This window comes from Triturus cristatus, chromosome 12 (assembly GCF_964204655.1).
Source record: "Triturus cristatus chromosome 12, aTriCri1.1, whole genome shotgun sequence".
Classification (NCBI taxonomy): domain Eukaryota; kingdom Metazoa; phylum Chordata; class Amphibia; order Caudata; family Salamandridae; genus Triturus; species Triturus cristatus.
Genome location: NC_140595.1, coordinates 176,830,365 through 176,902,453, shown reverse-complemented (window position 1 = coordinate 176,902,453; position 72,089 = coordinate 176,830,365). Strand labels below are relative to the sequence as shown.

Sequence of the window (72,089 nt, the reverse complement as noted above, 5' to 3'; positions counted from 1 at the left end):
TATTTGAAAGTGATTCAGTCAATTTCATCTATTTGATAGCTGACAGGTGGGAAACCACGCATTACCATTACCACGTATATTTTACAACGAAAATGCCTTTACCACGCATGTCCGCTACCACGAAGCTTTTACCACGAATATGCCATGGTAAAGGCATGTTTGTTGTAATGGATGGTAATGGTCTTGTGTTAGGAACTCAGGGCCGGGCAGGGGACTGTGGCAGGGGTGGTGGTTTTAGGGTTCAGGGCCAAGAAAAGGAATAGACTTAGGGGGCCGGGCAAGGGGCTGAGGCGGGGTGGTTTTAGGGCTGGGGGGGGGGGGGGCAGGGGAAAGGTAAATGAACACAGGGCCCTGCAGGGGACTGTGGCAGGGGTGGCGGCTTTAGGGATCAAGGCCAAGAAAAGGGATAGACTTAGGGTTCAGGGCCGGGCAAGGGGCTGAGGCGTGGGGCGTGTTTTAGGGCTAGGAGGCCAGGGGAAGGGTTACAGAATGCAGGGCCGGGTGGGGGGGTGTGGCAGGGGTGGTAGCTTTAGGACTTAGGGCCATGAATAAGGACAGACTTTGGGTTCAGGTCCGGGCAGGGGGATGAGGCTTGGGGCATTTTTAAGGGTCAGGGCCAGGTACAGGCATACCATGCAGCATTCAACTCACCTCTGCTTCTCAAGACCCATCAGGCTCTCTCTTGGACTGGCGGACTTAAGGTTCAAGAACGGGCCGGGGCTGCGGCAGGGGAAAGTTTTCTCTGGTTCTTGCCTCTCTGTCTCATCAGAAAATGGAAGCCCCTTCACAGTGTCTATTTAGCACTGTGTACTGATCACGTGGGGAGAAGCAACAAAAAGATCTGGAACGTTCATGCCAGTGCGTCACAACGGCACCATGCCATTACCAAGGGAATGCCTTTACCACACATGTCAATTGAGCACCTATAGGCCCTTACCAAGCATGCCTTTATGACAAAATTATCGTGGTAAAGGAATATACGTTATCAAAATTGTCATACAAAATGCATGTGTGGTAATTACACATGTGTTGTACGGGCAGCGATGTAAAGGCATGTATGGTTATGTCATACAACCCTGACAAGTTGGCTTAATGGTGTAGATATCTTCACCTCACCAAAAATGGAGTCATCTGCTGCTTGCAAGTTTGAATCATGGCCAGGCCAAGTCTATCTTTTTAGCATGAGCATAGCGGCAGCGCGCATGCACTGCTCGCTCTGCGAGGCATGCTGTATTGGCGTATGCACTGGAATCCGCGTCCACTCTCCACCCACATTTTTAATTGACTTGTGTCATTGTTCTTCATAAACGCTGGCCTCCGATTTATTATTAGGCTTGTTAGTCCCTCCTTGGTACCGCCTTGTCTCCATTTATTACCTCCCATAACGACTGGACCTTTTACTTGGCTTGTTACATGGTCTGCATTATAAGTCAGTGAGCACTATTTTGTTTATTGACACTGATGGGACAATGGCTGTAGCTTTTTGTATTTGCAGCGTGCCCACACAAGACAATGGCGACCCCTTTTCTTATAAAATGCTATGCTGCTCTAATTTGTTTGCTGAGCGGGGTACCCGCATTAGGGACACAGCTCTCAGTTTCAAAAAAATGTTTTAAACTTTCATGTTGAGCGTGCATACGCATCAGGGACACAGTGCTCTGTTTCATGTATTATTTATTCATTTTAAACTTTCATACTAAGCTTGGCGCCTGTTTCAGGGACACCGCACTCTGTTTATTTATTTTTTCAACTTTAACACTGAGCGTGGCGCTTGCTTCAGGGACACTGCGCTGTTTTTTTGTTGTTGTTTTTTTGACTTTTAGACTGAGCTTTTTTTTTTTAACTTTAATAGTGAGTGCGGTGCTTGCTTAACAGACACCGCACTCATCAATAGGTATCACTTTGCAAAAGTCTGAACTATTGGTATTGTAAATGACAATGCCGTTTAATATTATAAAAGGCATTGCCATTTATAATGCCAATAGCTCAAAATGTCGCAATTGCGAGACCTATTGCATTGTAAATGCTTGTTTTTTTTTACTGTCACTTTATCTGGGGACAGTTTAGTTGGAAAGGACTATTGAAGAATCTAGATGGCGCTCAGAAAGAGGAGGAAATGGATATTTGAGTCCATCTCTGGACCATTAATACAGTTTCTTGTTGTTCACCCCTAGTTGCAAGAAGGCTACGAAAGATGTTCTTAAGACAATGATAACGTGGGGCAAAATTTATTAAGATTGCTAGATGAGTTACCATTTTTGGCATAATGTAACTCTGCAAATGTAACTACATATAGTAGCTGCATACACAACTGACCCCACTGGAAGGCACCAGCAGACAAAGATCACATGAGAAGTTTGTCCATCGGTGTGTAGGTATTTTTGAGACTATATGTGATTGCTAAGGACTGTCAGGTTGAAGCTGCTGGTTCCACAGTATGAAGCAAGCGTATTAAAAAAACGCATTGCTTGGTAGGTTATCACATATTGATGAATTCCCCTGGCCTTTGGACCAAGCTCCTATTTCTGTCTATAATTTAGTGGTTGTATGTACTGCAGTGCTTTTGGAGTATGGGTGCCATTTTTGGTTCTGCAGTTCTCATTGACCGGAGTCATGTGGTCTATAATCATTGTATTAGGTGACATGTGCATGTCCACTGCATTGTTAAGTAATGGTTCGGATTGGATAATGCATCGAATAGTATGTGTTCGATCCAGATAACTTGCCGCTTCATACTTTACCTACCTCTGTCTTTCCTACCACTCAGATTTATTATGTTCTTCGACTATGTTTCTAACATGGATCCAAGTGAATGAGCGCCAGGGTCGGTTGTAGTTATTAATAATAATAATAATACCAGCAGTTGTAAAGCATGTAGCTACCTCAGGCGAGGTGTCCCGGCGCTGGGGGCCGTCGGGAAGATTAAGCGAGCTATTTCCCAGAGTCACAAAGGTGCTGGGCTAACCTGCTGCCGGCGATCGAATCGTGAGCCCCCGTGTTCCGAAGTCAGCCACCCTTCTCGCTGCACCACACCACTTCTTAAAAGCAAAGCAGTGTACAGGAAGCTGGGATTGGTATGAGAATTGTGGGATAACCAATAGGTACATTTGCTTCCATTTAGGCCCCGATGACAAATGGCGTAAAAAATCCTATCTCACTGCAAACCCCTGTTCTGCAATCAAAGTACCGTTGGGTTTACAATACTCGGCAACTACTTGATGCAAAAAAACGAAACACCTAGCAAACTCCCCCTGGTTGTTATCGGCACACCAAAACCTTCCAAATTTTATTGTGGAACAAATGGGCAGTAATTATTTGTACCTACAGAACTCAGGAGCATATTCACAAGGATCTATCGCCGAATCAACGGCACTTTATCGCAGCCAAAGTAGCGATAAACTTATCGCCCCAATCATTCATTCATAGAAACTTTATTCGATATATAGAACTACCATAAAAGCTGGTGTTAACATCCCACAGCACCGGTTTACCCACGATAGCAGCCGCTAAAAACATCGCCACAGATGACCCCCGCAACTATCGCTAATGAGATGCAGAGTAGGCGTTCCCGTGCCAAAAGCCACTCCACAACATTCACAACAACCAGCTAGAACTGTGATAAGAACACAAAACAGGCAATAAGGTGCGTTAGCAGCAGGAAAATAACACCTGCTTTGACCTGGTGCAAAGCCGGGACCACAGCCTGCACCACAAAAGGGAGCCCAGCCCAGAGCCACACCTGAAGAACAACAGATGCACCCGGGGAACTGAACATGCAGCCCGGAGGGCCGAAAGGGCAACAACACCCGCTGCCACCACCCCCAGGACCCCCCCTCCTCGGCACCCCCCCAACCAAAGACATGCCACATCAGCTACACCTTAAACATGTACAAAATAATCCGCATGATGTCGCACAATCACAACTCGTGAGATGCATGTGTCGCCAAAAAAATGAGCAGAACACATTCACTTTCGAAGCAACAAATCAAACTTTATTAAAATGAACACTGAAATGACATGAAGACACATGGCGGCTCCCCTCGGAACAATCCGTAGGTCACAGCCTGCAAGACAAAAATCATGATATGAAGGTGTGTCCTGCGCACATCAAAGGACAGAGTGAGAGCGAAGGAGAGAGAGAGGAAGAGAGGGAGAGAGAGAGATAAGAAGAGAGGGGGAGACAGAGAGAGAGAGAGACAGAGAGAGAGAGAGAGAGAGAGAGAGAGAGAAGAGAGGGGGGGAGAGAGAGAGAGAGAAGAGGACAGGAGAGAGAGAGAGAGAGAGAGAGAGAGAGAGAGAAGAAGAGAGAGGGAGAGAGAAGACGAGAGGGGAAGAGAGAGAGAGAGAAGAAGAGAGGGGGAGAGAGAGAGAGAAGAAGAGAGGGGGAGAGAGAGAGAAACAGAGAGGGAGAGAGAGAGAGAGAGTGCCGCCCCTGCGTACCCAGGCCACACTGCTCACCTGCTGCTACTGGTGTGTCTCCAACCACTTGCCGGTATGTATAGCAGTACACCAGGTCACACATCTGAGACAGACCCGTCATCTGAATCAGAGTCCAGATACATGATTGGCACAGTACACACAATTGCACAAGACAACATCGCCTGCCCGCCCATGCACACCCAGGCAGAGGCACCCCAACCCCTACCGCCGCCCACTGAAGCATGCCCGCCCATGCACACCCAGGCCTCACTGCTCACCTTCCGCCACCGGCGTGCAGACAGGAGGTCCCAGCACGTGCCGCTGCAAGTCACAAGCCTGGGGCCCACAGACATAGCACCCTCCACATCATGCAGCCCCACTCCGCAGGCCACCAGGTCTCACGTTTGGTGCTGGGTCTTGATTACTCCATGGCAGAGGACACACCAGTGCACTTGGCCACATTGCAGGCTGCACACCCGCTCAGCCCAATAGGTGCCACTAACTCTGTGATCCTGGAAGCGACGCCACATGGCGGTAGGCCAGCGCTGCCCGCTGGCTCTGGCCTACACTGTGGTCCAGCAGGGCACACAAAACCTGAGCTGTCCGGACCGCCGAGACGGGGCATCATCGCAGGCTCAACACCCGCTCAGCAGCTTAAGGTACCTCAGTGCACCCAAAGTCACCGTCTCGTGGCGGGGTGCCTGTGCCGGCCGCAAAGCTCCGGGTGCCACTAACCCTGTGCAACTCCAGTCAGCGCCACGTGGTGGTAGGCCCGTGACGGCCGCAAGGCCTCAGGTGCCACTAACCCTGTGCGCAACTACTCATGGGCCCTTTATGATTGAGAACCGTGGAGCGTCCGTCATCCAGTCACCACCGGCAGAGGGGAATGTGACGTCGTCGGCCCCTTATGTTGGCGGAGTCACATGGTCTGTGATATCTGTGCCGTATGGGTGTGGTGTGCGTTCAAACCTGCCCTCAGGGAGTGGCTGTGACATGCTGACAACTAGACCAGTGACCTGCACACCACCAGCGAGTACGCCTGCGATGGGTAGTAATGAGGGCCCCCCTTGGAGCTTAAGTGGAGTGGTTTGGCCTGCTGTACGCCGGACCAGCGCAGGGCTTGCAACAATGACTCGTGGGCTCTGGGCGTGGTTCAGTCCATGTCCGGACATGGAAGTGACTGATGCTTGTGTCCCTGTTGTAGTGTCCACGGCACCCGGTACACAATATGCACTGTAGCACCCTCTGACTGGCATCACACAGGATAAGCATCATTGACGCAAGGGAATTCACTGTCCCTACATTCATCCACACATTCATACATGAATGATGAAAGACATAACACAGCAGTGCGTCACTGGATGTTTAATGCACATCCAGTGCAGTTCTGCAGCTGGAGCAGTACAGGGCAATGCCAAGCACACTACACAATATGGGCCCGTGGAGGGCCAGCCAGAGTACGTCTGGGGATGACAAGTACTGCGGAAGAGGAAGGGTACAGTCCGCAGTCTGGTCGCCGTGCCATTGGTCATCAAACAGGATATGGCAGTCCACGTCGCTGTCCAAGGTGAGTGCATCGGAGTGTATCAGGGGTCATTGGAAGGTCATGGGGCCATGTGCGACAGCAAGCAGAAACAGGCCAGGTGGCGGAAATGAATGCTAGTGCCTCCTGATCACAAACCCATCCACGTCCTCATCCCCAGCTGTGTGCTCTGCCCCACCTGTGGGTGTTGCAGTACCGGCTGAGGCACTGTGTGCCACTGACACATCAGGTGCCGGAGTGGATCCGTCTGCTGCACTGTGAGGCAAAGGTACACCAGGGGGTGGAGATGTGGATGGTGTGGGGTCAGCAGCATTCATCCTCGCCACGCCTTGTGGCAGCAATGCCATGATGAGGATCTGCAGGGCATGGTAGATGCCAGCTACATTTCACTGGTGTGCAGCGTTGGCTGCCATCCTTTCCGCCTCCATCCGCATCATGTCCTCCATGAGCCTCCGCATGTGTGCCAGCACCTCTGAGCGGACAGGTGTTCCTCTCTCTGCGTCATGTCTCCAGCGATGTCAGTCAGGGCTCGTTGGAGACCATGGAGCGGGCCTAGACACCCATGGATGGCGTCCAGTTTGTTAGCCATGAGGTCGAACCCCACCTGCACCTGCTCAGCTGTCACCCTCTGGCCCTCCAGCACACGGCGTTGAAAGGCTGTGTGTTGTTCCTGGGGGTCTTGGGAGACTGCCAGGCCGTGGATGCCTCCTTCTGGGTGGTTTGGGTGGTGGGTGGGGTCTCCTCGATGCAGCTGTGCAGCCTGATCCTGGAGGTGAGTCGCGGATGTTGTCAATGATGTCTAGGAGGGCTTGTGCGTCGATGCTGGGGTTGTCCTCCTCATCATCAGTGAAGAGTGGGTGGGACTGCTCTGCAGGGGGTGTTGACGTCGGCCCTGCAATGTGAAGGGGAGATGGTGTATTGCAATGTGTCCACATGTATGTAGCCGCATGGTACATGTTGACATTCAGACTGCATGGCATTGTACATTGTGACAGTCTATAGATCTGGGCGATGACCCAGAGTCATTGAGGGTGTGCACTGTGCTCTGCTTGATTGTGCATGAGTGCCATCGTGGCCATCTCCACCCGTCCCCCCAGTATCTGGTGGTCACTCACCCTGTTGCGGTTGTGTCCTGTCGAGCAGTGTCTGGTCCCCCGACTCTGGCCACAGTATCCACACTGATGACTGTTGACACCAGCTCCTCCATGTCATCCAGCACGAGCTGTGGCACTGGGCCCCCACCTCCAGTCTGCATTGCTGCCTTCTGGTTGGCTGCGAGTTTCTCCTTGGTCTTTCGCTTGATGTCATTCCATCGCCTCTTGACCTCGTCCATTGTCCTCTTGTACTCTCCAACGGCATACACCTTGTTCACGATGTCCCGCCATATTCCATTTTTGTTGCCCAATGACACGTTGGAGTGACGAACTGTTGTTGATGGTGTTCCATCACCTCCATGACTATGATCCAGTTCACCTGTGGACTGAACTTCCTCTATCTCTTCTTCATGTCCTTGCCCTTCCTTATTCCCGAGGTCCCAGGCTGGTCGTCAGGGGTGCTTGTGGGGTTGCGCTCGTCTTCTGTGCCTGCTCCGGCTGCCTCCATGGTGCTTGGGTGTTGGTCAGTTTGTGTTTGGGTGTTTTTTCTACTTTCTATGGTGATTTTTCTTGCCTGCCAGGTGTGTGTTGCAGGCCTGGTGCTGCTTAGCGCTGATTTCCTCATCGCGCTTTGGCCCATCGCAGGTTTTTTCGCGTTGGGGTTTCTGTTTTTATCTCCGTCGAGGTGGTTGCATCGTGGGCATTGGCCGCGGTTTTGGCAAACTATTGCATGGGACCGCCTTGTTGTGAATTCCATGTTGACACAGGGTTATTTTCCCGCGATATGCTGCGATGTGTAAAGTTGCGTTAACATTGTTTGGTGATGTTTAGCACACCTTCTTGTGAATATACCCCTCAGTGTGGTAGGGCTAGAATTCCGAATGTTTGACCCATGTACCAGATCAACTCAAGAGAGGATATATTTACCACACCAGGTAAAAACCTCACCCCGTGGTGCTATGTCAGATATTTAGGTCATGCTGATCCGAGCACAAGTAGCCAAATAGAATCATTGTATGCAAATGTATCTCCTGTGGACAGCTGGAAAATCTGGTCTGGATCCTCACTCCGTGGACCGGCATTCGACAATGCTGAAAAGAAGAAGGATCTGTCATTAGACTGCTCTTCGAGAGTTCTCTCTGCAGATTTTAGGGTTATGGTCTCTTTCTTCCTAGAACAAAGACTATTTGTCAATAGTGATGAAAACGTGTAGGAGAGGTTTGTTAAATTGACTGTAGTGTGTGAAGTCTGAGAATTGTTTTTTTGTGCTTGATGGATACCATTCAAATGCTTATTTGGGGTGGAGCCCTAAACAGCCCACTGTCCTAAACTTGCAAAGGTACTCTGGTGGTCGTTTCCTCTGTGCGGCCTAAAGAAGTGTTTGACAAGCTTCCATGTTATAATAAAAACAAGCACTGGTAAAGCCAATAGCTCTCACCTTTCGAACCTATTGACTTTGCTAATGTTTTTTAACCATGCTGCATGACGTCATCGATGCTGTGCAGCATGATGGGCAGAAAAGTTAAAGAAAAAAAAACTGTTGATGATGCCATGCACCTACAGAATGACACAAGCTTTTTTTCTCATAGTTACCAAACTGAGTTGGATTATTAAAAATAGAACGAATGTGTGAAATTGTCTTTTTTTTAAGGTTAAAATTGGGAAGACTCTGAGGTAGAAGCAAAATGGGGAGGTGGAAGCAAAAAAGGGGGTCGGTGTGGGTGAGGTAGAAGCACACAGGTGGGCAAGCAACAGGAAGGAATGCACGAGGTCAAACGCAACACGGAGAGGTGGGAAAACCCCATGGACAACACAGAGTGCAGGGAAAGAGAAGTACACAAGAGCGACAGCTGGAAAAAAAGTGCTTAACTGGAAAGAGAACAGTAGAGCTTGAAAAGCAAACAGAGGAAGCACAGAAGCCAGCCAATCAAACGTGATGCTATGGAGGCAATGCTCCACGGGTTGGATAAACACAAGATTGACAAGCTGGGGCACAAATAAGAAGTGGGCAAATGAGAGTGGGTCCCAGACCACTTGACCCTGCTAAGAGTGTCACGCTTTCATAGAGCTAATAGAGCTGCCGGCGCGATGGTGTTAGGTTTCTTCAAGAACAGCTAGACAGCCTAAAGCCCATTCTCTCTACTCCAGGTTGATCTACACAATCTGTGCACTGCGCATCCGAACATGTCCCTGCAGAGCCACTGTAGGTAAGGTGAGCACTCCGGCTCTCTGTATCCTGGCAGCTTTGCATGTGAGGCTCCCTGGCCAGGGTCCAACTGCCTTATCCCTGAAGCATACCACCCAGACACTCCCCCAGGTTTGCCCTCCAGACTCCCACGGTGAGCCAAGCCGCCAGAGACCAAATGCAGAGAGCACAGAGCATGAAAGGTGAGAACACAGAAAGAAATGCAGCTACCAGTGATAACGGGGACAAGAAGAGACCTGGCTGCCTGCCCACCACAGGAACAAACAGGACTTTTTGCTTCCAACCTTCACTTATTTTTTTGTGCTTCAAATCGCCAGCGACTTTGTATCTTGCTTGAGTTGGCAGGTTTTGTTTTCATCAAGGATGAAAAGCTGCGTAAACCTCAGCCTGCCATCTCTGTCCTCGTTATATTTTTGTTGTTTTATGTATAGTGTGACAAGGCGAATGCATGTGACCAACATCCTAGTGAGTTCAGTAGGTCACCACTCTTGGTTAACATTTTCATTCACTTGCACAAATTCCTCTGAGCGCCGTGTAGATCTTACACTAATATCCTGAAAATCGGGCATGAATCCTACCCTTCAGGCCTACATTGGACACCGCTCATTTACAGTAAAAGGACAGAGGGGCATATCAGCAAGGCGAGGCGATAGAATTATCGCCGCTTTTGCGGCCGTTTATGGACGAAAAGCGGCTATAATTTTATCGCCTAATTAGCAAGTTCCCGCTAACGCGTGAAAACTTGCGTTAGCGTAGGAATTCCTAATGCCCAGCTTTGCATCTCTAATGAGATGCAAAGTGGGCGTTCCTGACCTGACATGACAGGAGAAATGTCGCTAAGCGACATTTCTCCTATCATCAAGCCCCACACTATGAAGCATAGCGGCAAGAAAAGTAGCGATAACCCCTGTTATCGCTACTTTCCTTACGCCTGCTTCAGGGCTGACTTAGCCATGATATCCTATGGAAGGTGGATATCATGGCCAAGTTTGTGGGGCCCTATCAACAAGCTAACGCCACATTGCGTGAGATTATCGCTGGGTTTCCAGCGATAAGCTCACATTAGGCAGTTAGCGTGAGGATTTTTATCGCTTTTGAGATAAGCGTTGCTAATAGCACGCTATCTCAGCGATAAAAATCCACGCTAGCCGGCGATATTTATCCTAGCGCTAAGTGCGCTTAGAGATAATTATCGCCGGTTGTTGCTGATATGCCCCAGAGAACCTACTAATTGTTGTATTTTGGTTAGATTTACAGAGCCCTTCCTAATCCTGATGAGGGTTGAAACCCATTGGCAGACAGATGGCGCTAAACACGGTGGGAGTGGTTAGGTGCAAAGGGCGGGAATACACTGAGCCTATGGGAAGCATCTTGATGTTGCATGAGAAACACCAGAGCAGGGACATAGAAAACGTCGGGAGGGGTGAATCAGATATTGAATTTGAACGCGGGGGGGGGAGGGGGGTGTTGCTGGGGACAATATGTCCAGTGCTTAATTTGTAATACAATGAGTGACGGTGCACAAAACTCTGCTCTGAAACCTATAACCAGTGGAATTAAATGATGACGCACTAAATAAAAAGGCTACATAGTCTTGCATCCATATCATGCCTGTTTAATCCACTTCCTGATACTTCTGCACCTTTGTCTCACTCTTACAGGCTTCTGCTGTTTCCCTTTATGATGTTTCGCTTCCTCCGTCTTTCCGCTTTGTTTTTTCATCTCGCGCTCTTGTTAAATGTAATAACTGCTGGTGCCCAAAAATAAGTTCCACAGGCCCCCACCTGCAACCACCAGCTCAAATTAAGCACTGAATAACTATCTCCCGCAGATTTTGTAGTGGAAACTGGAGATTAAAAAAAGGCAGAACATAGCTCTCTGAAGCCATGTTGCAGATGGCATACATTTCCTTGAAGCACTGAAACCTAATGAGCAAACTCCATGGGCTGTGAGACCCCTCTCTTTTCTTTGTTTTGTTAATTATTTAATTGTGGTCAGTGCGACTTGGAAGTTCTCCGAAAATCGGTCTGTTTGTAAAAAGAAGTCAGGAGTTCCAGCAGTGGTTACTTTAACATAGAAGCAGCATCTCCTGTCTTATATATTTTTAAAATGTAAAGTTAAGTGTAAAGGAAGACTGGGAATTATATTTTTAAATTCATTTTACTGCAGGTTCGCCTGACTTAACAAACAGAACAATTCTAGATGAGGCTCAAATCCTTAATTACCATACATTTAGGAATAAGCAAACCCAAAAGGATTTTGAGCCCAAAGAATTTGCTTTTTGGGTGACATCCCTTCAAGGAGACGCATGGAATGTGCGGCATGGCTTCAGACAGACAGGTTTTGTCACTGTGACAGACCTTCAGAACACAGAAGAGCACATTTTAAAATATTATGACTACAAACACATCACTTTAATTCATTATGCATCATTTCCCTTAACCAATCAATTGAGGTCACATTAGAATGCATGATTTCAAGATATCCGTTATAAAAACCTCACTTTTATACATTAATATAAAATAATCTTGCATTGCATTTAATGAATTTCAGAAAACATGACAAACTGACATGTCTTGGGAAAGTCGTGGAAACATAATCAGAGCATTGTGGTATTCTTGAATGTTTAAAAAATATTACTTTAAGTAAATGTCACTCAATGCAGTGATATAATCGTAAGTACTGGGTTGAGACACTCACAAAAAATACATATTTTCATTAAAAAAATTGCTTGTCATATTTTTTCGTGACATTTGTTGCCCAATTTACATCTTGGCTCATGCTTTGGCTCTTAGAGCCAAACCAGACCGCTAGCTCTTCTCTACCCAAGGTTCTCTATTTCGCGGTAGAAATTTAGGGGGATATGTACTAGGAAGTGGAGGACCGTGTCGTTAGCCTCCTTGGCTTGACGACGCGCTCCGCCACTTCGGAATCGCAAGGCTGCACCATATTTACAAGAATGTGGAGCAGCCCGATGTTTCCCCCTGCAATGGCGCTAAGTTTAACAGCTTAGCGCCAACGCAGGCACCCTTGCGCGTGCAGAGGAGGAATGGTTATGTGTAGGAAGGTGTCCCTTCCTGCACATAAACACTCCTAAAATGCCATTTTGTCACTTTCATGTGTGCTGCTTCATGCAGCACACATGAAAGTTACAAAATGGAATTTTTTTTTAAAAACCATGGCATTTTGCTTTTTTGCTGTGTGTTGAACAAGGCAGCGCAAATGGAAAACGGAAAAACGAGGAGAAATAATGCATTTCTCCTCATTTCGCCAACTTAAGACCAGGATTTTCCTGGTGTTAATTTTGGCGCTGCCTCATATGTACGCCACCCTTGTACATAGGGGGCAGCGTCAAATACAATGGGTGTGCGGTGGAACGCTCACCACAACACCCACTGCATGCCCCTTTCACGCTAACCATATCGTGAAAGGGTGCCTTATGTAGAAGGCAGTGTTAAACCATGTTAAGTGGCTTAATGCTGCCTTGTAAATAAGGTGCAGCCCCTATCGCAGTGCTTAATTTGAGCCGGAACTTTCCGGTGCTGAGCACCGGCACTTAATTGGTTTCCGGTGCTCGGCACCAGCACCTAATTGTCAACACCACACTTAGGGCAGTCTGCCACAAGGTGGTGCTGCTCATGTAATTTAGGGATGAGCTGTATAACAGTTGTTTAGGAAATAATATACATTAAAAAAAATACTAATACCTGCCTCCCCAGCCATTCCTTTAGCTTTGAAGACCTGGAATAATCTGAACTGTTGCATTTACAGGCGAGAGAGATGGTTAGGAGTTGTTTTGGCAGCGATGACAAGGGCGATGGATGGTGCAAGCTGCGGTGGCCTCTTTGTCAGAGCCCTGGCACTTAATATTTTACAAATTAAGCACTGCCCTATCGCCACCACAACGTCCGTAAAAGTGACGTTGTGGTGGCAATAGGGGCTTGTACATTTGTGTCTTGTCGGCCCTTGGATCAGAGTGGTACTCATAGCTTGTCTTAGGTCCCTGCACCTCTGAGTGTAATAGGAAGAGAAGGAAGGATTGATAGCATGCATGCACTTTACATTCATGTAATGCTTTTTTCTATACAATCCACCTTGCACGACAGAGGAACAATCCACAGCTTGTGCAAAACTACAGGCATTTCAGCAGACGGAGGAGTAGGTGGCAAAGCGAAACTTGGGCGATGCATAGAGTTCAGACTGCCACTGGGTGAATCCTGGGAAACTATACCAATCTTTGAATATTGAAAAAATGTCTCCCATTGAAGCTGATAGGAGCTCACTAGATGAGTGGAACCTCAACTGAGGGATACCTGAAAAGATATGGTGCCGAAGGTCCCAAAGCTGAGTGATCGCTAATGGATATGAAAGTGTCGGAGAAAGCACACCATGAGTTCAAAAGTAGTGCGCTATGGAGCAAATGTCTCACTTTCTGAAAAGATATGGAATGCTTGTTTTCAACCTCTTATTAACTTCATGCCGAGACCCGAATACCTATGTTTCATACCCAAGATTGACAGACCTTCAACTTTTTTGATTGAATCGTGGGACAGAGATGAGGGAGTCAATCGTCTGCTCACTACCCCTTGTCCAATGGGGTCGTGGGGTGAGGTGTTCACTCCTGCCGACCCTTCCTTGACCCCACATTGACCCATACTTCCTGATGTGAAGGAGGCCTCCACTAAAATAAGGGCCCCCACCACCACCCTTCTTCGATTATATCCCTCCATGTGTGTGCAAGTACTGCAGTTGCCCCTCCCCTCTGTCTATCAGCTGTTCCCGTCTCTGAGAAGCTTTCATTAATAGTTTTAGGTATAAGGTTGTGCAAGAAAGATTCCTTTAGACTGCTCCAGGGCCTGCAGCAGCACTGCTGTTCCTTCTTGCTGACGCTGCAGTTCCTCCTGCAACGGCGCTGACACCTGAAGCCTGTTGCACATCGGCTGAGCTCGTGCTAGCATCCTCAGCCGATGACGTATTTGAACAGGTACAAACCTGCATGCTGGCTACTAACAAGTCTTATGCATGATACATTCATTATTTTGGTACCATATTGTTATCCATCCATTATTTAAAGTATTCATGAAAAATTACACTTATTTTATGAAGATACTAAAACATTGCTTCCCAATCCATGATGGCCGACTGCGTTTTTTTTTCTTATAGTCCATTTCCTATCCTGCACTATAGAAGGAACTCGACCATGAAGTCCAGTTGCATCGCAATTGTTCCCGGACTATTGTTCGCACACTGGACTCTGTGGACTCCTCACTTCTTCCGCCCTTGCTGTCCGTTCTAAAGGTTTTTCTGGTCTCCAAGTTGTTTTTTCCTGTTTGCTGCGTTATTTTCTGGAACTTTGCTGGATAGCTTGTTGTCACTCTGGCATCTGGTACTGCCTCCAAAGATAAGCGGCCATATCTGCGAACCAAGAAGTTGATCCAAGCTGTGCCTCGAAGATCAGCCCTTGACAGGTTGGGGGTGGGAGGGATGTCTATTAGAAGATTTTTCATTTGATCTCAGAATCGCTACCCCTAGGGCATTAGGACCTTTTGGACTTGAATGATACCTCAGAACATGTGATATAGCTGCTGTGTAATTTGTTTACATCCATTGCTTATCACTCATTATTAAGCAGCATCGGTGTATTGATATGTTGTATGTATTGTTTATAGTGAATGAAAACTTACAGTAAAAGGATTTTGATACAAAAATGAGCTGTTTCTACTGTGGTCCACATTGAATCTCAAATTGAATTCATAGATGACACTATGGGCCATATGATCAAGAACGACGATAACATTATCGCCGGTTTAGCAGCAGGAAACTGCCGCTAAAGCGGCGATAAGGGGCTTGATAATATGCCCTTGTGAATTCCAATAGAAGCCCAGGTTTGATGTCCTTCACCACATTATCAAGCCCCTTATCTCCGCTTTAGCTGCAGTTTTCTGCCGCTAAAAAGTCGATAATGTTATTGTGCTGAGAGTACACTCATGGTAGGTGTGCTGATCTGAGTGGAGAAATCCCTTTGTGAAATAATAGAGTTCTCTTGAAACATTACCCCTGCTGGCAGGCCTGTCACCAGTTGCTGGGAGTTGGAAGGCATATTGACTGCCTACTAGGAGCGGAAGGAAACTGAGCCCAGGGGCAAAATGATAGCAGAACTCGGCAAGTAATATAAATGGGAGACAGTACTGAGAGAATATAGTAAATGAAAAATGACATTTCTGGATGGTAAAGGGATCTTAAGCTTCCCTGACACAGCTGAGCAACACAGAAGTGTAGACATGACAGGAAGCAATAAGGAATGACCCACAAAGTAAAGTTCTTTAATGGTCTCAAGCACTGGCCCTATAGATTCTACTCAGGGACAGAAGAAGATAAGCCAAGGGCTGCACTTGTAGAGAACTAAAGAGTCATTTGGGTAACCTACAGGTACTCAAGAGAAATTCAGCCAGCCAAGTACAGAGGTCCCAAGCAGTCCTGTGTCACTGTGAGTGATTCAAGGAATCCTGTTTTTTTTTCTTTTGTTTTCTTCACATTGTGGTACCTATAAATTAGCTTTCCATCCTCAACAAATCGAGGATTTAATGTACCAGAACGCAATGAGAAAAAGATTCATGACAGCATGACCTATACATTCTTGGCATGTGGCTAAGTGAGATCACTGCAGATGTGAGCTGGGAGCTGCAGCCGTCTTACGGGTATATGAATAGATTTAGTTTGAACTGCTATTATAAATGTTGGAGCGAATCATCCAAAATGAATGTATGACAATGATTACAGTATGTCTGCCTTTGCTGGGTGAAGTGACTGAAGACTGGAGTTAGTAAAATGCAGGACGGACACTTTTCACCAATGTGGCCAATTAATGCATTAGCAGCATGCTTCTTACTTCCTGCAAATGCATCTTCAATTCCTGGAAATTGACTCCAGGCTCAAAACCACAGTGGATGGAAATCCTGATCTTTTCTTGGTTTAGTGTGACTTCATTTCAATGTGTTTATGTGATGTGGTGAGCAGTGTATGAACCTTAAAGCTACCCAGCACAGGGTCTCCATACCGTAGACTGCTATGGAATTCTGGCGTGTTGGTTAGCATGATATTGCATCAGTCCATGGAGCTTCCGATTATGATCAATTGGCTATTCTCTGGAACTTGCACAAAAGTCTTTCACAGCATGTCAAAACTTTTCTTAGATCTATGATGTTGTGAGAACCACAAATGTGTTGGTTGCATCTGTACGTCAGTGACTTCGAAACTACATACTTGGTCTAGGTGGGAATTTTAGCCTAAAAAGACCCATTAATCTCCAGGAAAGTTTTTCTGAAAACTCAAGGCCTAGTTACATGGAAGAGGTGTAAAGTTGTATTCACATTAAAAAACGTTATTACACACTCAATAAATGTAAATGACAATCTAGTGTTATTGCTAAAATAGTCCCCATGTAATGGTGACCACAACATTTCCTTTCATGTTGCAGCCAATCAATGAGAGCGCTGGGTCCGAAACAGTCAACAGGAAAAAAGCCCTTGCAACCAATAAGATGAAACTATTTTTTTAATTTGTGGTGCCATAGGACACCGCTGAACTATTTTTTTTAGACTTAGTTTCTCGAAACTGGCTGAAAAGATTTACACCACATCACAAAAAGCACACTTTCTAGTAAGGATCGATCCTTCTGCCAAATTTGGTATAATTCTGTTCTTCCTTTTTTTCTATGCCATTGTATAATTTTCCCTTTTTAAAATTGCATGGGAAAAAATGTGTTTGGGGCCCCCCTATTTTCTCAGCCTCCCCTTAATAGATTACCCCAAAACTTTCCAGGAAGGAGCTGAGGTGAATATTTTTTTGGGAAAGCTTTGTGAAGATTCGTACACTGCACCAAAATTATTCGCAAAACAAAAAATGCTTTTCCTATAGAAGCTCCGGCTCAACAACGTAGCATGCAAATAGGATGCATAGCATTTTTTTGCCATAATGCATTGCAAAAGACACCCTAAGACTGAAAGTATGGAGCCCGTGAGGCTTGTCCCCTGAGTGCTCACTAATGCCCCGATTACTTACCGGTAATCTTCATTACTCTGAGTATAGTCTTCCTCGCCACATGATTAACGAAGTGAGCTTCAGCTCCACACCATAACCATCCAAAGCAAAAACAGTTAGCCTCCCATGCCTCCCATCCCTTCCCAATATGGCCGACCCATATCACCCATGACCTCTATAAGAGGCGGGCCGGCCCAAACCCTTCAGCGTGAAACAACCAAGCATAAACATGAAGCCGATAGGCAGACAGGGAGGGAGGGATGGGAACTCATGTGGCGAGGAAGACTATATTCGGAGTAATGAAAATTACCAGTAAGTAACCGGGGCATTACCTCCTCGTAAGTCTTCCTCGCCACATGATTAACGAAGGAGCACATACCAAAGCCAAGTGGCTTCATGGAAAACTCACAAGAACCAATGGACCAGAAGGGGGGGCCAACAAAGTAGGCAACCCAAAAGACCAGACGAGCGGAAGGACCACCCAAGAGAGAGGAAACCACGAGCAGGAAGAACCAGCCCGGGACAGAGAGACACCGGGAGGGCCGAGAACCAGGAACCCCGAGACCCATAGGGCCGCCAGAAGTACACCCGAACCAACCACCAAAGGAGGACAGAGAAGGCATGGAACTAGACTGCACGGGGACAAAGCAACAACAGGCCCAGAACAGAAAGCAGCAAGCCGGTCTCGACACCCCAAGACTGCCCAACGGACAGCCAAGCGAGAGGGGAGCAAAAGTCCAGACATCGGACCCCTGCGAAGAGCCACAGCAGAAAAGAGACACTTCATTAATCATATGGCGAGGTAGACTTACGAGGAGGTAATCTGTTGTTGCATTACACCAAGCACCACCCAGCTCTTGATTGGCATTTCAAGCACGAAAGTTAACCTCAGAATCCATGTGATCTCCTCCATGTCATCTATAACTGCTACAGTCAGTTCTAACTCTGACTTTTTAATCAATAATATGTTGCACCCTGGGATTTGTAGCTTTATTCTCCCCGTGACATGCCTGGACCCATAAGAGCCAGCATGGAAATTCCTTTTGGTAAAAATGCCAGGGAGGCGGAAGGTACCATAGAGGAGATAGGCTATTTGGCACTGTTACACCGGCATACCAATAAGTCAAAACAAAATTGGTGAATGAAATGTATTTTGTGATTATATCTCACATTACAGAGAGCTCACGTGACCTGGATTTCTTCCTCTGGACCCTTACATATTTGGAGGAGCCAAGGACAGGGATAGTACTTGCAGTGTTTCCTTTAAATTTGAATTCCGGAGAGCACAAACTTTGCTATAGCTGTGCTTGTTAAAGAGACAGTTTTAGGCAATTTCCCTGGCACTGCCTTCGAGAGCTTCCAACGGATACCATCTGATTTGGGTTTAAAAATATTTCGCCTTTTGGAACGGTTCTTATTGGATCTCACCCACAGAGGGCTTCAACTGCCTCTTGTGAGAAAAACCTTTTTCTACAATACATCACCTAGGATGTTCTTTCGGTCAGCCCTGTTATCAAAATTAGTTGGCCTACTTGTCTGTCTCAATTTTCTAATCTTGATTCAAAGTTATACCTTCCTATTCTCATTTGCTTTTTATTGGAGGAGTTAAAACCTTCCACTGGTGACTCAAAGGGACTATTCTTATCTTCCTTTTATCAATCTGTGGATCCAAGTTTTTCTTTCCTTGCTCCCTCCCTTAATTTGTTCTCCATACCATTCTTACCCCCCCCCCCTTTCTCTTCCTACTTTTACCCCTCTGTTGGTCTGTTGGTCTTTGTCCCGCTCCTATTTCTAAAAAAATATTGAATTTTCCACCTTAGCCCCCTGTCTCCCCATACTCTGTCGGACTTCCTCCGTTGCTCCTCTCCCTTCGCTTTTTTTTCTAGGACCTCCCAGCTGGGTGCATCGTGGCCGCTTTTTTTGTTTGTTTGGATGTGCCCACGCTATTTATTTTGAATTTACAATCTACTTTTCTAATATGGTAATGTTAGAATGGTAGATTATGAAAATGGCTGGCAGTGCTAAGGCAGGCCACATTGCCAACATTGTCTCCATTTATGACCTTTTCACCTACAAATCTTTGATTTGAGTTGTTTAGTCTAATTAATTACATTGATTTGATGACTTTAAACACTATCCGTAATGGCCTTGAGGGAGGTCTTCACCCTACAGGTGCATCACAACATATGCATACATATGCACAAACATGGGGATGGCAGCCATATTGGAATGTTTTTTTCCCCAAAACATTCCAAAATAGACATCTTAACACACCACTAACTATTTTTGGATTTTTTTATTTACCATTCCAATATGAAGATGGGTATGTTAGACCGGTAAACTACAAATTTAAAATAACATATGTTGTAGTGCGCGTGTAAACAACCACTGGCAAAGCTTATAGGTGGTCACTCACCATTTAAAGGCATAACCGACTGGTTTTGCCAAAGCTTGTTTTTTCACTGAAGAGCACCCTTATTGCTGAATTCAGACTCTCGCCCTCTAACAGACAGATTTCTGTGCAGGACTGTCCCACTGAAATGCCACTTCAGCTAGTCAGATGTCAGGCAGATGGCGACTATACTGCAGAGCTTCCTTACGTCACAACGGCAGATTGCGGCAGAGCCGGTCTGCTCATAAATACGCTTTTGCCCACCCAGGGCTTCCCCAGATAATCATAAGGAAACACAGGTTAGTGCAGAGCTCTGCCAATCAGCCTGCAGCATCAGCAGCAGGAGAGAAAGGCAGGAATTGAAACCAGATGCATGAAGTGTTCCAAATCCTGAGATCATATGGCGGTGACGTGGGTAGAGTGGTGATATCTCAACGCCGTTTATTGTATCGCCAAACAAGTTGCCTGTCGGACAGAACAGAGCACTTTGTTGTAGATATTCATGATGTATCAATGCAGTGTTTGCTTTGGAAGAGATAAACTAGGGGTGGCCAATGTAAGTCCTGGAGCTCTGGGCTCCTGACTGACAGCTTTTCTGGATAACCATTCTCAGTTTAAATGAAGGCCTTTTAGATTTAATGTTTGTAAATGTATTTTATGTGCATAATCTGAAATATTTTAGATACCATGAGTATCAGGTTTGGACCTAGCTTGGCTGGCCCTCTACTGGACCCTTACGCTCTAGGATCATTAAAAGTACATTTGTGTTTTTTTTTTTAATCAAACCAGATAATCTGGCATGGAACTGTCCTACTGCATTTAAGTGTGACTTCTGAGATTTATATTAACCATATGTCAATTTACATCAGGTGAAAAGCTTCTACCTACTTTAGAAAACTCTCTTTTTTATATTATTTATATGTAAATGTATTGCCTAATCAACAAGCCTGGATCTATGTCTCTGCGGCATGCGCTGGATACACCTATGATAGGTAACAGAAAATATCTGGGTGAGGCGAATGTTGAGGTTCCTCTGAAGCGATTCAGATATGATCCTGAGGATCAGACAATGTGACAGATTATCATCGTCCAGACTTTTGGCTGCTCGTTATGTGAACCATCCGGTTTGTGGTGACGGAATCTCTCCAGCGATGCCAATGCAAACCTCAGACTGACGGCCTAAGTACATCGCGCCCTAGGTCTTAGTACCCCAGACCAGTACGTTTTTCAAGTTTGTAACTGCCCGGTGAAGCCTGGGGATTCCTACCCAGCAAAAACACATAGAGATGGCCACGTTGTCTAGGAGAAAACTCCCAGCGAGCCAAGGACATTTGTTTTTTGTTCTATTTACATAAAGAAAGCCCCGCTTTATGAGTTTGTATTAGTAAAATGAAAAACTTTGCTGAACATGCGCACTGAATATGGCACCCGCACAGTGAAGCTATAGTGACTTCTGCAAAGCTTCTAATGGAAGGTACGGAGATCTCCGCCAGGAAGGCAAAGATCTTTACATATGCCAGGCTGTAGTCCTGCAGAGCAGATGAGCACATCCCGCTTAGCCTCAGGTGGAATAGAGTACAAACCACCAGGGTCTAAATAAGGCCCAGAGGGCCAGATGTACGACCAGCAAAATTGCGCCTCGCAAATTGCGACTCATTTGCCAGTCGCAATTTGCGAGATGCAATTTGCCATGTACAACAGTGTGTTTAACACTGTTTGCGATTCCCAATGGGGTCGCAAATTGCGAGGCTCATTAATATTAATGAGCTTCTCGCAATTTGCGACCCCATTGGCAATAACAGGTCCTACCAGGTATGGTGGCCTGATGGGCTCAGCAGACCACCATGTCGGGGACTACTTTGAAATAAATCCGTTTTTTTTTTTTTAAATGCAGCCCATTTTCCTTAAAGGAAAACGGGATGCATTTAAAAATAAACAACAAAAAAAAACGTTTTCGTTTCATTCTTTAAGGGCAGGTAGTGGTCCCTGGGACCACTGCCTGCCCTTAATAAATATTTTTAGAGACAGTCACAAAGTGGAAGGTGTCCCTTTCCAAACTGCGACTGCATTAGCCCCCTCTTGAAGAGGGTGGTACTTTGCGAGTGTTTTGCGACCGTAATTTCGGTCACAAAACATTTGTACATTGATTTGCGGACGCAATTAGGAAAGGAACGCCTCTTCCTAATTGCAACTCGCACTTCCAAAATAGCGAGTCGCAAATAAATTGCAACTCGCTATTTAGGAATTGTACATGGCCCTGGGCCATTTTGCATGCGCAAACGGGTTGCAAATCCGTTTTCGCATGCAATTTAGGGTCGTACATCTGGCCCTTAGCATGGAGAGGTCATGGACGCCAAGGCCCTAATTATCAATGGGATGGAGTTTTCCACACCTGAGCACATATTAAGCCCTAAGTTACATCATCACACCCTGTGATCTGGGGTGTCGTAGACGGCTTCTTCTATGGTTCTGAGGTCTTACTGCTTACGTCACTGGGTTTCGTAAACTCATATCGACTTCCAGCCGACCATGGCATAGCCCGGGCACAAGCAATTGGCATTGACACAGATAAAATAAGACCCTATATTCATTAAAACATTGGTAGGCTCGGTGTTTGTTTAAACCCACTGCGTAACCCGAAGGTCGAAGCTTCGAATCCATCACTTGGCATTACAGGACTATGGTACAGATCTCCAAGTAACGCTGCCTATCTCCTGCCACACCAAGCATTCTGCAACCAATCCGGGAAGTTCACACAAATACAAAATAGGATGTGAGCACACAGATAACCACATGAACCCAACACCTGTCTAATAACATGCAGCCAAGGTTCATTTGGATTTTCACCCCTCAGAGGTCGATACAATAGGTGTCATGCTGGTGTTAATATTAGAAAGTTCACATTGAGACATTTCAATTTGAGTGTTTGCTACAGAAGTCAGTATTATTGGTACAATGGAAGGCAAGTACTCATTCAAATAAGACACGGAATCTGGCATTAGTGTATTATAAATAGCTTTAAATAATTTTTAGGTTTTATTACAAACATTTTTTTTACAATATTTAATATAAAAAAGCCATTTGTACAAAATAAAATACAGCTTGCGACTTGGGGCATGTCTTTGTTCTGAGGGCTGACTTAACTTTGCTTTCAATCATTTATTAAGTTACTTAACCTGAAAAAATAATTGTCAGGCTGGCGTAATGTGGCCTTTCAATGCTTGCCAGTCCAACCTATGGATGTGATGGCGGCGCGTGGAAGGAATGGACTGGGTGTAAGAGTGGCACATAGCACTGCAGGATTACAAGCAAGGAAAAACATGTTTGAACTGGGAGGATGGCCATAGTGAGGGCATAATGCCTGCTTTCTTCTGCCTCCTGACGCTCGGAACCGTTGCCACTAAATTTACAATGAATTGTATTTACCTATGTGCTGCACCTGGTTTCATGAATTACTCGGATTTTTTTTATATATCTCTAAAGAGCCCTCTCAGTGACATTCTCTGAGCCTCGTACCCTTCGAAAGACCCACCACCTCCAATCAAGTTGTGTTTCTGCTTTGGCATCACCAGGGGTTTGGAAATTTAGATTTTTTTTTTTTTTTGGATCAAATATCTCACTCATTTCCATATAACAAAAGCACAAATAACTGAAATGAGTATTTGTGGTAACCATTCAGAACGTTTTTGAGGCCAAAGAGGCCTTCACATTTTGCATGCACAACAGGTTCTTCTCTTGGCCAAAGGTGAAAAGAAAGTGTCACCTGTTACTGAATTCTGGAGTGAGTAATGGGTGGGATGGGGACAGGGGTGGGGGGGTTGCGGGGCAATACCAGATACTGATTCTGGGGTTATAGGGAGGGTGGGGCAGGGCAATTGAAGATCAGTGAGACAGCACATCAGGAAATAGGAAACTCCATTCAGGATTGGCTGATAATCCTGCCTCTCGAGGGGGCGGGTCCTTAAGCCTCTGCTTTGACCTTCCTCTTGCCATAGGCATGACCTAGACGGATCAGTGCTCCAACCAGGGACCTTCTTTCATCAAGGAACAACAACTTCAGTTATGATCTGTAAAATATTCCCGAGTCTCAGCTCTCAACTAAGTAGGATTGGATCGCATTATAATTTAGGGTGAGGCGGCTAGAGGTGTGACAAGACGGGCGTCACTGCCCCCATTTCCTGCCTGCCCCCATCTTACATCCGCTTTTCTAACCAGTGGAACCAGCTGCGCGCGGGAGTCTTATCTTTCCGAATTCGGAGCCTTCTGAGATCTCACAGTAAATCCCCAATCCCACGTGAACCCAGGTCACTTTTTCACAAGCTTTTTGATATATACACAATTCACTTAACGCACAAGAGGGCTTATAGCACCGGCAGAGAAAACAGACAGGTTCAAATAGAGCAGAGTGCCCGGCATAGAGAGGCCCTGAGGGATGTATGCATCAATGCCAGATTTTTCAGGAGAATCACGAACTACAGAAATGAGTTTCATTGACATTAGCTTTGGGTCTTTAAAGGAGACAACCTTAAAACCTGCCATGGTTCCTGTCCACTGGACCCAAGTTGGACGCCATGTTCTTGAGGCAGAAAGCAAGGGTCGTAAATGAACTGTTCCAGCCCTCGCCCTGACATCCGCAGTCAAGAAGATCAGTGGAACCCCCCCACCCCCAACAGAGCGAGGTCATCCCGGGGTGCCTCGCCGCTCTGCACCATGGGAAACGCGAGAGTAGCCTGCCACAAGAAACACATGAAGGGCTGTCCCCAGGCCGTCGGCGGTGGGCTAGCGCTGCCCGTCACGGGCCACTGATAGCCCGCTTTTCATCAGGCACAAAGCGCCGTTTCATGTGCTCGGCCTTTATTTTCTTAGCGGGTAGAGACGAGAGGGGGGGGGGGGTGAAGGGGGAGCGTGAGTTGGCTTTGAGCTACACAAACAGCGTTTAAGGCCAAGGTCAGTTTACAGTGTCACTTTAACAAAGAGCTGGCAGACGTGTGCAATCAGCTCTGCTAATGGGGTCTGCCTGGGCCTGGGTGGGCCTCCAAAACCGGCTGTTCTTTCTCTGTACGACTTTGTTGAGATATGTTGTGACTTGCTTTTTTAAAGTGCTAAACCCTCACTAGGATTACTAAGTGCTTTATTAACATGAACACTCGACCAGTTCTAATGAAACCTACCCTTCTGTTCAATATCTACTTCAACACTGGGTTGTTGTAACCAATCTTCATGGCAGACAGGCATGATACTCACTGCATGCTGTTGGCAGAGCAGTAGTAATCTGTGGCACTTGATTACCACTCACTTCTCTCTGGCAGTCATGCTGGGGTCGCTGCTGCGACCCCTGCCATGCCCCTTGTGACCCCTGGCACTGCCTTTGTGACTCCTGGTGCCAGCAGCGGTCTTCATGGCAGACAGGCATGATACTCACTGCATGCTGATACTCTCTGCATACTGCTGGCAGAGCAGTGGTAATCTGTGGCACTTGAATACCACTCATTTCTCTATGGCAGTCATGCTGGAGTGCTACTGCGGCCCCTGGCATGCCCCTTGTGACCCCTAGCACTGCTTTTGCGACCCCTAGTGCCAGCAGCGGCAAAATCAGTGCCAGGAACAGAAGCAGCTTGTCTTTATGAAAGTCGGTGGGGGCTTCACTCTCCTTGTTTTTGTCAATTGTTTTTATTATACTGAAAATGGAGTACAAATAGCCGGAATATGACTTTCCCTAGCAGCTGAGGTAAGTAAGAAAAATGTGTTTAATTCTATGTATGGTGTATGCAGTGTTGAATGTCTTTATGTAAGAGAGTGTGTGTATGTGTGTGCATGTGTAGGCAGTGTGTGTGTGTATTTGTGAATACATGTGTATGTGTAAGTATGTGTGAGTGAAAGTGAAGGTCAAAGGGCATGTGAAGTCACTTCCGCTACCCCAGGCATTTTGGTGAATTGACGTCCATGAACGAGTGGCCGTGTGAGCAGAGACTAGAAAGGGTCGGTTTGGGCAGTAGGCGTCAGGGATGGGCACTAGGCACCACAGTGAGGTACAAACTTGCCACTGAGGCCTCGATGCAACTAAGGTGTCTGCTCCAAGGTAAAATACATCTTGGCAAAATGTATCAGTGAAAGAGGTCGCTTGTTTCAGCACCAGGGTGGATCATTTAAAGTCACAAGCCCAGTGCCTCATGGTAGATATTGAGTTAGTTCCTTTCAACGCTTGCCCCGACAGAGCCCTTTGAAACCACAGATCTTAATTTGAGAACCTTTTATCCTAAGGTGCTCCATTAACACGCACTACAAAGTTGATCGAGCATTCACCAAAAGAGCCCCAAGTCATACATTTGGAAAGCGCTGCATCTCAGGAGGCTTTCTGGAAGAATGGCACAATGTCAGTACAAAAAATATAAATAAATACATTAAAATAAAACCCTTCCCACACAGTTGCTTCCATTTTTTTTGCTCCATCTTCAGATTCCCAAAAGTGATTTGCGTGTCTGTGCTTGCAACAAACAACCTATCAGGTCTACAGATATTTGTGTATTTTTTTTCTTTAGAGCCATCAGTTTATTCAACTCTACGATTCTCATCTGAGTGTCCTGCCAAAAACTGTAAGAACAAAGCATATTGGAATTGAATGTTTTTGAGGAATAAGGTTAATGTGTGTTCCTGAATTTGAAACCTCCTCTTGTTTTCATCCTTAAAATTCCAAATTAATCGTGATCATAACTTTTCTAAAAAAAAACTTCCCAAGGGAACCAGAAAAGGCAAGTTAGACACTACTGTCTTCCTCCAATGAAGACCGCAGACTTGTATTATCCATCAAAGTTCTAAACAACCTCAGTGTCATTTAGCGGGAGATCTGAAGCAATTTCATATGCATTCCATGCTCTTTGTTTGGGGGGTTAAAGGGTAGCCAGACCCTGGTTAAGTCAGTCTCAAGTTCAACCTGATCATAAAATATTTTTAAAAAAATCTAAAAATGAAGTCCGTGCAGCTCTGTAGCTGCCACTGAGCGCCCTTGGGGTGCACTGCTCCATCATTCTCAGCATAGAACCGCCTTTGAGCCTGCTCACTGGCCAACAGTACTTGTGTGAAAATATGTCACGGGCCCGAACTGCCCTCCGCGAGTCTGAGCGGCACTGCCGTGAAGGTTCTCCAACCAGAGTTCACGGTTGCATGTGCATTTGACGACATGTGAGTGGAGAGCAGCTAGGGGACGCACGTGTACCTTGAAGAATGTCACAAAGCAACGAAAGGAAATATTAAATACTGAACTGGAAATAGGGAATCATCCTTCACGCTGAACCAGTCAACGCAAGAGTCCAAATAAAAATTACGCTTGCCAAACTTGCTTCGTTTTTTCCATATTATTACTCTTGTTTTCTTTGTTATTCATCCAGGTTTTTGAGTTGATATTATTCTTTGTAATTCATTTCCTTGAAAAATCTTGTTCACTTTAGTCCTGGGTAGCTACAGAGAACATGAAATAAATGGTACTTAGGATTCTGATGTCATTCCCGTAATCCAAGCCATAGTCTGTGCCCTGAGCACAAAAAACACATCGTTTTATGGCAGAATGAGCCTATGACCCGGCATGGTCTTGTATATCAAGCACAACGTTGGAAGTGGTCCATAAAGCAAGAGACTGCAAGGCACCTGTGGCAACTCATGAGTCATTGACCAGTATCTCAAATGTCCTTAGTAATTCCTTGAATTAGAAGGAAACTGGCTAAAGGATTTCCATGCATGGCTTCCAGGCATAGAAAGTGCATTGTGACCCCTGGAATGATGATTTAAGAAATTGTCAATTCAGCACCTTTATAACCACCCTGAGCCACTGGTAGAAACATCCGATCAGACACTTCTGGTCAGACGCGTCAGTTGGACCCATGAAACATTCCTTCTCGCGACCATCAGTCGCATGTTGATGAGACTATTTCTGATTATTTCTTGTCCTCCTGAGTACCTCTAGGATCTGGGCTCTCCGCCTCATCCAGTCATCGAGAGGTTTCTTTGGTTGCGTTGAGCGTGTGTTGCTTTTTGGGACAAAGAAGGTGTACTTTAACCGAGGCGCCCTCTGGTCGCTGACCACCAGGGCTTGCAGAGTCAGCGGTTCTTTCAGCGGGCCTTTGCCGGTGATGATCTCCATATTTTTGGTAGCACCACTGTATCGCAGTGAAACCCCTCCACCCACGTTGACATCAAGTTCAGAGGGGACAAGGATGTAGTTGCCATTCAGGGCATAGGAGCCGTCACGCCTCTTTAGGGCTAGATAGACACCGTCGCTGTTTGAGGCTGAGCCGCTGTTCTGACGGATCAGAATATTGGTGGCTCCTGCTGGAATGGTGATGACGTCATTGTACCCGTACCTGCAATGAACCATCAAATGGGAATTAAAATTAGGCAGCAGTTTAATCTGAACATTTGCATTGTTACTACTCAACAATAAATGAATTATGTACATTTTCCATCTGTGTAGATTTGGCAGCTAGTAATAGCGTTATACCTTGACAGGTCCAACAGCTTCCGGTGGGTTGTCTCCATACTGGAGTTTCAGGTTAAATACTATGTTAATAAGTTGCACTTAGATCAATTGTAAGTAAATGTATATTTTATGGTTTTCCTGAAAATAGGACTTGGATCCCACCCCTTCCGTGGCTACATTGGACAACACTGAACTAAACAATCTGCATGCATATCATGTTGTGTATGTAAGTCGTGTCATGGTCAACCACGTCACTGCGCTCATTTTAAGTAGAAGTGAAAGACTATACGTTAGAGCCATACACTTAGTGCTTACACACTATATTATCTTGAACCAGGTATAGAAAATAGTAAAGAACCACTGCTTTCCACTAGATGTATTTTTAACACAGCTCAGGTGTGTCAAAAGTTGAAAATTGAAAATGTCCTCTTTGGTCACTGAAAAATCCCAGAACAGTGCTAAGTGGCCCCTCCAGACAAGCAAGTGCATGCCGAGTCCCTACAAATTGAAGGGATTTGCTATACAAATGATGCTAATGTGGTGTAATAGAGGTACACCCTATCTATAGCTGTTTATTTTTCTTTATCTTAACTCTTAAAAAGTATTGTCACGCCTGCTTGTAAAGACGAAGTAAAGATTTTTTTATGAAGACAGCATACTTAGTGATGGTATGTTATAATTCCTAATGGGGTGATAAGAGATGCAGCCTACCTGACCCCAATAAGTGATCCTAGGCAATCCAAAAGCTGTGTGTGCTTTGAAGCAGTCTCACTTCATTATTGAATGCAGTATAAAAAAAATTCCTTCACGAGTTTCTTAGGTATTGACCTGTAGGTATTTTAGGGCTCCATCAATCACTTTAAATATGGTATTTTAATGTTCTTATGTGGCACTTAAAAGAATGCTATCATGCCCACTATTTTTCAAAAACAGAATGCATATCCGAATGTAGCTTATTAGAGTCCTGTGAACCCTACTTCCCTTTGTCAGATTCCGGCTGTCAAGTTTCACGACATTCAAATCTCCAGAGGCAGATTTTAAGGACAGTAGTATAAAACAACTGCAAAGTTGGCAGGGTAGGGGTGTTTCTCACCTTGGTTTTGTGAAGGAACCATAGGTCTTGGTGCAGGTTGATCCAGTTCCTCCACATACCATACATTTATCAAATTTCTTCTTGGACCCAATGATACGATCGCAGCCTGCATGGATGCAGCGGCCCTGGACGCACACGGAAGTAGTTTCAGGGGAGCAAGGGGTTCCGTCTGCTACCTAGATACAAAACACAAAACGTGGCCTCCGATAAGAATTTCCTTAAGTGCTTACACAATGTATCTGAATAACATGCATTGAAACAGTTTTTTGTTTAGGATTTTAGGTTTTTTGCACAACTCTAATTGGAATATGTGACGTTACAACGCGATGATTTACATCGGGGTACGTTACATCGCAGTTATTTCAACGCAAGTCGTTACAACGACTTGCGCTGGACTTAGGAATAGTATGATTTACTATTCCAACTCCAGCCTACGTAACAGTAGGGAAGGTGTTGGAATAGTAAATCATACTATCCCTTAGTGTATAGCACCATCCAGCTCACGTCATTCTAACGACTTGCGTAGTAATGACCGTGATGTAAATGTATCGCAGTGTAACGAGGGCGTTGTAAAGGTCGTTTGCCCTCTAATTGGTGATGGGATGAGGTGCCTGTGCCCATTATAGCATTTGTAGTTAAGCATTTTATCTTGAAATCTATATGTTGACGTTAACAGGTACAAAACTTTATCCTACAAATGAAGATTCCACATTGTCAATATGTGTGGCTTATCTCAATCCAGCAAAATCTTATTGATTCAATTTGGGAAACTCAATAGAATGAACATTTGATTAGGCAATGTTTGTTATCTGAAATCAGGTTAGTTAGTAATGTGCGAGTCCACCTCAGTACAGTAAGTGAACATGTTTGTGTGCTTTTACACCTGCAGACCGGAAATACACAGGCTCTAGGGCAGATGCCCCTGCTGTGAACTCAGAACCTGAAGTTTGTGTGCATTACCATAGGAGGATTTGGACTGTTATCCAGAAGTGAACAGAGATGTTGAAATATACTAGTATTTTTCTTGAAGTTGGTAACTTCTCATTGTACTAACTTATATGTATTATTGTAATACATTTAACATAAGAATTTAGGGAGTGATCTGGGAATTTTAGCTAGCATAAACAAGTTTGACCACAGTTTGCACTTTTCAATATTCCAACACGCCTTCAGGTATAAAAATAAATATTTTTTGTGCTGCCATGTGTATACTTTTACATGACTTCACGGTAAATCACTCAATTTTCATAGTAGGAGTATTGTTCTTACCTTTGGCTCCAGCACATAGTAGTACCCCAGTGGCCTTGACTGGCAGGTCAGCTTGCATTGGTCTTTCTCTGCGATGCCGCTGTACCTTGGTACCCAGTCCATAGGGGAAGGGAAGCCTTTAAACAGATCAGTTCTGTGATTGTAGGTGGCACATTGCTGCTCCCGATAGGCGAGTGCTGCCGGTGGAGGGAAGCATTCAGGTAAGTACAGTTGCTGCTCACATTCTAAAGCACTTTTACAAACAACCACTTTTGACAGTTTCTTAAAATTAAAAAAAGGTAGAAATTAAGAGCGAGTAAAAATGTGTGTTTCTTTCTGAAAGAGCCCGCTAGGGATGCTCATCGTTTGATGGTCTCAAACTAATGATAACAATTGGAAAGATAATCCATAAAGAGCCTCTGTGTTTAGATTGGAACATTTTCGAGGGAAATGTGATATGGAAGGGTGTCCCACATGAGTCGGGCTGCACACCCGAGACCATTGTCTGTCCGTGCTGTGTCTAAGGATGTATTTCACTCTGTAGAGTAAGTCATTTTCTCATTTCAAATCTTTTCGAATCTTCCCAAAACAAAAGTTAGCATTCCAGAGTTTCATTAAGTTTTTTTGAGTTACAGAATCTGTTATTGAGATAGACATGTATTTGCTTAGAGGTGGCCTGAGAGATTTGTGAAAGATGAACAAATTGCCTTTCAGAGCCATAACACTCACCATTGCCTCCTGGGCAATCCTGGGCGTTACAGGAGCGGTACTGGGTCCTCTTCCCCTCACAGTACTTGCCACCATTTTTGGGGACTGGCTTGTTGCATTCGCGGTGAGAGTACTGCACCCCGCCTCCACATGTTCTGGAGCACTCGCCCCATGGCCCCCACTGTCCCCAGCCTCCATTCACAGGGACCTGCAAAATAAAAGCAGCAGAGATCATTTTAGGCCAATCCAGTGTAGGATCGCGCAGTGGAATTACTGTTATATTGGCTGAAGACCACAGATAGCAGACTGCAATCGGCCAAGTCTTTAGACATGGCCCGTTGGAGCTTGCTTTGCTCAACAAATCTTTTTCAAGAAAAGAAATGTCTTTGTTTGTTGAAAAACATTAAGTGTTTTGGAATTTAGTTCGGACGCAAATGTAAATCTACACCAACGCTATGCCTTAGAATTGATACATTTGGCCTAGGTGAGCCCTGGGAATGCAATTTCTAAGGATTAACATGATCGAAAGAATACTATTATAAACATATTAAATTCTGCTCCTTCTTATAAAGTTGTAAATGGAATCCGCGGAAATTTAAGGGAGCTTTAAATCCAGCCAATCAGTTTCCACACTCGACACCCAGCGGATGTTCTCAGAGATGTGAATGTCTTTGTGTAATTAAACATTGGCCTCTACTGGAGAGGTATTGGACCTCGTCAGCTGATTTCAAGATCAGTAATTAAACTGATTCATCAATTAACTCATCAAATATTTAATACCATGAAAAGCGACCTGGTTTGAAGAAAATTTAGGTCATTGGTTTAAAGAGCCAGAACGTATGAGGCCACCAGGACCCTAAGGCTGATAACTTTTGGGACTCACGTTGTAGGCTTTCATCTCCACTTTGCTGATGCAGCGTCCATTCATGCAGGTTTTGCCGTGGCCGCAATGGGTGCCATCCGCCCAGGGAAAGTGCTTGGTCTGGCACATGAACTGTCCATCGAATCGCCCCGTACACCAGAGAGAAGAGCAGGGCGTGTGCAGATTAGGGCAGTGTCGCGATTCGGACCCAAAAGTGAGCTGGCACTGCCGGTCAGAGTCGTAATTGCTTCCGGGGAATGGCACTGGGAGGCGCAGAGGAGTACTGGGCTTGTCCAGCAGGCAGTGACCTGGGGAGTGCAAAGGTAAGGTTATTTGAAATGAAAAGCATTTCTTTGAGAGACCAGACTGGCAATTAGGCAGTATTGATTTAGCAAATAAGGATTAGAAAGAGACAGGGAGAAGCAAGAGAAAATGGAGACGCAAGCAAGATTTCACAGGATGAAGGAGAAGACACAGAAGTTCTTCCTTACTCAAAGACATTAGCAATGAACTAAAATGAGGAAGGCAGAACCATGTTTGGTGGTTTGATATAAACAGTGGGCTTGCTTTTTACAGGCTTAACAGCTCCAAACAATGAGTTGTGCCAAGTGCTAGACTTTTAATTCCTCCTACTCGTCAGCACTTAGTATAAATATAAGTACTTTAGCGTATGACCATGCAATTTACGCTTGCCATGGTGTCATAGTTAGCCGCCTAATTTTTCCTTCCACTAGAAATGATGGTGAGAGTAAGCGGGCTGATAGTCCAACTTCAAAGAATGACCAGTGAATGTTTAAGAAGTAGGCTGCCTGTCAGAGCTTGAGAAGTGTAAATCCGGGGTACAAGTGACGACACAGCAAAGAGCGGGAGAGGAAAAATGCATGATAGTCCACTTAGCAAAGCAGGGAGCAGGATACAGATATGAACATCAAGAGCCTTTTACCATGACCGCTGTCCAGGAAGTCTGTGATGAAGCGAGCGCTGCAGGGGGACCACATCTCCTCTGGGTCCACATAAGACATCACTGGTGCCATGATGTGACGGGTTTTGCTGGCAACGCGCTTCTGATCCGCACAGGACTTGGAGTCATCATGGAGCATGTTGAAGACGTGGCCTGGAAGAGCATCAAACAGACATCAGTTCACCGTTCCAAAAATGTATAGACATCTTTAACATGAAAATATGGGGAAGCCCCTGGATCTGATGGCAGGTCTGAGAGGCAGTCGGTACTGTACACAACAAACATATCCTTTTGGGCTGCAGCTAAATCAAGCCACTTTGTGGCAGCTAAGCCTGAAATTCTAACTGAGAACTAATCTATTAAGAACTATGTACTTCCAATTACAAGTTAGGTACTGCTGATATTTCTCCGATAACGAACACTAGCAAATTAACAAAGACAGGTCCTCCACTTTAATGGCTCTTTCCAACCTAGGAAAAAGCTGGACATTAACGCTTTATGTGAGAGAGGCGGATAGAGTCCCGCTAGAGGGTGGGTTCAGACAATCAGGAATGTGATTTTCTAGGAGGCTAAGAGCGGATTCTCATTGTTAAAGATTAGCCAAAGAGCATAAGAAGTGTGCTCAGATTGCCTCTTGTCCTAATTGTATGACTCTCATTAATTACATTACAAAAAATGTATATACACCCTTTTAATCCATTTTCAGATAACTCAAGATCTGTTTTGAATTAGCAATATTTTGTTGAAGCTCGAATTAGTTCAAAGGTCAACGGCAAGTATGGGTGTGCGTCTGGCTTCCCCAGTTTGTTAGTAATCTGGTCTCTGGAACTCACCAAGCTCATGCGCTGCGGTGAAGGCGGATTGCAAACCATCATCTTCGACTATGGAACAGCTCCGGGAAGGATCACACACCGTGCCAACGTCAGCCATACCCAATGTGTCACACGTCGAAACACCACAAAGATTCTAGTGGAAAAAAGCGTAATAATCTGTTATGAGAAACGTTTTTTTAGGATTCAGATCAATGCAAATGATAGCAGGAATCTTTGGACGCCCTAGTACAACAATGCAGTTCTGTTTTTTGTATCACAATTTAGGAGGAATACAAGAGGCTAAACATGAAGCACTTTTTGTTCAACTATTAAAATATTGTTTGCTCATTTTCCCCAGGGATGGCTGCATTACATCCCCCTCTACTCCCCCCAGGAATGGCATTAGTGTTAGGATAAGAAGATTATTCATTTTCAAATAGGCACCCATGGTTCTTGCCCTGGCCCATATATTTTTAAAAAATGTCATCTGGTCTGGTACTTTTATTAATTGAAGGTGATCAAGCTACAATTCCCAGAATGCCATAGTTTAATTAAAAGCACAGCACTCGAATCCTAGTGACATGGAGTCTTTTGGCCACATTAGAAACTGTAGTTAAATTGACCAGGGAATATCGGTTTTGTCTTTTTTTATGTCTACTGTAATGAATCTATGCAACGAGCCAAATGAAAATCTTCCGGAGTCCGCTATTGACGCTAATGCACCATATTGATTTAGGATATACCTGTCTGGTGAAGAGAATGGCGGTATCAAAATGCTCTGAGTCGGAATCGTTGCCCTTGTTCAGACCCTTCTGCCATTCACAGAAGTTGCGAAGCATTTGGGCTGCGTTGGTGGTCATCTTCAGGCCTTCATAGGTGTGGCCCTTCTGCGCCTGGCCAATCACCACTAGCCGGGTCACCACCACGTTGATTGGATTCTTGAGACTAGGATGGCGGAAGAATTTGGCTGCCGCTGCCATGACAGTTAGCAGGTATCGCTTCAGCCCGGCACCGTGGAACGTAGCCATGGTCTCATCTGCCACCACCAGGGTCTCCACATATCGCGGAACAGAAGAGAAGCGCTGAAAAAGACCAAACATGGAGGATATCAGAATAATAATGCAATTCTCGCTGTCAACATCTGCTGCTCTTTAGACTAGTTCATTGTTTTATAAGGCGAATCAGAACAAATGCTGTGTGTTCAACCTTGCAGGGAGAACAATTATTGTAGCACTGCACCAAACTTGCACTGATCTCACAATAGTTAGGATTAGGATTTCAGTGTTACGGCTTTCCCAAAACACTATAATGCACCTTTTGTCCATACAACGTTTGCAGCAAGTCCATAAATCGGTGTGTGGCATTATATGTGCAAATACATCATACACATCCCTCGAATAGCAGCGTCTGGGACTTTGAATGTAAACATATCTTCAACACAAACGACACAGTCCTCAAAGTTACACAAAACTCATGCATGGTCGCTATGCTACTTAAGTTAGGACTCACTTTAGCGCCGAGTGTAGATTCTGATCTATACTATTAGAAGCATGAGCAAAGTAACCATATTCTAAAAGCTGTCCCTTAGAGAAGTAGTTGGCGATTCATTATTCTGGTTCGTAGTTGGGAAATGGTCACCTGTGGTTTGCCAGAAAATCACAAATTGGTCCATCACATACAAAGAGTAAGTGTGCAGGCAGCAGTAAATGTGTGTGGGTGAAGACAGACAGACAGACACACAGACCGATAGATAGTGTTCTTTCCCAAGGAACCACTTTTCAATATTTTAAAAGATTATCTACAGAGATGCCACTGTGTGATAGATGGATAGACAGACAGACAGACAGACAGACCACTGTACATAAACCATCAAATAAACAAATATCATTGACAGGAAGGACATACTCTCTATCAGTGACACTTAGATCTTTAAAATCCCCTTTTTCAGCTAATACCCTGGCTTCATGACCATGCTGGCTTGCCTGATCAATGTAGAAATATAGAAAGTGACTTCTAAAGGACTTAGGCACGTCAAATGCACGCTGCGTCCACCCTTCTCCTCCTGAGGGCCCCAACACCCACAGATAGGTGTTACTTAGAGAGTCAGCCAGCATACTGACGGAAAAGGAACAACTTTAATAGGCACGTAAAGCTTATTAGGAACCGGAATTGAGACGGCTGCCTTGCAAGTGTCTCCAGAACACTGGCGTGCTGCCTGGACACCATCCCATTTTATAAGCAAAGTTATCTTGTGGTTGACACAGGATCAAGGCTTTGCATTAATATCTGGCACAATTCCGGCTCAAAAAATAACATTTCCATGCCTCATGCTTCCAAGTTTGATGAGCAGTCTGAAAGCTTACCTTTGCTCGAAGCGCAGAAGAATAACAAATGTTGTGTCCTTATGCGAGGTTGTGTACATAAGTAGCTGGAAGTGGTGACTCTGTACACAGAGACCCACGTGAGCTGCATAACTTCCTTGATCATGGTACTTTTTACACTAGGCCAGGAAAAGCGAATTTCTGGTGTCCTTCCCTGCCACAGAAGACCTGGCCAAGAGAGACCTGCCTTCTGCCTTTGTGGATATTTCCATTTGCAGGTATTGGGTTCGATGCGCTTCCAGCACGAACAATTATTGTCACCGCCCAGACCTTGAGTTTTATTGACCAACCTCCGAATGATGAAAGCACCGAGTCGGCCATTCGCCTTTGGTCCAGTAATAAAAAAATCCCGACCCTTCATGGACACATACTTCAGCTGTTGCAATGAGATGAACAAAACAAAGACAGATGGCGGGAAACAGAACATACTTTTGCAATAGCAAACTCTGACATCCATGGGTGATTTATGGCTGCAAATGGATGCGCTGGACATCTTCATGTGTGGCGCGTGTCTTAAGAGCACTTACATAGTCGTTCTGTCTGGGTTGCGCCACTGCTGACGTTGCTGCTGTAATCCTCTCAGCTCACATAACCTAACCCAGAGCCATTTGGAGAAACCCAAACAAACTGGGATGAAGCATAGGATGGGCCTTCTTGTTTTACAGTGGCAGGTTCCTGGCTCGTCTTTCTCCACCGCCTGACAGGAGCAGGCCTCGCTACTCCAGATAATTAAATAAGCTCCAAGACTAGGAGAATCGAAAGCTGTGCGTAGGCATCAACGTCACAACACAGTTGCACAACCGTACACAAGCGGGATGATGCGGTGGGTGGGAGGGAGCAGAATTTGGCGGAACACAAAGTAAAAAATGCCACAACTGAACGTCATCAACACGCCCGCGCAACATGGAGTGTAGACGCAGAGCGGTGAGTGACTAAGGTGGAAAGTACACCAAGAGTACACAGTGCGCAGCCAGGCCTCATCAGTAAGGGGAGAAAAAGTCCTGGTTTCTCGATCGTGATGTTAATCGCTTGCCCCAAAGCCTCTCTGGAAGTGGGCACCATGAAACTGCCCTTGGTGTCAAACTTGATGCGCTACTCGTGACAGTGAGTATGTGCTCTCCAATCAGTTGTAGCCGGCATGACTCACGGTTGGGGGGGCAGAGAGGAAGGGGGTTCATTTAATATTTTTTTTAATTAAACTTACCATCCCCTTCGGTCCCGCGTCACGTCTCCTTTCTCCTCTCCAAATAGGAAGCAGACAGCCTCCCTCCTCTCCCCTAAACCAATCAGAATGCTGCAATGGCAGCGTTGTGATTGGCTAGGACGCCGACCCCCAGGGCGTCTATGGGGAGGCAATTTTCTCTATGTAGGCTGCATGCAGAGTGTACATGACTGGTTTGCCCTGGGGTCGACCAAACAGTTAGCGCCTACAACAGTGAGCAAGCCACTCCCCCCCCCTGCCTGGAGTAGGAGCAGTCCACCCGCCCGCCCCCAACCAGGCATACCATTCTGCTTTCACGCAGTGCGAGAAGCAGAAACATAAAATGGTATTTAAAATACCATTTCATGTTTATGCTTCGAGAAAGCAGTGGGGCGACGCTCCTCTGCCCACGTGGAGGAGCCGCCCCTGTCTCCAATGCTGTTCATCTGATTTATCATTATAACGTCCTGACTACTACATGGAGTAATCCATCGACACCCTGCCCTTAGCACATCATCCTTTAGGTCCTGCGGACTCTTCGTTAAGACCTTATGTTGCACTGCCAAAGGCGCTTGCCGTTTACTAAGATGTCTCTTTCATGGAACTGGACCTTTTTTATGCCAATCTGCCCAGGTTTCCGAAAAAGGTTGGGTTGGGCCCTTAATAAGATACCTCAGTAGGTTAAAGCTCGGGCTTCAGAGAACTGGCTTTCCAGGTATGAATGCTGGGCAGCCTCAATCAAGGGCAAAAGGTCACGTTACAAAACTGTTACATGGAAAAGCATCTTTGCGTCCCGTGAGGCCTCCCCTTCAGAGCCTCAATATTGACCAAAGACAACATCGTCTCCACTAACTTCTACCCACATATGCCTGGGGCACGATCCAGCTGTCAAACAGCTGGCAGTGGATCCTGTATTTGATAATTTGCCTGGGGACACTTGCGTGCATTTGGGAAAAATATTATCTTCAAACTATTCTCCGCCCTTCTCATCTCAAGGGATTCTAGGACACAAAATGTGTTGAGTATCACAACAATATATGACTGAGGAAACAGGCGCAGTCTTTACTTGTAAAAGTCAAGCATCGCTTGCACAACATGCTGAACAACAAAAAGTGGAATTTTCACCATTCAAAACCCTTTCCAACCCAATCCAGTACAATAACGTGAAAATACGGCTCTATGTCATAGGGGGCATATTTTTTTCAGTTCTGGGCTTTACTTTCAAAACCTGTAGTTCAATTGGTGCAATTGACTGGAAACAACACTTCATCTCCCATGATGCTTCAGTTTATTAATCGAAACTGCAAGACTGGAATTCACACCCCAGTGGCATGGAGTCACGTGGTCATGAAAATTGCATTTCTTTTCTAAAATCATAACAAGTTCGTTTCTTTTCCATGCCTGCTTCCTTGCAGCATGCAGTGACAAGACCCCAAAATCTTGCAGAGCTGATTTGTTCGTTTTTTGCATTACCTCCCCTAGGTCTCAGCATGGCCTGTGTTTTATAGACTCCTTTTCTGTATAAGACACTTGAAAACTTTGACCCTAGTGTGGTGGAGCTCATGGTTTTAACCATGCCCATACAAATTTTGGCTGAAAAGTTTCAACCTCTCATCTTTCTCCTGGTGATTCGGCTGCTTTACGATTTGGATCTACCGAGTGAATTCAAGCAGAGCCTTCTCAGAATACCTGGCAAGAGGACCTTGTTTTCCATGGACCTGAAATGGTGTTGTAATTGGCTTTAAAGTTCTTTAAGAGAGAGAAACCTACAGACATGTGGAGCGTGTCAATGTTGTGGTTCTGTTTAACGCTGAAGTGCGTTGCTTGGGAACTGTGTTTGAGGCAGTGATGCTGTAACTCTGCTTTTCTCCCCCACTTCTTCACTCTGCCCCCCATTCCGTTGGTGTGGGGAGGGCGGGTCACTCTTCCCCAAATTCGGTCAGTGTGGGGAGGGTGGGTCGCTCTGCTACCTATTCTGTCAGTGTGGGTTGGGTGTGTCACTCTGCCGCTCAGTCTGTCAGTGTGGGGAGGACGGGTCACTCTGCCGCCCATTCTGTCAGTGTGGGGAGGACGGGTCACTCTGCTGCCCATTCTGTCAGTGAGGGGAGGGCGGGTCGCTCTGCTACCCATTCTGTCAGTGTGGGTTGGGTGTGTCACTCTGCCGCTCAGTCTGTCAGTGTGGGGAGGGTGGGTCACTGTGCCACCCATTCTGTCAGTGTGGGGAGGACGGGTCACTCTGCTGGCCATTCTGTCAGTGTGAGGAGGGCGGGTCACTCGCTGCCCATTCTGTCAGTGTGGGTTGGGTGTGTCACTCTGCCGTTCAGTCTGTCAGTGTGGGGAGGGTGGGTCACTCTGCTGCCCATTCTGTCAGTGTGGGGAGGACGGGTCACTCTGCCATTCAGTCTGTAAGTGTGGGGAGGGTGGGTCACTGTGCCGCCCATTCTGTCAGTGATGGGAGGGCTGGTCACTCTGCTGCCCATTCTGTCAGTGTGGGTTGGGTGTGTCACTCTGCCGTTCAGTCTGTCAGTGAGGGGAGGGCGGGTCACTCGCTGCCCATTCTGTCAGTGTGGGTTGGGTGTGTCACTCTGCCGTTCAGTCTGTCAGTGTGGGGAGGGTGGGTCACTCTGCCGCCCATTCTGTCAGTGTGGAGAGGGTGGGTCACTGTGCTCCTCATTTTGTCAATGAGGGGTGGGCTGGTCACTCTGCTGCCCATTCTGTCAGTGAGGGGTGGGCGGGTCACTCTGCTGCCCATTCTGTCAGTGTGGGGGAGGGCGGGTCACTCTGCCACTCTTTCTGTAAGTGTGGGGAGAGCGGGTCACTCTGCCGGCCATTTGGTCAGTGTGGGGAGGGCAGGTCACTCTGCTGCCCATTCTGTCAGTGTGGGCAGGGCGGGTCACTCTGCCACCCCTTCTGCCAGTGTGGGGAGGGTGGGGGTGGTGGAGCCAATCTGAAACACCCAGTGAATGAGATTCCAAAGAGTTGGAGTGAAGTCAGGAAAGGTTACACTGAAAGGTATTGAGAATTTTGCATCGAGACATAAACCGATATAGCGTAGTCGGTTGATGCGCCTGTCGCAGAAATGTGTGTAACCTACAGGTCACAGGGTAGAATCATGGCATGAGAATAAAATGGCCGCCTAAGCTTTCCAAAAGTAAGATGTATGGCAGCTCATCAGGGACAAGGTGCAAGCCTCCAAGCCATCTGCCATTGGCTAGCACGTCAATGAAACCCGTTCTCCCCTAACTCACCAGACTTGGGTGCAGTTCGTAACCCGAGTTGCACGGTCAATCGCATGGATTATTTCCTCGCCACACGTTGGTTAGACCATTACAGCTCTGTGAAGAAGGTAAGAAATAGTTGTAGAGAGTCGCCGGATCTCTCTTGGGAAGCCTAACCAGATCTGGAGGTAAGGCCTGGTCGGTGTGAGCTACCGGAGAGGTGTGAGTGGCAAAGACTCCTAAGCTCAAGCCTGGACCCTACCTACCCAGAGCAATTTGAGAAGTGAAAAATGGGCAAGTGCTTTAGCACACTATGTGATAAACCTCAGCATATGTAGAACGACTGTCATGTTTATAGCGGTGCCTATGCGCACCTGTTCCATTGAAAGATAGTGTGGTTTTTCATTACCACGACTTACTCCAGCACAGATATGGAGTTACGGCATGAAGGCCTTGCATCTCAAACTATAAGGAGTTAGGAAAACTTAGGGACCCTTTGTAACCTCTTTTTGTCAAGACATTCCCCATCACTTCAGCCAGGGTACGGCTGGGCTGAAGTACGCTAGCTCAGGTATTATTTGTAGAGTTTTGTACAGCTCCACAGGCCTTCCTTTCGGTTCCCAAATGATACAAGCCAAAAGATCCGATTATGGCGGGAGACTCGATTTTAAAACGAAAAAGTGGGTTTAATTTAGCTTCCTATATTAACCCCACTTTCAATGTTAATGCATGTGGAGAAAAAAAAAATACTCGTTATTTTTTTTAAACCTAGGTCAAATGTTAGTTAGCATGTATGCACCAGGAATATTGCGTTCCAGTTCTCTGCTTACATGTTGCCAATTTCTGTTTTCAGGTATGTTAGTAGGAGTCAGTTGGTAACAGACCTGCCAACTCACACGGGGCAAGCGTTTTCACACCCCATCACACGGTAACCTCGTGAAAAGCACACTGTGAGCAGGAAACCCTTTTAATAGGTTTCCAGCTTAGGTGTGAATGGCTTTCATCGCACAAGGCTCCACTTAAAAGCGCCACAGACACCATAACAATGTCAACGTTGGCACGTCTGTGGCAACCATTTGGGCCACACTGGGTGGCCCGTCTGCAGCAGTCTTCCTTGTCACCGACCACTATCTTTGACTTGGGGTCGAACAGGAGTAAAGCAGGGCTCGATAGAGTGGAACGAGCCCCGTGGGGAAGCCCACACTGCACTTTTCCCACAGCATCCCTGCTGGCACCGTCACTCTTCCCCCTCTGAAGCGCCTGTCACTGACCAGTGTCCTCTAATTAATAGAAGGAAGAAAGCAAACCACAGAGCCGCGCTGGGCTCTCCTCGCCGTCCAAGGCCTTCCCTTCGAAGGCCCCTCCGCTCCAGGCCACCGCCTGCCAAGTCTGGCCCTGCCGCGGTGCATGCTGGGAAGGAGGAGCGCACTCAGAATGGACGCGCTGGCCGCGGATCCCCCGGTGGGATCGCGGTGTCTCCGACTGCCCATTAGAGGGCACGAGGCGCTCTGAAGTGGGACCCGGGCTGCTTCCGAGAACTCCAGGCAGACGGCAATTACCAGGGAGGCCGCAGGAAACTTGAGGCGGATTGCTGCGGTGCTCAGAGGCAGCTGCGAACTCCTCTGGCGGCACCCGGAAACTCACCCACAAGGCAAGAGCTCCCCCCCTTGGCAGTGGCGATCGGTGCTAGGAAGGCCGCGCGCAGGCACCTTGGCGAGGTTTCCCACGTGCCAAACGCGAGTACCTTTTCTACTCCAAGCTAATTTTCGTTGCATCCTGGGATTTGTAGTCCTGTTTTATCACATGATCAAAATGCAGATGAAAGCCCTGGACAGAATGAGCTAAGCATATAGCCAGGATACTTGAGAGCTCTCTTGGCATGAAGGGTATGGGAGGGATTTGGTAAAGGAGACGGCTTAGGGCAAGAACGAGTTAAAAATGTAGTTCACTGTAACAGGGGCTTTTACATAGGTTTTCTTTCAACCTGCGTGTTCTGCTGCTTCACGGTACTTAAATGTGAAAAGATGACTCCATGTCACCAAGGACAGTGACTGGGCTGCAGGCAATAATGTTGGTTAATTTAAATATGTAATGGATTATAGGAGTTGTAGTCCTAGTTCAAAAAGGGGTGTGCATTCAAGTGGTGCAACAGGTGCAGTGGCACCGGGCCCCACTGAAGCCCGATATTTCTGTATTACCCAATTCAAACAGCCAGGCAGTCCGTGTTCTTTCTTAGTGCCCTTGAGACTCTTGCTACCCCACTGAGTTCATATAAATTGAACACACTTAAAATCAATGATTTTCAAAAGAAAAGCCCAGGGTTGGGGCTTTGGGTCCTTGTGATAAATCACACCACCCGGTAACCCATATAAGCCACAGTGAATGTGACAATCACAAAAGAGGTATGGGTGTTCGGAGAGTGTGGTTCGCGTGCACGCTGTGTCCAGGTGGCCCCATATTGTCTGTGATACTGCAACCAGCTATAGCCAAGGGCCGGAGCACTGCATTCTGGGACTAGTAGATGCAGTATTTCTCACTGCACATGGGAACTTACAGGCCTACGACATTGCTCCTCCTCGCCTTTTAACTCTACATAACCTTTCACCCGTCTATTATTTGCCTACTTAGCATTGCTTACTTATTCAAATTCCCTCCAGTAAATCACCTCATCCAAACATCATTCATTTTATTTAAACGCGTTCTCCAAAGCCACTCCCTATTTCAGACCCCTCCCCATCCATTGAGGTCCATCCGCCTGTTGAGCTCCGCCTTCCATTCATCACTACATCCGTTCACATCTCTTCCCACCCATTTCCCGCTTCCAGGCCCTCATCCAGCGGCTTCCCCTTTGACGAAACTCCTGCTACCAATAACTCCCTTTTGCATTCACAAACCCTCAGCCAATCACTCCCCTTTTATTCAGCCCCTTACACCAATCACCTCACTCTTCCATCACACTCCCCATCCAGTCATCTCTCTGCATTCAAGTAGTGCCCTTGGACCTTCTCCAAATGTAGGTCTACCGTCCATTCAGCACCCAGTTACGATTCTCTCCAGCATGTTAGTCACGTCATCTTTCTAAATTATATTCCTTTCCAGTATCCCACCTTATTCCCATTTCCTACTCAGTCTGCTCTCACTCAAATTCAACCCTTCTTTGTTGGGCCTTCCACTCTGTTCTTCTTTCTTCTCATACACTTAAGTCCCCTGAAGTTGATAAGGCATGGTTGCCAAATCAAAAACCTATGTGCCCCATGGGTCAATGATAAGCCATTCTCTACCTTTCAAGAGTGTGGCTGAAAGGTTTTCATACAGGCTTTTGAACTAAGACAAACCCTACAAATGTCTGCCTCTGAAGCAGAAAAAAAAACACCTTTTGTGCAGAGGATGAAACAGGGTACTTCCCAAAGAAAATATAACTTGAAGGAAACACAAAAAAGAAAAGAGTTCACTTTTATCCCTGGATGGCAGGTGATGCTGCCTACCCCAGCACGGTGCCACCTGGCTGCCATTGAAAGCCTCGCCCTGTGCCTGCAAGGATCTGTCACACAAAGGCCTGTTTATTAACTGCCTGGATTCCCTCAGCCGTTACTGCCAATTACTGAGGGTTCTGGGATCTTTCATGTGGGCCCCATCCCATGCTGCCCACAATAAAGGGAAGATTTATGCTGTCAGTCTGCTGCCAAGCCAGGCGTTGGTGATGTCACCAGACGAGCATTAAGGATTTCTAATATACTTTTTTCGCAGCTCGGCGTTAATCCACTCTGAGGAAGGCCAAGCACAGGATGGATCCACACAAAGGCACTCAAGCACCCTCCATGGTGCGTGATGCCTCATGAAGGACTAAAGGTTGATGCATGGCCCATATTCTGTAGGGAGATTTCTAGGTAGAGTGACTAGATGGCTCCATGCTTCCATTTGCAACATGTTTCCAATCCTAGGCCTTCTTTTCCGGCTGCTGCAGCGCTGCACTGAGAGCCAACCGATTCAGTCTGTGCAAACTTAATCTTCAATGCAAAGAATGCATCTATTTGTTTTTCCCCATAGTAGTTAGACATTTTGATTTGCTCAATGCCCTGGAGCAGAAGCTCATTTAACTTTGGGAGTTTCATTTCTATCTTTTAAGGGCGTACCTAGAACTATAGCGGCAAAAGCAAAGTCACAAGTCCATTGATGCAATGACCTGATGAGTCTGGGGAGAAAAAAACCAAGATCTCAGCTTATCATTTACATGTAAAGCCTGCTTTCAAAGGGAAAACCTGCAACTGGCTTTATGCCCTGATCTAAAATCTGGAGTTCTTGCATCACTGGGTTTGTGACATAACTCCAGTAATTTAGCGTGGTGTGTGCAGGCATTAACCACCCATTCGTTCTGATAGTCAGCACAGCGTCATCTGTTCATCTCCTTTACCGCACCGTTGCACTGAAGGTGAATTGCTAGTTGGAAATTGCCATTATTGTGCAGAAGTGTGTGTTAGTTCCACCCCTCTCACTCACTGGCAGACCTAGGACAGGAGCTACTCCCCTCCCCCTAGTGCCTTGAGACCCTCACGGGTGAGTAGCGTGCTTCAAAATTCCCTGATTGATTGATTGGATGGGACCAGCATTAAATGGGAAGAGAGTTTACGACACTGGATGGTGACATATGAGCGGATGATCTCCACTCAGGAGTAAGGGACGCGCCAGTTCAGATGGCGAAGGCCAGCAGAAGCCCCGGAACTTTGAGATGACCGAAACGAGACTTCAGGATTTCCACAATAAATATTCTTGAGATAAATCTACACACAGTGGTTCCCGACTGGGGGCTAATTTAAGTCTCATTGGCGTACTAAACCCACCATTGGATTGGGTGTCAAGAACCTTCATCGTGCGCCCTTGTGATAGCTGATGAATGATGTTAACTGACAGATTCTTTTATTTATAATCCTGGCATAAGATTGATGTCCATCAAGGGCCAGATAAATCGTTTCTGAAATAGTACTTTGGATTTCACTGTCAAGAGCCTTCTTCTTTCTTAACCCCCTGCATGCCCGCCCCTTTCCCCGCCCAGTGCCGCGCCTTCCATTAGCGGGCGGAGTTCATGACGAGCTGGACTCGTCATGGGCACAGCGCCACCGCAGCCCATGACGAGTCCAGCTCGTCATGGGCACTGAAGGGGTTAAAATATCTCAAACACAAAGCAATCCATGCTGTTTGATCGATACCCTTCTCCCACTCATCCCAAATTTCTACCTCTTTCCCTCCTTCAAGACAGAGTGACTACTTTGCTATTTGTCCCCACATTAACCTGTGCAGTATTGGGCTTCCATTAAAAAACAATTACAGTTCTGTCCTCAGTCTGACTGAAGATTATGACTGCTTAATGATTGGTTTGTTAGGCAAAGCCTTTGGCTTACTAGTCCCAATGGAGTCTGTCATCTGACTCCCTATGACTTTTGAGCATTTGTAATCTGGCAATGGGTGGACTCGTCCCCGTGCACTCCCCTGAACTCTCCCTTTCTATTATCTAGAGCTCTCATTGGCTGCCAAACTCTTCTGTCACAATTTCCACAGCTCTCATTGGCTCGGACTACATAGTCCCTACCAGTTGCAGACTTCCCATAGTCAGTGCATCACTTTGTATGCCAGCGTCAACCACGGATGGGACAGACGCCAGTTCCTTTTTGAGCCTCTCGTAGCTAAGAAGTGAATCTCCTCTTCCTTCAGAACTAAAGTATGCAAATGTGTCAAGTGAACGTTCATTTGGAGCTTCAGAAAACCTAGCCTAGGTGCCCTAATAAATAGCTGGATTTTAGGTCCCTTACTCGCTTGCTGAGTTCACATAGCTTCTTAATCAGAGCCCTGGTATTTAAATATTAGTCCATTAGCAGCAGTAGATATCTCAGGTTTTCTAAATGTTAAATGCGAGTGGGTCGTCCAATCAGAACGCTTTTCTTTGTATTCTGTTACATGTCGTTTTTCTCCTCAAATCTTTTTTTAAAGGGATAATTGATCTAAGCCCGCCAACTTCAACATGCGGCTCGCTACTTTCCTAGGTGACATTTGCTAGATGGTGAAATTATGTTGTAACCAGCCTCTTGGATTGGAAGATTCTGGAGTTGACCTCTGTCTTTTGGTCATTTAACCTCTCAGCATGATACAGACACATGAAACTGGGTGTTAATAGTTTGGGGGCCGCAGATGGTCCCACAATCTTGCTATCTTGACCGCAGCAACCATACCTGCTCAGAGGTGGACAACACCACTTCTTTTAGTTTTGGTGTTAAAACCTCAAACCAAGAAACACAATTTGCTAAAACACAGAGAGAGAAATGCCTTTAGGTTCCCTTGGAATGTTTGTGACTTGTACAGTGGGTTCAGAACATTAAACATAGGAGGAATGTAAACATATATTGGGTTACATACCCAATACTCATAATACTCGGCAAGTATTGCCACAATCTTATGTGGCTTCTGTAGGGCTTATTCATCAGTGCCAAATTAATGATTTAGTCCTCAAATGTACCTGGTACCACCAATGTCCTGGCTTATACAGTTTAATTAAAAGACATCTTTGGTGGATCACTCTGAGCGCCCACTTTGATTTACAATCGCTGCTTCTCATTAAAAAAAATCTGCTATATAAAATCTGCAAAACAATATTAAAGGAAATGCATCATTGTGATACTGTGAGAATCAGTAGAGTATGTCTTCATGAAAATTCAAGTCTAGAGTCACAATCAAGAAAATAATTCATCAGTGTACTGCATTTAACTCTATTTTTTTTACCTTGGATCTCTTTGGGGAACCACCCCGGAATGGGCGGCGGTCCTCAACTTCAACTTTGTCCTCTGATCCTACAGCTCTCACGGAAACTGGCGACCCAACGTTGCACATGGGTCCACGAGCCTTCTCGGACACCTTCCGCCTTACCACATGGGCACCGATCTCTTCAACGCTGTTCTGGTTGCCTCCTTCCAGCGGTTGGATGTGGTACTCTTCTCCCCGGTACTGAAGCACCCCAAGTAGGGATGTTCCGTTGTAGTTGAAGGCCGCCACTGACTCTGGGTCAGCATTCACAAGGCCAGTGAAGTAGCTCCCAGTCTCGGCCAAGCCATCGGCATCTGGTTGCCCATTGCGGCCCACATACTGCACCGTAAGGTCCTCAGAGAGGAAGCTAGGGTCCCTTTCCAGATCAAGGAGGAGAGCCTGGCCAAAAGCCCGGAGGCGGAAAGACAGGTGCCTTGGGAGCGGGCTACCTACACTGGTCAGGGGCCAGTCAGCTTGTTCCCTGTCTACGGCGAGGACGCTCGACCGCTCCCTCACCGGAAACACAATTTCCTCTCTGTAACCAGCTGAGCCGCTCTCTTCCAATGACAGGGCGAGGTGGGACCATGTGGCAGCCACAAGCAGAAGAGCCAGCATTCTGAATGAATGAATATCTTCTCCTGATGTGAAGAGGTTTATGAAGGACTACAAAGCCTTCCAGTACTGGCAGATGCACGGTAGAAAATTAGTGTAGGAGAAATCACTTTTCCTGCATCAAAATCAAGTCTCTTGTACTACAGGCAGCCAAACAGTCTAGGTATAGATACAAAAGTTTCAAAGTCATTCAGTTTAAAATTTGCAGGGCTCCCTAGCAAACTAATGTGATAACGAGCTTGCGTTTGTCCAAGAGGTATCCTTCCAAATCGATTCTGCAGGACAAACTCTCGAGTAAGGACAGCAGCAACCCCCTTGGATGTCTCAAAGTCCCTTCCCCGGTGGACAATGAGAAAGAATGCTTGATGCGGACTTGACGTCTGTGCAGTTCCGTTCGAAGGCGCCGAGGAGATGCGGAGTTTATGGGGGACAGGGGTGCAGAGACTCTGGTATTGATGCCGGGTCTGCAGAGTTCCAAGCCCCGGCTGCGGATCCTCGGAGAGCCTGCGGGTCTCGCGCTGTCCTCCGGTTCCCTCTCACCCTTGAGTCCACACTCTAGCGGCTCTCCTGGCTCGCAGCTCTTTTAACAGCTGTCCCGGCTCGCCTCCCATTGGCTGGCTGTTTTTTTTTCTCCTGATGAGGTGGAGCGCACGCAGTTTGGGAGCCAACGGCGTTTTTTTTCTCCTTTGGATCAGATAATAAATAATATACAAGCATGTACAACAAAAGATAGTCGGGAGGAAATTAGGGGGTGCTCCGGTTTAATTTATTTGGCTTTTCGCCAGGGATACATTATCCAGCTCGAGGGGAAGAACTTGGTGGGGGCAAGAGGCCAACTTCTGACACAGCTATTCTGCTAAACGTCTGGATTGCTGTGTTCTCTTTTTCTCTTTATTATATGTACTTTCCCGCTCTCGCTCCCAACTTCTCTCTCTCTCAAAAAGTCTCAACCGTTCTTCTCTCGCCCAACCTTTCTTAGTATTGTCTCTCTGAAGTTTTCTCGTGAAAGTGGCTTCTTTCTATGCATACATTTCTGACTAAAACTCTCTATCCCTCGTCCTCACAAACTTTCTTTTTACTTTTGTTTCTGTCTTCTGCCCTCCCCCTCTCTATAGACCTCTGACAGCTTTCACTAACGCGCCGTTATCTTTAACATGGATTCCTAGTACATTCTCAGTCCCTCTAAATGTGTGCCTTTGTCTTTCCCCAAAGCTCTAACTCGAAATCGTTCATTGTTTCTCCAACTTTTAAACTTCGCTCTCTCCTTCTCTCAGTTTTAGTCACCCTCTTCCGATATTTCTCCTGTTCTCTAAAGCTATCTTCAACCCTCTCCCCAACCTCTTACTTTATAGGTCTCTCAAAATCGGCGGTCAACCTTTTTCCGTTAGCCACAGTGTCTCCGTGTACATATAGTCTCTGATCTCGTCACCGTTGTCTTATTCGCTCTTTCTTCTCTCGTCGTCCACGTTTCATTTCTCGCATCAGTTCCCCCTTCTTACCTTTTCCTTTGTGCTACCTTTTTGACTGTTTGCCTTTTTTTCCTGTTCCTATTGTTATCTCATTTTCTCTTTTCTCTTCGCTTTTTTTCTCCCCCTTCCTCCCTCTGCATGTGACTTCCCTTTTGTCTTTTTAAAAAAATCTTTTGTATCACTTTCTTTCTATTCTATTCTCTTCTTTTCTCCCTTTCCTGTTTCCCTTCCTCTTGCTATCTCTCTCCTGTCTCCTCCCCTTTTCTCTTGTCTTTCTTGTCTTTTTCCTTTGTCTCCCTTTCTCTTTCCTGTATTTATTTTCCTCTCTTTCCTCTTCTATCCTCCTTCTCCCCTCTTTCTCCTGCCTCTTTATTTTTCCTTCCCCTTTCTTTTATCTCTCTCTACATCTGCCTCTCAGTTCTCTTGACTGTTTTTTGTCTTTTTGTGTCTTCTTACTACCCTTTCTCGTCTATACACATCTTCCTCTTTCCTCTGTCTCAGTGCTGTCTCGGTCCTTTAGCTATCTTTCATGTTTCTCTTCTTTTCTCTTTTTCTCGTCCCTCAATTCTTCCCCTTTTTACTTTATTTCTATTTGCTTCCTTTCTTTCTGCACTCTCTTAATTTGTCTACTTTTGCTAGGTTTCTCTTTCTTTTTATTTGGTTTTCATTTTCTACGTTGACCAGGCACACTTCACTACAGTTCTTTCTTTACATAGTTCCTCTTTTTGTCACTGCTGTTGCATTCTTCAATCTCCTACGTTTTTTCATCACTTTCTTTGGTTGAAATTTGTAACAACGTGAATTTAAACAATATGTATGATGTGCATCCTTTTGCGGCTTTTTCCCTACCTGCCTAAAGCTAACTGTTAGCTAAACAGGACATGTCCAGTCATTACATTCTGTGATGCTAGCACAAATCCTCAGCTTTTATGAAGACCTATCTCCCAAAACCCCATGTATAAAGTACAAACATAGCCAAAGGTACAACTGGGCACGGTAGGGACAAAGCATATTGGTACCTGCTCATCTATGTGTGCAGAAATTTAGGTGTGCAAATGCATTTGAGAAAGGGAGTGGCAATATCCGAAGCAAGGTCCAGAATATATCATACTTGAATGCTGGTAGGACAACCGATAATTCATCCTCCGACACCTCTATGTAAGCTCTGACAAGATACCGCAGCTCACAGAACACCACTGATGTTGAAGTGTTCACTTTTTGAATTAAATTATAGCCTTGGATGACTACCATGCCAGCATCAGACACTTTGACCACTCCCGCTTTGTCTGGAAAATCGAATACATTCTAGAGTGGTCCGATTCAGTGGTTCCAACAAATATTGAGCTCTTTTAGCACGCAGCATAGACTGGTCACCATACTGGCGGTACATGTGTAAGACATTGCTCTGGAATGCATGTTCCGGTTATCAGCACTCTACATCACCTTGAAGGCCAAGTGCAGCCAGTGGTGCTGCCAGTTCTGCAGTTACCTCCGATGAACAAAAGGGAACCGCATTGTCATTGTGATAGTTCATACCCAATAGGCTATCAGGGTCCCATGCCTGCGGAAGTGCAGTCATGACAGGAGCACCATCCACCCCGCCACAGTCTGACGTTCTGCCAATGCCCTTCGCACGCAAAACACGCACTACACATTCTACAACACGTCCACAATGCATACCTAGATTACTATATAAGCTTTCACCACACACTCTTCTGATCAGCTTCACGTCTTACAAGCAGTGGTTTGTGCTCCCAACTACCCAAGAATAAGGAACTCCACATATTCTGCCCCCATTCTAGAGGATCACGCCTCCAAGCATGCAGTGGACCTAAGTGGGGAACACACAAAGGCCTCTCCTTGGAACACCTATGCTGCATCATGGAAAGACACTGAGAGCTGCAGCATCCTGGTTCTCAAGCCTTTCACTAGGAGGTACAGATCCCTTTAACAAGGAACAGTGCGAATATGCCCACAGGTGAGCCCTGTTATGTTATTACTCTTCTATAAGCTGCACCTTATGCAGCTGAAAGAGCACTTCACCACACAGGTATGGCTGCAAAGATCCTCCAACAACAGAGTATCTAGCCTTGTGCATTCTCGAAGAGCCACGTTTTCCCTGACTTAGAAAACAACATTGTTTTTCAATATCCTGAATGGAAGAAGCAGAGAATTCCACAGCAGAACTCCCCGGAAAGCCAGAGTCAATCAAGCAATCAGTCAGGGCATTGTAAAGCGCGCTACTCACCCGTGAGGGTCACAAGGCGTTGGGGGGGGGGGGGGGGGGGGGGAGGAGGGTGCCGCTCCGTTCAGCCGAAGAGCCAAGTCTTGAGGGTCTTCCTGAAGGTGTCGAGGGAGGGGGTGCATCTGATGTCTACCGGTAGCTCGTTCCAGGTCTTGGCTGCGATGTGGGAGAACGATCTTCCACCTGATCTGGCTCTGCGGATCCACAGGGTCTCAGCCAGTGCGAGGTTGGATGATCGCAGGTTTCTATTGGGTACGTGGAAGTTTATTCTGTCATTGAGGTATTTGGGTCCGTTGTTGTGCAGGCACTTGTGGGTGAGGATATTGAAGGTGACTCTCTTCTCCGCAGGGAGCCAGTGGAGTTGCCGCAGGTGTTGGCTGATGTGTTCGTACGGGGGATGCAGAGGACGAGTCTAGCCGCGGTGTTCTGTATTGTTTGCGGAGCAGGGACTTGTTGATGCCGGCGTAGAGTGCGTTTCCATAGTCGAGTTTGCTGGTGATGAGTGCGTGGGTGACTGTTTTTCTCGATTCGGGGGGGATCCATTTGAAGGTCTTTCGGAGGATGCGGAGGGTGTTGAAACAGCTGGAGGTGGCGGTGTTGACCTGTAGGTTTATGGTGAGCGATGAGTCGAGTATGATGCCGATGTTCTTGGCGTGGGCTGAGGGGGTAGGTGGGCTTCCGAGGGAGGTGGGCCACCAAGAGTTGTCCCATGCTGAAGGGGTTGTTCCGAGGATGAGGACTTCTGTTTTCTCGGCGTTGAGTTTTAGGCAGCTGTTGGTCATCCAGACTGCCACTTCTTGCATTCCTCTCTGGAAGTTGAGTTTTACAGTGGTGGGGTCTTTGGTGAGGGAGAGGATGAGCTGGGTGTCGTCGGCGTAGGATACGATGTTGAAGCCGTGTTGTCGGACGATGTCTGCGAGTGGGGCCATGTAGATGTTGAAGAGGGTTGGGCTCGGCGATGACCCCTGTGGTACTCCACAGGTGATGTTGGTGGGGACGGAGAGGAAGGGCGGTAGTCTGGTCCTTTGGCTTCTTCCGGTGAGGAACAAGCGGATCCAGTTTAGGGCAGTTCCTTGTATGCCGGCCTCGCATAGTCTGGTGATTAGTGTGCGATGAGAGACAGTGCGGAAGGCTGCAGACAGGTCGAGGAGGATGAGGGCCGCGGAGTGGCCCTGGTCCAGGAGGGTGCAGATGTCATCTGTGGCGGCGAGTAGGGCGGTCTCGGTGCTGTGCTGTGGTTGGCTCGGAATCCGGATTGGGACGGGTCGAAGATGATGTGTTCATCGATGAACCGTGTCATGTCCCTGTTGACTGCTTTTTCTGCCACTTTGGAGGAGAGAGATGGGCCGGTAGTTTTTAAGGTCGGTGGGGTCTGCCGTTGGTTTCTTGAGCAGGGGCCTGACTTCAGCGTGCTTCCAGTCGCTGGTAAGGTGCATGTTTTGAAGGTGGTGTTGATGATGTGTTGCAGTTGAGGTGAGATGGTGTCCGCTGCTCTGTGGAAGATGTGCGGGGAGCAGGGGTCGGTGGGGGCCCCCCGAGTGGATGCATATCATGGCCGCGGCGGTGTCCGTAGTCGTGATTGTTGTCCAGTTGGAGATGTTGGGCTGGCTGGTGTCTTGGCGAGGTGAGGTGCTGGCTGAGCTGTCTTGAGGGAGGTCGGTGAAGTTGTCAGAGTGTTCTGATCTTGAGGTGGAAGAAGGTTCCGAGCTTGTCGCAGAGGTCCTGGGTCGGGGTGATGTCTGTGGCTTCGCTGCGTGGGTTGGTGAATTCCCAGATGATGTTGAAGAGTTCCTTGGAGTTGGTGGAGTTTGTGAGAGTTTTGTTGTGGATGAAATTCTTTTTGGTTGTTCTGCATTGGTTGTGGTAGTCCGTCATGGCATCCTTGTAGGTGGAGTGGCTGTAGGTTGTCTTTGTATTCCTCCACTTCTTTTCCAGGCATCTGCAGGTGCGTCTGGCTTCTTGGAGGTCGGTGGTGTACCAGGCGGCTTTTCTAGGTCGTTGCTTGCCGGGGTTACGTAGCGGGGCGAGCTCATCTGCACAGTTGGAGATCACTTTGGCTGCGGTGTTGGCATCGGATGCCCAGGTGTGGTTGTCTCGGGAGAGGGTGGAGTTCAGTTGCTCGTCCGTGATCTTACTCCAGTTCCTTCGTGAGCGGCGCGGGGCTGGTTTAGGAGTTTTGGGTTTCTCGACGGTGAAATGGACGCAGTGGTGGTCGGTCCACGGTGGTTGCGTTGTGCGGCTGAAGGGAACGCTGTTTCCTGCGGTGAAGATGGGGTCAAGGGTGTGCCCTGCCCTGTGTGTCGGTGTATGGACGAGTTGGTTGAGTCCGATGCTGGCGAGGTTGTCGCGGAGGATGGTGGAGTTGGGGTCGCTGGGGTTGTCTAGGTGGAAGTTGAGGTCTCCGATGAGTATGTAGTTCGTTGATGTGATAGCATGGGGTACGATGAAGTCGGTGATGGTGGTGGCGAAGGGTATCCAGGGGCCGGGGGGTTTGTAGATGATTGTTCCACGGAGTGTGGTCTTGGGGCTGGTTTTGATCTGGAAGTTCAGGTGTTCGGCAGAGGGGTGGGTCTCACTGGAGGTGGTGAGGCGGAGGGTGTTTTTGTGGACTATGGCGAGGCCTCCTCCCGGGTGGTTGGGGCGGCCCTTCCTCTGGATCTTGTAGCCGTCCGGGATGGCGGTGTTGATGTCATGGGCAGATGCGGTGTTGGCCCAAGTCTCTGTGAAGAAGGCGACGTCGGGTGAAAGAGTCGAGTAGGTTCCAGATTTCCATGGCGTGCTTGTGTACGAAGCGCACGTTAAGGAGGATGCAGCTGAGGGTGTCGTCGGTGTTGGTGCTGGTGGTGTTGGTGGTCGGGATGGTGGTGAAGGTCTGGCGGCAGGAGAACTGGCCGTGGGTCGTGTTCGGTGAGGCCAGTTTGCATTCTGTGTGTCTTCCGGGGTTGAGTGCAAGTGGGGTGGTGGTGTCGTAGCGGTGGATGGTCAGAGGTCAAGGGTACCTGCGCTGGCCGCAGACGGGCTTGCCTTAGGCGTGCCTTTGGCACGCCAGCGGTGTGCCCGCTGCACGCGTCGCGCAGCAGCCGCCATTATGTAGGGGAGGGGGGGCAGGAACGTGCAGCTGGGAGGCGGGGGCGGAAACGGCGGGGAAAAAACCAAGCAGAAAAACGGGAGGGCAGAGTGAAACAGAGGGCAGAGTAGCACTTATGAGTAGACTTAAGAGAATTTAAGTGAAGTAGCCTCACCTGAGGCTGATTCATATGCACTGATAACTGCTGGGAATTTTTCTAGGCTACTGAGGGCTCCCGTGTGGCCGTGCAGATAGTCTTAAACTCCAACCATAGTTGCTTTTGGAGAAATAGATTCTTGATGCACATACTTGGATGTAAGAGCTGTTCATTGTAGGGCCTCTGGTCAGGAATACATCAGTGGAGAAGTGTTGGCCACCACTAGATGCAATATCGCTGTTGTGCCTCTACTGGCAGCCAGCATGCCTTCTTGCATCCAGTGATACATTTTGTTTAGCCCCTTCCCTGCTCATGACGGAACCACTCCGTCATGAGCCACGGGCGCCGTGTGCTCATGACGGAGTGGTTCCGTCATGCTGCGGCCGTTGGCGGCCGCTCCGCCCATGCGGTACTGATTCCCCGCCTGTGCGGGCGAACAATGCAAGTGGGCGGAGTCGTGACGGAACCACTCCGTCATGAGCACAGCTCGCCCGTGACTCATGACGGAGTGGTTCCGTCATGAGCATGGCGGCGCCGCGCTGACCCCAAACCCCCCCAGCGCCGCGGCGGAATTCGTGCCGTGGCGAAGGGGTTAAACAGTTGTTGAGGGCGGCCCTTAGACTTGTTTCTCGCCTCAAACTGAATGTGTAGCTGCGTATTGTCCGGGTAGAGGTGGAAATCTAGCATGAGAATCTGATTGGTCCAGCTAAGTCTACCATACCCTTAAACAAGAGGGAGGTTATGGCCAATCACTGATGGACCATGAAGTTCAGCTTGGTGGCTTGGAAGAAAAATGGCAGAGCTTAAACTTCTAAAAGCACCCAGTCAGAACAGCTCAATGCGTGACCTGACTACCGCTCCAAAGTGCCAAAGTCCATGCCGTTATCCTGCTGTACCTCAAGGATATGGAAATTCACGTTATTAAGATCTCCAATGTATCCCAGATAATGAGAAACGCTAGCTGCCCTCGATCTGATTCTGTCCCATGATTGGATGGAAGCTTCCTAGGCATTCATCCTGACCAATCACAGGCGTGCTGATGAAGCTGGCCTTGCACAACACCCACCATAATATCAGCCAATTTTTATTGCCGGTTCTCACCCACTTCTGTTCAATTTCCTTTTAAATGGCGATTCAGCCTCACTGTATGTGTCATTTGCGTGCAGTAAAATTGGTATCTTAACTCCTGGCCTTCGTTAAACACGTTCTGAGTGTCTTCTCCAGGCGAGGATATAATACGCATTGCAAAAGTAGGTTGTCACTCCAGCAGATCTAAAGACTGACTCCTTTCGAAAATGTGAATAAATTATATTATCATTCTTAAGTTTGCAGTTTCGTCCCATATAAGTATATATAATGCATGGTTTACTTGTTCATACATCCATACAAATTGTGCGCTGTACAAATGATAATTATCAATAATATTTAATGAACCAGATTATTATATTGCTTTAACACTCAGATATTTACTTTGCACAAGAAAGCTGCTCTGAGTTTAAGATTAGGCGGGAAATAATATGAAATAAAAGGAAGATCATGTTCTGTGTCATAACCTGAATTATAGTACTGTTACTGTTTTACATGATAAAAACTGAGAAAACAAGACTGGGCCTTCACCTGTCCTGTGACTGGTAGCCCACGCTTCAAAACAGATGTAGTTCATTTATGGTTTACTTGTCAACCCGTATATAACAAACTGATCTCAAAAGTTTTTTTTTATATGTGTATCTATCATTTAGTACTTCATCTTTTAAGAAAGCCACATCCGTTTAAATTATTTTGTGAAAATACCGTATAATTTAGGATCTTTCAAAAATATATCACAAAAAATCTACATTTCCCGAGTGCCACTTCAATCCGTATTTTATTATTAAAAAAACCTGGTATATACTTCTGTTTTATTTGTATTTATTTTTAAAGGCCTTAATGAGAGCTTGCAACAAACTGCAAATTAAATGACTCGATTTGGGAAGTAAAGGCCCTGGTTCAAAGAGGTCATAGTCGATGAATTGATGCCAATTAAGAGAACAGTTGCCTGTGGAGGAGTCCCCAGGATCTATGAAAGGCAACATGGACAAACAGGAGTGTACAAGGGCCCTGCAAAACGAGACTAAGGGTCACTGGACTTCCTTAGACAGACGACAAGGAAATAGGAGAATTTGTGAGTACACTGAGGACAATTTAAGAAAGAAGTTGTCGGTATAGGTGAAGAGGAGAGTTGGAGGAAATGAAGGGTGAGTAGAAAATCTGGAAATTACCTCTAATTAAAGAAAGCTGCAACAACCTAAGGCTGTTGTAGGAGAATGAGGTTTTGTACCTGAATGAAACTCTGGCGCGAGGCAGGGATGAAAGTGAAATACTTGGAGTGGTGCAAGTCGACAAAGAAAGGGGGGAATTGTGGGATTATTATGGAGGAAACCACAGAGGGAGGTGAGGCAGCATGTTGGAAGTAACAGGGGCAATTGTCTTACGGAGGGGAACATGGGCTACACTGCTCCTTTTGGTTGGTTTGAAAAGAGATTCACATGGGCCTAGTCCCTTACTGTAGTGGCACAGATTCGTAAAACATGGAATGGAGTACCACTCACATACGTTCCATCTGTTAGAAGTATTATTTCCCTCCGTTACTTTTGGGTATTCTTATGGGCTGTCCCTACTCCAGAGGGCTATGCACAGACATGGATCTTCAGCTACTTTGATAAGGCACTCAAGCTGGAACTTGCTGATAATACCCAAAAAGTCTGAAAAGTGAATGGGGTTACATACTTCTTAGGGTGAGACTAGAGTACATAGCTGCGCCCCACAAATAGAGACACAGAAGGGGTAAACATCAATCCCAGCATTACTTTCAACTCTCTTTTATTGCGTCAGCTCAATAGAAGGGAATAGCAATATCAATTAGCTCGTTAAAAGGGCTAGTTAGAAATTGTAGAGCCTTGGGGTGATCAGCAAGAGATGATGGGAGAGTCGAAAAGAGTGTCCGGTAATATTCTTGTTAATATAGTAGAACGAGGTTTTAATGGGATATGGGAATGTGCCATGGGGAAATCATGCAAAAATGGAGGAAACGAGGAAAGATAGTGCGAAGCCAAAGGATCATGGACCATGGAGAAAAGCGGATAACACCGAGACCTTTGAGCTATATGTAACATGGTGATGCAAGAAAGTGACTTACTGGAAATTGGAAGATCATAAGAAAAAGTAACAAGGTTGAATGAGGAATATAATGCCAGAGATAAATAAAGCAAGGGGGAGAACTAATTTATGGAAGCATATGGGAACAATAGAGAGGAATTTAGAAATCCATTGAAGAGAGAACGAACTAGAGAAAATCATTGGAACAGCTATGGATGTGAACAGCAGGAAAAATGTGGAAACTGTAGAAACTCAGAGAAGGACAAGATAAAGATCATGGAATCATTAGAAGAGGAACAAGAACAGTCAGCAAGGCTTTTGGATTATCCAGCGGGACCATCAAAAAAGGAACAGGAAAAGCAAATTGGATTAGCATTGATTGAAGACCAAGTGGAAAGCACTGCTGTGTCCAGAGGAGACCAAGTAGATAGAATTCATGGGACTAAGTGATTGGAAATTTAAGGGGCATTGGAAGGGGACAGAGTAGAATTAATTGAACCCTGAGGAGGCAACATTGTAAAAGCATAGGCCAGGGACCAAGCGTGACCTTGTGAGAGCATGGAAGGGGAGGGGGCAAGTGGGCATGGTTGGAGAGCATGGGTTGAGGATGAGTAGCAACTGTAGTAGCTTGGAGAATGGTTCAAGTGGCAATCGTATGAGCATTGGGTGGAGAACTCATGAGACAGAGTTAATTGTAGGAGCCTTGTATGGGGTTAAAGTGGAAATTACTGGAGCATGGAAAGAGGACTGAGAGCAGGCTGAAGGGACCAACATTGAACAAGAAAGTCACACTGTCTCAGGTTGGACCTGTAAAAGCACAACGGAGCTGATGAAGTGGTAATCACTGGATGCGGTGGAGAGAGCTAAGAAAGCACGTATGGAAACATTGGTGGTGATGAATTGAGAGCTACTGTGGAACCTATGGAAGCAAAACCATAAGTTAATTATCATGGTGCCATAAGAGAGAGGGATAAGTGATAATCATTGGATTGTGGAAGTGAAAACTATGGGGATACTGTGAGGAGAAGACCAACAGTAAATTACTAGAACATGTGGGATGGAGCAATTGAGAAATGGATGTTCATGAGTTTAGACAGTATAGGTGAATTCACTTGAGGGTTTTATATGGGGGTAAAAGCTCATTTTTGGAGGCACGTGTAAGCTGGCCAAGAAATGTTCACAGAGTCCCTGATGTAAGCAGAAAGGATAAACTTGGTGCAAGCAGGAAGGCAGATAAGCTATTCCTAAGTGTTGTAAAAGTTGATGATGTTTGTACCTCTCAGTTACTCAGGGTCATCATCAAAACACGAGATTTAAGGAAAGCACAAAATAGGAGGATCTGAATGACTGTATATTCAATCCATTGTGGGGATTGGATCTGAGGAAATGTCATAGAGAAGAAATGTCCCAAGGACAGAAGCTGGGTGAGGTGATTTCAACAAGCTGTTGATTGAAGAGTGAGTGTGTGCGCCATTTTGGGGGCTATTTGAGGGCTTGTTTTTGGTCTGTATCGATTTCCCTATTACCACTAACACTGCCTGCAACATTCACAAATGAATGCGCTCTGTTATGCCTTGAAAATCACATATGTCATGTCCTTACTAGTTTAAAACTGCACCGATTTCTAAATGTGGGCCACTTTTTTAACTATCTGTATTCCTAATGAGTGCCACTTTTATGCAGGTGCCCGGGCTTATTTTCTGTCCCTGTCCAACCCTGCCAACAAACATATACATGCTTAAAAGGTTTGCAAGGCAAGTTACAAAGAATTATTATAGATAAAAATCATACCTTACCTATTCTGTGGAACTTTATGAAAAAAATAACCAAACTGTTTTTATCATGATTTTTACAATAGCTACCCTTACTGATGTAAGTTTGTTAAAACAGCCAACAAATATTGGAAGGAAACTCTAGTTCAGGGGGTGGAGTTTGTTGCATCTCAGAAATGTTTGAATCAAAGTGGGGTTCAGAGGTGGTTAGTGACTTACAAAAATGGTGGGTGCTATAAGTAAAAATACAGACATAAAATACATCAGAATGAACATTTTATTGATAAAAAAATAAAAGTTTCACTTACCTTAGCCTGCAGCACGTCCTCGATGTTCTCCAGTCCCTGGCTCCAGGCTCCTCTGAGAGTGAGGTCCCACAGCCAACTACCTTATCCAATCCAGACGCTTCTCTTATGCTGTTAACCAACATGAGAGAAGTGACTGGTTTGGCTGGAGCAGGCTGGCTCAGTGCTCCGAAAGGCACTAAAGGCCAGTACCTGCTCTCCAGCCCAGCTGTCTAAGACAGCTGAGTTGAAGAAGTTTGGACTGCACATGTCCTGCTGGCCAGCTAGCCAAACTGACATGCGCCTTTCAAACTTCAAAGGGAAGTGGCCGCTCCTGGCACCCTTGACACACTGGCCCCGCCCTCACACTCCATTCGATAGAGAGTAAAAAGAAAAATGGTAACAAAATAATTTTATTACCATTTTATTTTTCAGATTTCTGTAGCAGTGTGGGAGGTCGATGCTCCTCTGTTCCCATGGAGGAACCACCGCTGACAGGGTAGATTCAGCCTTTCATAGTAGGTTGATAGATTGAAGCCCTAATAGAAGGGTGACCAGACGTTCTGGATTTCCACGGACAGACTCGCTTTTCAGAGGACCATCCTAGTGTCCCGGCACTTTTTAAAATTTTAAATACATGTCCCTGTTTTTGGAACAAATGTAGTCATCCTCCAAAGAGGAATAGAGCGGTGTGCGGTTGTTTCCATAGACGCCTCTAAAGTCTGAAACAACTTAGGTAATTATTATTATCTTTTAAGCAGTGCAGGAGGTAGTCAGCTGCATGCTCCCAGCACATGGGAGACAGAGTGGGGTAGCGGAGGAAAGAATGGGGCACAGGGTGGGGGTGCTGCCATGGCTAATATTATGTTAATGTGGCCTTGTAAATGAAGAAGAGTTCATTCAAAATAGCAATAATGGTGTAATGCTTTTCAATGTTTGAAAGTCACTGCAACAGCGTGTGTGTGGGTGTATATGTATATGTGGGTGTGTATATTTATTTATATATATATATATATATATATATATATATATATATATATTCACTGAAAAAACAAAGGTTACAGGTATGTTATGGTTAGGCTATCATTTGAGATGTCATCAGTAATGCCACTGACTATGTCATGAGTGATGTAAAATGTGAGGTCATGAGCAGTGCATTGTGGGGGCGTAAGTTATAGTTAGCTCAGCTAACTATAACTGGAGAATTTTTAATGGTTTTGTACAAGTGAAATGTGAGCCTAACTATAAGGTCCCTGTAAACATTGTTTTTTCCAGTGAATTTATATGGTTTTTATAATTCCATTTCCTAAATATAATGTCCCTGTAACTTTTGTTTGTTTGTGAGTGAATTTCTTCGTTTTTGAAATATCTATTTCCCAACTATAACGTCTCTGTGACCTTTGGTATTTTAGATGAATTGTTGTTGTTTTTTTTAACTACTAGGCGTATTTACCGTGTGGTGGAGAAAGGGGGCGGGCCTCTGACCAGCTCTCAGCAATTCCATTGTGTGTGACTTACTGCAAGAGGGCTTCTTGGCCCCTAAGGATCCTAAACACCCAAAGGGACCTCATCCCCCCAACAGGTAGTGCACCAGGAGGCTCATTTGGAGAGTGGTGGAGAAAGGGGGTGGGGCCTCCGACGATCTCTCAGTAATCCTGCTCTGTGGGACTTACAGGAGGTAAAAGAATGGGGTATGGACCCTCCCAAGGGCCTTCTTCATCCAAATGAACGTCATCCCTCAACCAGTACTGCGCCAAAAGGTGCGTTTGCAGAGTGGTGTAGAAAGCGGGTTGGCTTCGGATCACCTCTTGGCAATCCCACTGTGTGAGACTTACTGGAGGTAAAAGGAGGAGTTGTTGGCCCCCAATGACCCTCAGGAGTCAACGGGCTTCATTCCCCAACCAGTAGTGCGCAAGGAGGCGAGTTTGCAGAGTGGTGGAGAAAGGGAGAGGGCCTCCCACGGCCTCTCAACAATGCCACCGTGAGGGATTTACAAGAGGGGTTGTTGGCCCCCAAGGATCCTCAGCATCTAAGGGGACTTCATCCCCCAAATAGTTTTGTGCCAGGAGGCACGTTTACATAGTGGTGGAGAAAGGGGATGAGTCTTGGATCCACTCTCTGCAATCCAGCTGTGTAGGATTTACTGGAGGTAACAGGAGGGTTTTTTGGTCCCCAAGGACCCTCACCTGCCAAAGGGATTTCATCCCCCAACAAGTTGTGCACCAAGAGGCCCCTATGCAGAGTGGCTGAAAAAGGGGGCATGGCCTCCGGTGACTTCCCCTGGGGTTGGCCGCTTTTTTTTCTTAGGAGAGGGGGCAAAAAGGTGCGTTCTAAAGACGCATTTTTTCTAATAACGGCTCTCCGTGAAAGCACAGCGTGATTCCGGCTTGTGGAATACTGTCACACATTTAAATATATATGTGTATGCAAAAAAAGAAGCAGAGCACTCTGGGTAGTTCTCAAATTTAGGTGGAAAGCTGCTCCAGTATAGAGCACTCTCAACACCAGCGACACTCTAAATTTGCTCACCTCAAATGTCTGCTTTTCTATCTAAGTCTTTAAGCATAGGATTAGCACAGTACCATCCACGCCGAGATAGAAAGGGGCAAAGTCTTTAAGCTGGTGTTGAGAGTGCTCTATACTGGAGTTGCTGTCCACATACACTTGAGAACTACCCAGAGTTCTCTGCTTCCTTTTTTGCATAATTTATGTCACTCTATGCCTGAAAGGGTTTTGTTTTGACTGGGTGCTCCCTTGTGTCAGGACAAAGCTATATCTCTGAAGAGCTCTACAGGGGTTGCTTTTATTCATTTCAGGTTCGCCTGGATGGTATTTTACCAATCCAAAGCTGTAATTCTGTGCCTGGAGTGGTAAAAGGCTTTGGCCATTTTATAGCTCGGCATGGACAGCACTGAGCTAATCCTACGCTTAAAGACTTTGATAGAAAGGCAGACATTTGAGGTGAGCAAATTTAGTGTTGCTGGTGTTGAGTGCTCTGTACTGGAGCTGCTTTCCACCTAAACTTGAGAACTACCCAGAGTTCTCTGCTTCTATTTTTGCATAGTTTATGCAGCACTCTATGCCTGAAAGGGTTTTGTTTTGATATATTTAATATATATATATATCAAAACCACCACCGGGTCCTCTGAAGAAACCGGACACCGACACTGCTCTCAGGTTAATTCATATTCATTTTCTACAAATACTGTGGTGTTGTAGCACGTTTGGCAGGATCCCCTGCCTTGCTCACAAAAAGAGCTCAAACTTACTCCTCCCTTTATTACTGAGTCTGATGATGTCATAGACAGAAACATCATACTAAAAAAGCATACAATGTATCACTGCATAAATACAACAGTTCAATAACATTACTTATTTCTTTTCAAGTTTCTCAAAAGTTACAATTTTTTATGTTTTTTAACTTATTTTTGTATTTTTTGTTTAAATATAATCATTTTCCTTCTATCAGTTGCTTAGCTCATGTCTGGACCAACTACATTATATGACACAAAGAGTCCATATTGCAGTCTATTGCACATCAAGGCTTAATATTTAATTATCACAAAACAATCTGTCCAATATTTTTTAGCCATTACTGCATCTTCAAATGTTTATTCACAAGTGTGAAAAGTGTAGACTCTTGTATCAAACAACTGGCTTGAGGACCGGAAAGGAATGTCCAAAGTGGAAAGAGTAATTATACTCTCACCATATAGAGACCCAAAGGCAATCAAAATAAATTAATTTAAATTCCAATAAATGTCTTGGTCGCACCGCATTGTTAAAGGTACTCTCACAATTAAGTGCAAGTCCATCCAAACGGATTACCACTTCATAGCTTTTAATTAGTGACAAATGCTGATGACGAAATATACAAACACAAAAAATACAAACACAAAAATAAATTACTCGGAGGTTATGAATGTAACCACTGCTGGAGGGCTCATGCCCAAAAGTTCTGGTGACTTGGGGGCATATCAACAACAACCGGCGATAATTATCGCTAAGCGCACTTAGCGCTAGGATAATTATCGCCGGCTAGCGTGGATTTTTATCGCTGAGATAGCGTGCTATTAGCAACGCTGATCTCATAAGCGATAAAAATCCTAGCGCTAATTGCCTAACATGAGATTATCGCTGGAAACCCAGCGATAATCTCATGAAATGTGATGTTAGCTTGTTGATAGGGACTCACAAACTTAGCCATGATATCCACCTTCCATAGGATATCATGGCTAAGTCAGTCATGAAGCAGGTGTAAGGAGAATGCCACGTTTCTATTACTTGTTTAGAGCCGACTTTGTTTGCTCTTGTAATCACAAGCTTATTCGCCAATTAACATACCATCATGTGCTAAAAGTAAGACCAAAGATCGAATTAAAGTGCTAGTGCCTGGTGCAAATATTGTGGATACCCATCAATCCAAACGAGAGTGCAAAATATGCTGTGAACAGATTCAATGCGAACTTATTGGCTCTTGCCCCCTCTTTAATATACCAGTTGGTTTTGATACAAATGTATCAACGTTTCAAAAATTATATATATTTATATACTTTTTTTTTAAAAATCTGGTCACCCTACCTTCCAGTTGTGTAATGACAGAACATATTATTTAATTTCCGAATACAGTTGTGTATTTTGTGTGATGCATAAACATATACGTCATCATCTTCGTCTGCCTCATCTCTGACACATTGGCCTCTGAGGTTTCCTGTCCCGACTCTGAGCACTTTTTTACCGCCGTGTCCCAGCGAGCAGTAGCGCACGCAACAGAAACATTAGCCCGGGTTGCTCACATAAGTGACTCTTTTTCGAGTGTCCCCTGTCCCCGGAGACCACGAGTCAAGGTCATTCCCAAGCCCCCAGCGCTCCCTCGGAGGCCGCTGCGTCAGCCAGCCCTCAAGTGCCTCCCAGCCAGAAGACGGCTGTTCCAAGTCCCTCTGCTTTAGCGGGAAGCGCGGCTGGGAGCAGGGACGGAGTTTCCGCACACTGTCACGCTTCCGGTCGGTCCTAGTTTCCGGACACTCCTCCACGTCCATCTTAACGAGGAGAGGCGCGGCCGAAAGGAGGCGGTCACACGCTCATTTCCTCGAGTACTCGAAGAGGTTAGCGCCCTCTGCCCGTCCCCTCCCGTTTCCTTTGTGAAAGGCGAGACGCCTCTTACTGGGCCGCTGGATGGGAAGAGCCCCAGCTCTTGGCAACGAGAGGTGCAATTACTGCGTGAGCCAACGTGCCGGGCTGCCCTTCACCCCTCTCCTTCTTTCATCTCGATTTCTTTCTGCATTTTCATTCTTCCGTTATTTCAGTTTGTCCTCACTTATCCCACTTATTTTCTTCATAACTTCATCTCGCTTTTTCCCCCCTCCTTCTCCGTTGTCTGTTCTCTTGTCTCTCCCCTCACACCTCCCTTTCTCTCATTCTGCCTCATTTACACCTTTCGTTTAATTCTTTTCCTTACACATTCCTGTCTCTAGTATTCCTTTATTTTTTGTCTTGTTTTTTCCCGCTCCATTCTAACCTTTTTCCCCTTCCTTTCTTTTCTCTATTTCTTTCAGACTCCTTTCCTCTCCTTAACCTATCGTTACTTTCTTACACTTTCCTCTCCTCTCCATCATTCCGCCCCCTTTCTTATGCACCCAATCTAGCGCTCCTCCCCAATAAACGGTAAAAGTCGCAACTCCTGTTTAATCGTTTCTCAAGCATGTCCACAGTATCTCACCTGTAAGACCCCGTCGTCATTATCCTAGGCAAGCACCTCGCATTCTTGAAGTAGAAAAATAGAAAATGCACAAAGGCTGCATGCCTCAAGCTTTTCCCTCTATTCCGTAGAAACTTCCCGTAAATAAGCATTGGTGTAGCCAAGATGCCTAGCCTCTGCAAGCTGGAGCTGGAGACGTGTATTTTTTTTTCTCATAATAAGTACATGCCACAAAATATGGGAAAGAATGGGAAAAAAACAACCTGCCGCCTTAATGGGGTGGTCATATGCTAAAAATAAATATTTTAATAATTAATGCACCATTGTGAATATAATTTTAATAGAACACGATGGATGCTCCCATGCAGGTGTCTTTAGACCAAATATAGAAATCCTTCCTGCAAAGAAGCGCTGTTTCTGTGTTGTTGCTGTCTGGCCACTTCGCCACGCCTCGCGGCCCCCGCTTCGCGGGTGCCGCTTGTAGGCTTAGACTCTCTCTGGGGAACAACCTTTCTGCCTCCCTTCACGTGCTTTGAGCACCAACGCGCCCCTTGCAAGCTGTCATCTGGTCAACAGGGGTAGAGGCGGGACTGCGAGGACCAGCATTCCTAGCGGCGTGGATCGGCCGCAGCTGGTCCTCTTCCCGCCCCCTCCTCCTCCTCTTTAAAATCTGTGTGGAGTGAGTGAGCCTTGGGACCCTTCCTGCAAAGAAGCGCTGTTTCTGTGTTGTTGCTGTCTGGCCACTTCGCCACGCCTCGCGGCCCCCGCTTCGCGGGTGCCGCTTGTAGGCTTAGACTCTCTCTGGGGAACAACCTTTCTGCCTCCCTTCACGTGCTTTGAGCACCAACGCGCCCCTTGCAAGCTGTCATCTGGTCAACAGGGGTAGAGGCGGGACTGCGAGGACCAGCATTCCTAGCGGCGTGGATCGGCCGCAGCTGGTCCTCTTCCCGCCCCCTCCTCCTCCTCTTTAAAATCTGTGTGGAGTGAGTGAGCCTTGGGACCCTTCCTGCAAAGAAGCGCTGTTTCTGTGTTGTTGCTGTCTGGCCACTTCGCCACGCCTCGCGGCCCCCGCTTCGCGGGCGCCGCTTGTAGGCTTAGACTCTCTCTGGGGAACAACCTTTCTGCCTCCCTTCACGTGCTTTGAGCACCAACGCGCCCCTTGCAAGCTGTCATCTGGTCAACAGGGGTAGAGGCGGGACTGCGAGGACCAGCATTCCTAGCGGCGTGGATCGGCCGCAGCTGGTCCTCTTCCCGCCCCCTCCTCCTCCTCTTTAAAATCTGTGTGGAGTGAGTGAGCCTTGGGACCCTTCCTGCAAAGAAGCGCTGTTTCTGTGTTGTTGCTGTCTGGCCACTTCGCCACGCCTCGCGGCCCCCGCTTCGCGGGTGCCGCTTGTAGGCTTAGACTCTCTCTGGGGAACAACCTTTCTGCCTCCCTTCACGTGCTTTGAGCACCAACGCGCCCCTTGCAAGCTGTCATCTGGTCAACAGGGGTAGAGGCGGGACTGCGAGGACCAGCATTCCTAGCGGCGTGGATCGGCCGCAGCTGGTCCTCTTCCCGCCCCTTCCTCTTGTTTTTCCTTCATAGCTTGTGTGGACAACGCGCACGCGGGACGCGCGCGGGGCAACGGCCGGGGCGAAGACCGGGCTAAGAGCGGGCCGTTTGAGGCCGTTCGAGGACGGCCCAGGCCCATCCCCCTTATTGCTCCTAACCTGCTTGTTATTGTATCATCGTGCTGAGACAGGTTAGCTTAAACTGAAGCTCCCTAGTTAGCAAGTCGAATGACGACCCTGATCTCATCGTAAGCACCATGAGTACTAGGATGACACGTAGCAAAGCCTCCAAAGGTGGTCCACAAATCTGTGGCCCTATGGACGACTTCATCACCCGCACAAATATAGCCATCGATGAAGAAATATCTAAACTTCAAACCCGGGTATCCCTAGAATTGGTAGCTGCACGTAGGCTGTCCGAGGTAATTGCCCTCTCGAAAAAATCATCCCTAGGACATATAGCCTCTGCTGTCACTCCAGCACGCCCTGCCCGCCCAAATAGTATTACCACCCAGGTTGATTTACACCAGCCCCCGATTACTTCCACCCTCACTCCGCCCTTAGAACAATCACGCATTACAGAAGAGCTAAGTTTCGCTGCACCTTCTCACGCCCAGACCCCCACCCATAATCCCCTTTCCCAAGCATTCCCAACTACTTCCCGTGTTAGTGGTGCACAACCCAAAAGAAAACGCCAATTACGCTCAGCCTACTCTCGTAAAAAGGCAAAGGTCGCAGTCTCCCACCAGCTCACAATGACCAACACTCAGGCACGTAATGCTTTACCTGAGGGTTCCTTGAGCACACAGTCAGTATGCCAAAGTATGGGAGAGGGTCCAGCCAACACCACCCCAGTAGACGAGGGGGCGCAGGTACAAGACCAGGGAAGGAATGATAAGGAATTTATAGATCAAGTCTGGGAAACATTAAAAAAACTTCTCTCACCACTCGACTTAAGATTGTCTAGGATAGAAAACAATCTACTCGAGATGGAGAAGAGCATTATTGCTCTGGCCACTCTTGGCCTGAGAAGTCTCGAAAACCAGGGCGTGTCCTTATCTGACCCACTTTCGCCAGCCCCTGTTTTGCAAGCTGAGCAGCACCCCCCACCAGTACCTGTTGCTGTAAGGCCTGTTCCTAAGCCGAGGACTGTGGCTGTGGATCAAGTTTCCATAACCGCTAAACCTCAGGCTACCAAACCGCAGATTCCCACACGGAACTCTAAGCCTGGAAAAGTAAATCCAAACCTGGTAGCATCCGCCAGACCCCAGCCTGCCGAAACCCAGGGTCCTCGTCCAAAAGAAAATTTTAGAGGAGGCTATATAGACCTTCCACCAGAGGCCAATGACTATGTGGTCGTGTTGACAGGCGTCCCTGTGATTGGCACTGACCAACACGAAAACCACTGGTCATTGAAAAATAAAACTATGCACTGGCTTAACGTCAACAGACCGATTCCCAATGGCAAAAGAAGCCGAGTAATGATGGTCCGTAGAATACCCTGGGTGGGCCCAACCAAGAAATCTAAGCAAGGGGACTGTGTAGTTGTAACTTTTGAAGACCCACATACGGCGCACCATATCTGTTCCTGGCCAACTAGTGAAGATTCTTTAGTCATACCAAGGCCGCTATCCTATTTTTACCCCCCACGCCAATTGCATACCCAAGCGGATAACTGGTCCTTGGTGCAGCACCACCCATGGAACACCCATCCCATGAGGCAAAAGAATACTCTTTTACACTGGAATGGCCTTTCAACCTACAATAGATTTGGAGGCCTGGAGGAGGTCGATTGACTTTCTATGTTCCCAGCATGCCCACAACTAGAAAAAGCATTGTCTCCACATGTTATAGACATAATTGGAAATCCAACTAACGGCCCTCCAACTAGCCAAGCCGGGCTTCTGACTCTCTTGCCCCGGGCCATGGAATCGATCAAAATGGCCATTTTAGATTGCAAAAGAGTGGAAACGAGGCCAGACAGCCCCTGTTCGATCCCCCCTCCTCCAGTACAATCTAATCCAATGGAGATCGACCTGCCTGATAGAGTTGCCTCCCCAGGCGATTCTTCACTGAGGGTCTTAAGCTGGAATGTGGCTGGCCTTGCACGTAACTTTGATAACCCGGAATGGAACACTTTCCTGGCACCCTATGACATTTGCTTGCTACAGGAAACATGGTGCCAGGAACCTAGACATAGAGTGGGGTTTTCGACCTTCCATGTTCCGGCTGTATGTCACCAAGGTTCTAAAGGACGGCCATCCGGTGGTCTTCTCATCTGGATCACCATAGCACTAGACCTCAGTGTTTCTCAAAGGACCACCGAAACACCTGACCTTCAATGGCTAACAGTGCACTACAAAGGGGGAAGGAAACTAGAACTATTTAATCTCTACTTAAGGGGCATTAGGAACGGAGGATCTCTAAACTCTTTAGGCTTAAGTAACTACCTGTCTGCCTGTGACGCCGACTCTCTCGTCCTGCTGGCAGGCGATTTTAATTGCTGTTTTGAGCCTTTAGCCAAAGAAGATATTCTGGATACCAACGAGGAGGATAACAGGAGGGGCATCCCTATTTTGAACCTCGAACCGATCCCTAAATGGACACAAAAGGCGATCGATATAAATGCTCTTTGCATGGAGCATAACTTGAGAGCAACGAATGGGCGTTCTAAATCAGATCCCATGGGTGCCTATACATACAATAGGACGGGCCACTCATCCAGAATTGACTTTGTTATGCTCAACTATAACCTCTGGCCATATCATCAAGACATGGAGGTTATAGAGACCTGTGACAGCGACCACAACCCTCTCGCTTTAACCATTTCTGTCCCCTGGCAAACTGGGTCTCAAGAAGCTACTAATCAGTTATGGAAAGCTTCACATGAGATTCTTCCCTCAAACTGTGGCAGACGTCTTAAATGGGCAAGAGTCTCAGCGGATGAGGCTAGGATGTCGCAAGCTGAAACCATCTTACTAGAGGCTGAATCTAGGCTTGATAGCACGAATAGCGATAGCAAGATGTTTTTATCGTTATTTACGGAGACTGTAACGGCACTAAGTGGGCTGTTCATCATTCCCAAACCCAGCTCCAGAACTGCTTCAAAGGGGGCCCTGAGAACAAGTGAAAAGTGGTTCACAGCCAAGTGTCGACTTGCTAAGGGTGATCTTGTTGCTGCAGTAAAAGGAAAAGACCAAGCTACCATCAGGTCTGCAAGGAAACTTTATAGGAAAACTGTGACTGAGGCCAAGCGGACATATGATTTCAACTTTTGGCGTGACCTAACGGAGGCGAGCACAAGGAAAGATGCTAAGGGGTTCTGGGACTTGCTAAGATCAAGAGACAAGCCTATTGATCAACAACTGACTTGTAATATCCCTGGTGTTGCCTGGTTTGCCCACTTTTCGAAATTGTATTCGGCTCAGATAGGGCCTCCGCAACCAGACCCGCTCCCAAGGCTCAGTTCCACAGATCTCCCACCAAATGAAGTCCTATTTACCACCTTGGAAGTAGAGAAGGCAATCAGGTGTATTGTTTCTAACAAAGCGGCAGGACCTGATGGGATCCCGGGCGACTTGATAAAAAATAATCCCCCATTTTGGAGCAGATTAATTGCTGCTCTTCTTAATGAGGTTATGTTGGGGGGGTCTTTCCCTGACTCTTGGAGGGGCGCTGAAGTAGTCCCCATTTTCAAGAAGGGTAGCAGGGAAGACCCAGCCAATTACCGCCCCATCAGTTTGCTGGATTCGACGCAAAAGGTAGCGGGGAAAGTGGTATTGGGCAGGATTCTGGAGTGGGTGGATGAAAATCAGATATTGTCTGATTTCCAAGCGGGTTTTAGATCAGGGACAGGCACCGTCGAGCAGACATTCCGCCTTTTAATGCTCTATTGGAAGGTAGTGGTGCTAGGAGGGGGCAGCTTATACTTAGTCTTCATAGACTTAAAAACAGCCTTCGACCTGGTTCCAAGAGCATTATTGTGGAAGGTCCTTGACGAGTTAGGTCTACCTCCCTATTTGTTGGCCTTGCTGATAAAATTCCATGAAAACAACTTTGCCCAAATCAGATGGGGTGCCCAGGGAGAAAAAACCCCGTGTATTCCAGTAGACAGGGGCGTCCGCCAGGGGTGTGTGCTTGCCCCCACTCTGTTTTCGCTTTACGTCAATGGAGTGGTGGAGCACCTTCTTCAACATCCTGCAGATGCACCATCCCTGGCTGGAAGGAAAATCCCGACGCTCCTGTTTGCGGACGACACCCTCCTGATTTCGAAATCACCTGCAGGCATACAGTCACTACTTTCCAGCTTCAAGGCCTTCTGTGACACCAAGGGACTGGCCATAAATATTGGCAAGACCAAATTTCTTGTCCTCAACCCCCCTAAGAAATCTGTTAAACCCCCCACTCTAGACTCTGTCACATTAGAACGGGTCAAAGAATTTGACTATCTAGGCATACGTCTTTGTGATAGTATGAGCTGGAAGGCCCATCACCAAAAAGTGTTTCTAACCCATAAGAGGGTTGTTGGTGCTTTACTTAAAGAGCAGCGTGCTTCCTCCATAAAACCTATTGGGGCACTTCTTGATATTTATAGGGGTAGGGTTGTGAGTGCAGCACTGTATGGCGCAGAACTTTGGGGTACCCAGAGAGTGGATACTTTGG

General features: G+C 46.5%; 1 protein-coding gene across 2 annotated transcripts; it reads right to left on the bottom strand.

Moving 5' to 3' along the window:
• Positions 1 to 22,692: 22,692 nt before the first annotated feature.
• On the bottom strand, positions 22,693 to 48,590 carry ADAMTS4 (ADAM metallopeptidase with thrombospondin type 1 motif 4). Of its 2 annotated transcripts, none has more exons than XM_085639244.1 (9): positions 47,417 to 48,590; positions 34,592 to 34,930; positions 33,870 to 34,002; positions 33,019 to 33,189; positions 32,097 to 32,383; positions 31,235 to 31,421; positions 30,527 to 30,702; positions 29,258 to 29,433; positions 22,693 to 28,048 (listed from the first exon to the last, which is right to left on the bottom strand). In XM_085639244.1, the coding sequence occupies exons 1-9, from the start codon at positions 48,050 to 48,052 to the stop codon at positions 27,613 to 27,615; spliced, it is 2,541 nt and encodes an 846-aa protein (XP_085495370.1). In that variant the 5' UTR covers positions 48,053 to 48,590; the 3' UTR covers positions 22,693 to 27,612. The 2 variants fall into 2 exon arrangements, with proteins under 2 accessions (XP_085495370.1, XP_085495371.1); XM_085639245.1 differs by lacking the exon at positions 47,417 to 48,590 and adding an exon at positions 42,208 to 42,327.
• Positions 48,591 to 72,089: the final 23,499 nt, after the last annotated feature.

What these genes read in the sequence shown, in the direction of transcription:
- ADAMTS4 (XM_085639244.1), bottom strand. Translation starts at nt 48,052, where the DNA reads ATGCTGGCTCTTCTGCTTGTGGCTGCCACATGGTCCCACCTCGCCCTG. An exon ending in TGGAGATGAAAGCCTACAAC is followed by an intron (nt 31,422 to 32,096) that starts GTGAGTCCCAAA and finishes TTTATTTTGCAG; the next exon opens with GTCCCTGTGAATGGAGGCTG. An exon ending in GGTTCCTTCACAAAACCAAG is followed by an intron (nt 28,049 to 29,257) that starts GTGAGAAACACC and finishes GGTTCATTGCAG; the next exon opens with GTACGGGTACAATGACGTCA.